The following is a 70,924-nucleotide window of genomic DNA, read 5'->3' as shown; positions in this document are numbered from 1 at the left end:
TCCTTCACATGGTCATGTGACATTTTATACTGTATATTTTTAAATAATGTAATTCGTTTGGCTTATGTTCATTTCACTTTGGCATGTACAGAAACTGAATACTTGATCAATCATTAGGAAATCACACGTACAGTAGCTAGTGAGATTGAATCATTTATGCAGACTGACTGCATTTCCTGTTGTGTTTTCCCACTGTTATGTTTCTAGCAGAGCACCAAGGCAAAGCTAAAATGGAGCCTAATTAAAAATACAGTTCCACATAATTTTTGTAAAATATATTGATGTTTTCTTAAAGTAGAGATGCCAGAAATTGTTGGCAGAAAAAAATTGATTTTGGTCAAAGCCCGCTCTGTCAAAATATTTTTTCCAGTGCAATTGCAGATGCGATTTCTAAGACCACCACACATATCGTTTCAGCATGCCATCCTCAAGCACCTGCAACAAGATGAGATGTAGTTCCAATGTATTTCCAACTGCTTTTTGGTATAAATGCTGCTCCAGAGACAATTTGTGCTGTAACTTGCTCATAGCAAAAGCTCCAGCTGGGAAACCACAGGCTCTGTGGCTGACAGCCTGTAAACACGGACATGGATTTCGAGTGCCTTTCCCTGGGATGTTATTTCAGTAGACTCTTTAGCAAGGCATGCTCAGCCATAGTTTTCAGATGGTTTTGGTTGCCGAGGCTCAGTTCTTGGATCCAGACAGGATTCTTCAATCATACTATCTCTCATGCAGCAATTTACATGGTTTGGCAGCTACAAGGACCTTGGAGTGAAAAAACACCCACTGATTCTGCCAAGGAAAAAATTATTGGTGTTATTTGGTCTAGGAGTCCAAAAAATCATACAATTTCAAACTATTTTGTATTAAGGGAGATTTGTATATTTGATGTTATAAGTTGTGTTTCCAGTATGAATTAGTTTTGTAATGCAGTCTTAATGTCCTAATAATCTATTTGACATATTTCTATTTTTTCAATTATGCAATGAACAACATCAAATATTATGTTTACACCATTTTTATTTATTGTAGCTCAAGGTTACTTTTTACTGACAAATAAAATTTGTGAGTGTGCTACTTTCTTCCATCAGGTAAAAATATTTAATTTTAGTCTAATAGTCTAATTTTAATCTATTTCTTTAGAGTTCTAAAAAAGACAACTGAAGAATTTACACACACACACACACACACACACACACACACACACACACACACACACACACACACACACACACACACACACACACACACACACACACACACACACACACACACACACACACACACACACACTTGCAGACTCTATAGAGCAGAAGAAACAGAAGGTGGTTCTGAATAATTCATACTTTGCATGAAAGGCCTACTGTGGATCAATGTTCCCTTTAAAAAAAACTAACTCAAACAGAAACTCTTTTAATACACAACTTACAAGCCCTCAATCCTTGATCACATGCAGATGTTCCTGTAATTCTCATATCAAAGACATTTTTGTAGTATGTGGCTTTCATCGTGCAAGATTATTTTATTTATACTGTCACATTTAAGATAGACAATGTGTTCGATTGCAAATAGTTGAAGATTTATATTTCAGATATTGTTTCCACCAGAAAGTCTTGAACATTACACACATGGCATCTAAAGAGTACATCTATATGTATACATTATGTATGTATGTATGTATGTATGTATGTATGTATGTATGTATGTATGTATGTATGTATGTATGTACAGTATGTATGACATGACCACCTAATTTGTCTATTAATACACTGTTTATTATTTTGTTCTAACAAGCAAACATTTAATTATTCTCCCAAGCATATGTTTAATGTATGTAATAAAGTGTGTTCATATTTAGCTCTTCTGCCAGGGATATAAAGGATCCTCAGGCTTACAATACCCAGCATGACGGATTGGAGGCAAACCTAGCACACCATTACAGTATGGTTTGAACCCTTTGTTTTATGCTCTATGAAATAAATCATGACATTTCTCATTTTCTTCATCAGTTGTAGATTTAATATTGTAGCAGATTGAGATCATTAATCTTTAGTTGGTGCAAAATGAGAATCTCCACAGTCGCTTCTTCAATTACTCAATTAATTCCTTTCTAATGGTCGATCAGTCGTGTGAGTAGCAGTCACGTTCTGTTAAGTATAGAGAATGTGACACGATGACTTGTGTATTGTTTACAATCTTACACAATATAAAACAGCTCTTTTAATCTATACAGCCATATATATACTACAATGTTGAGTGTCATCCTACCTTGCTCATTTGAGGAAAAGCAAACCTGCCTTTCATTATGGGTTTAATGACCAGATCATATTACTGAGTCAGGCTGTTAGTCAAGTGCAGGCCAAACACTATGCACTGACTCAGAAAGATGTTTGCATATTTAATGGACGTTTTTTAAATTAAGGCCAAGCGCACAGAGACAGGCAGAACCAGAGTACACCTTAGGGTAACACTTGGCATCAGACCAGTAAAAGTCATACCCTATGAGAGTAGCTACGGAAAACCTTTAAAGTCATACCTTCCATTATTAAGCTTTTAAAGTTCCAGCCTTGAGTTATGCTATCAGATTATAAAATGTGTCTTGTACATCATTTTATGAAATAACTATAAAGAAAAGTGAGAGATGTTACACTGTCAGCACTTATCTTTAGCAGTCCTTAATAGCTAGTGTAGTTACATTTTTGGTACCTGGAACTGAAATTTCTGAAATTTTGCATATTCTTCAAACTGCAAATCTTAGACTTGCTAACAGAGCTTCAAGTTCAAAGCAAATATAAGATTATTAATCCTATTTCTACATATTTGTTTACTCATTCTAAGATTTTGATCTTCTTATAGTATTGGCAGATTATCTTGCTTCTATCTAGAAATAAATGCTGAAATCTTTCTGTCAATACAACAATATTATATAAAGCTTAAAAAGATATATGTAGATAAGGTTTAATAATCTTATATATGTTTTATGGTAATCTAGTATTGCGTAATCTAGTATTGCGTAATTTAGTATTGTGTAATTGTATTGTGTTTTATAAGAAAATAGTACTAAAAATATGTAATAATCAATCGAGTGAAGACTAGGAACCATTCTAACCCTTAGATTAGCAAAAATGTGTAAAAATAAATCAGATTTTTTTTTTTTTTACATTTCTTTACATAAAAAAACATCCTTAGTGATGCAATAAAAAGATGTTCACTGTATGGTCAGGAGATCAGGAGACTCCAAAAGATATCACAGCAAAATTGAATATTCTCAGAATATTCTCATATTCTCAGGATTGGACAGAAAGACTCTCTCTCTCATGTCAAATACTGCAACTATAACCAATTGTAGCTATCAGAATTAGTGACTAGTGGTGAGTTTGATTTGGCAAATTAACAAACTTGGAGAACATTTTGGTAGAAATTTCACAGTGTAAATTGTGCTTATTACTGCTATCCGTTACACCACATGGTATTGAATAATCAAACCTTATTCGACTTAATAAAAGCTTTTATATTCTGGGTAGTTTTAGCTTGAACCTATTTCCGTTTAAAGTTAGGCTGAGTAAATCCAGGTCCCTTTTTTCTGAATCTGGAGTAAAGCTACATTCTCTTGGACAGGATTTGGGCAAAGTGCCATCATAAATATAGATTAGCGTAAGCTGAAGGACGTCAGTGTTTTGTATCTTAGCTTGAGCCAAACAACTTTCTGTGCTTTTGGATTTATTCTGTTTGGATTTATTCTGTTTGACCCAGGCACGTTGCAGAATACAGTGTCTGTATTGTTATTATATAAGTCGCAAAAAACATCTCACAATATCCACACTGCTCTTTAAGTTATTAAAACTGTATATAGTGTTTTCCACTGGACTTACTAAACAGATATACCTCAGATTCAGGTCCATTTAGGTTATAGACACCAACCCTGATCCTGAATTATCCCCTGTTCAGTATATAAGGTTTTTCCTGAATTAGCTTTGAATTAGCTGATTATGTAAATGAGTTGTGATGAGAGCTGGGAAAGCATCAAGCTGTGCAGAAAAGGGTTCAGGAAACTGTGATGTACAGCACTAAATGTAGACCTATATTTTGTGTTCTAAGGCTCGTAGCCAGTTTAAATATTTACCCCAGTGCTTTTTATTAACACATTTCCAGCAGCCTACATTTTTTCACTCTAAAATGGTTGTAGAGTAGAACACAGATAAAAAAACTGACCAGGCTCTGAAACCTGTTATTTGAGATTAGCAACGAAAGCTGTTTAAGAACTGGCTTCATAGATATGCAACATATTTGAGTAAATTATAAGTGTAAGTGATAATATGTTCCCTAATCTATGTCTGGGAACGCCAGTTCTATAGATCTTTACCTTGCCTTTAGTGAATTTGGTCATACGTGAGTGTTGTAAACAAAGAAATAAATAAAAAATAGCATGGGCCGTGCTGTTAAAGATAACCAATGACAATGCTGTTATGATAAAATAATAATGATAAAATGGTAAAATAACCAAATAACCAAAATAATCAAAGTGGTTGCTTTCCAAAAACAGGATTTCCAAAATGTCTTCTTCATCTTATATAAAACTTTTGAATTAGTTATCGTCATGTTTAATATTTTGTGATGTCCCACAAAACTTAGTTATGTTCCTGTTATTATTTATTACAATAGCTATAGACAGTTGTTCTCTCACCACCCACTTTTTTCTATCTCATGAAGCTAATAAGACAAAAAAACTGAAAAGTTCTGAACCTTAAAGAGTTGCTTTTTTATTGAACGTCTGCTATACAAGTCCCTGTGTAAGTTACTATAGAAAGGATTAACATATAAGAATGAGTGCAATAATATTAATTTATAACCAAATACTCAACACCTTTCTGGTCTTTGTGTCATTAGTGTCTCTAGCCTGTTAGATACACTTTAGCAATGCTGGCTCTTCTTGTCTTTATATGCAGTATATTATGAGGTGACGGGTGTTTATGAGCCACAACTGACAGCCATTAATAAGTTGTTTATCTTTGTTTATATAGCAAATCACCCATTGCTCTACATCCACCATCTGCGCAGTCAGATGTCATGCTCATAATTCTTAAATATGTATAAAATTGTGAGTTAGTGTAACTTGACCAAAAGTTGGAGTAATGGGTCAGCTTATATTCATTGTGACAAAAAATCAAGCAATTTATTTCCCAGTGTATTTTTGATTAATAACATTAACCTAAATTCCTATTTTTTTTTCTAGGCTTTATAAGGACATACCAGTGTAACGTGATTATACCACTCTTTGTAACACTTATTATACTACTTGTAACATTTTTGTAAAATACACAAGAGGTCACTGAATGTGTGTTGAATCCATGTAGACAAAAGCTTTCTTGTAGCACTGGGTTAAACTGTGTTCTGAGACCCTCTGTGAAATGACAGGCCCATTGAATGACGAACGTTGGCCGTGTTTTGCATGTGCTAAGCCCTGGTTGCTCATCTGCATTTTGTTGCCATAGTGATTCTCCCATGGTATTGTGTCTCTGGGTAACTTCATTAAAAATTACATTATAGGTTTTGCTCAAGAGCCCCCTTCTAGAAACTAAATATACTTCTAAATATAGCGTTTTGTCACTTTTCTTGCCGCCTAACAGGCTGTAATGAGCTGTAATGTAACAGGCTGTAATGAGCAAGGCACACCATGCTTTTGAAGTTTACACTTTCACACTCGAGGTATGAACAGAGGTTCACACAGCTTTGAAAGCTCGTTCCTTTGTGTTCGTGCTCAGACTGAAGTGTTTTCCACAGGGTTTGGGTGAAACTGTGTTCTTTGTTTTTTATGGGTCAACAAGATACTGAGTAACCAATGTGTTTGTTATTGTTAAAAATAGAATTTAAAAAAATATATATTACCATATTTAATTATAATGATTTTCAAATGAATAGACATATCTACATGCTTTCTAACTGGTATGTGATTATCTGTGCTCTAATTAACATAGCTATAAAAAGGATTCCTCAAGGCTTCCTAGAGTAGTTAAGGGCTCTTAGCCTTAAATGAGTTCTACTTTGGGAGGAAAACCACCTAATCTAGTAGTAGTATTATTAAGATTCCCCCAAAGAAACACATTTAACAACAAAAACTATTTATAAAACATGTTCCATTAAGCAACCTTATGGATTCTGTATATAGCTCCAGGGTCCCAGATCCAATCCTGACCTTGTAGTAGGGCTATTTTTTCTTAACAGGTGTCCACATGGGTTTTCTCTGGGTTTTCTTATTTCCTCCAACTTATTAAAAACTTGCATCAATGTGACTCTAAATCTCCCCTCAGTGTGACTGGGTGTTCTGGGTGTCCTGTGATCTGGTTGTCCACCTCCTAAAAACATGCAGATGAGTGAGTGTCTATTCATAAATTGCTTCTGCGTGTGGATGAGTGTGTGAATGATGCCCTGAGATGGACTGGTGGCCCATACAGTGTGTATTCACACTTCACCCAGTGTTTCTGGGGCTCCAGATCCTCCACAACCCTGACCAGGATAAAGCCTTTACTGATGATAAATGAATGAATAGAATTTTTTTTTAGATTTTTTTTTTCATTTTATTTTACAGTATATAATTTACAAAATCCTCTGTCATATCTTTTATGTCCTCTGCCCTTCTAATATGTCTGAGAAACACATCATGTCTGCATTTGAGCTTCTTTACCCTTGTAGGTAAGCCATAACAAGCTTTATATACATACAAGTAATGACCAGTCTGAAATGTGGATGACTGGATCTGCTTGAGCAGCTGATATTATTGACATCTGTCAAATGTGGCTTTATTCCGTTATTTCAGTTATAATGTGCCTTTTTCCTCAATTGCTGTCTTTTATACAGTTTGCTGAGTCTTTCTGGAATGATATTGTAGTTAGTATGTATTTGTGTGTGTTGTCATGTAGTATAATAGCTAGATGCAGAAGTGTATTTAATGCAGTTATTATTTCATTTATAGTTGTTGCATTTGTTGCTGATACTGCATTTGGATTTACTGCATATATATACAGTATATAACATGACTAAAATTTCTATGCTATTGAACCAGCTTGTTAAGTGGTCAGAATCTTCCTGCTACTAAACACGACAGGCTATTTTTCTTTTATTGATATCCTTCCGATCTTTGCTGAGCTGTGGTATTTTCACTCTTCTCAGCACTTTGCTAAATAAATCCTCAGCTTTGCAGTCTATATACATGCACTTCCCGTCATTTTCCAACATCTCTCGATTGTTGCTCTTGCTATTATTGTAGAGCAACTGCATTAACTGATGCCAAGGTCAACATGATGGTCTTATCAATGCCTAGTACTACAATGATGCTTGACAGTTTCACATTGGCTGTACAAAACAGACCAGTCCTGATAATAAGTGTTCCTACAGAGCAGACGTACGGAAATGAGGACTTATTTTTTCAATTGCTGTCTGACATCCAGCCTATTATTGATGCATTTTTATATTCTGGAGTGCAGAGGCATAGAGATTGCTTCCATAATGTATGATGATTGCTGCTGACTGTGTTCACTGTGCAATGCTTTATGCAGCATTTAAACTTAATTTAACTGTATTCAATTCAGTGCAATTTTATTTCTATAGCGCTTTTAAAAATGCACATTGTCTCAAAGCAGCTTTACAGAACATAAGACATATAGTACAAAAAGGTTCAAGATTAATATTAGACTTATATTTAAATGTGATTATATTTATCCCTAATGAGAAACCTGAGGTGACTGGAGTAGCTGATAAGGTTGTTTTCTCAGATAAGGGTGAGAATGTACTGTTGTCTTTATTCATGAGCAAAAATCAAACTGAACGTATAAAAAATGTTACGAACACATGTAATGTAGAATAAAAGTTTTTTTGGAGGCTTTAAATGAGCTTGGATATTATACATAGCACAGGTCTCACCACTACGTTTAGATGATGTGAGCACAGGGGTGAAGAAGAAAACCTATATTTTCATCAACTGCTCCTTTTTCTTTATCATGTTTCAAATACTGTCTGCTGACATCTTCAAGCTATAAACCTCGTTAATGAAGCAATCCAGACCTCAAAAGCAAATATTTGGGACATTTTTTTAGTGTTTTTGGATCCTTTCTGCTTCTTCCATCCTGCTGCTGACTACAATGAACTGAGGCACAGCGTCTGTCTTCATTTAATCATCTTTCATTTATTAAACCAGAGACAGAATGCCATGCCTACATCATTCACACCTCAGATCACATTCGAGTAGAGTACAGTACAGTATCTATTGGAGGTGGTTTTGGAAATCCATGTGGTCAGATTAAGATAATGATGTTGTGGTTTCCACAAGAAGGTTCGGTTCCACTCAAGGCTTTCTCCTAATGTCCTCTCAGGGACTTTTTCCTTGTACAGCACTATATTTGTACTTCTATAATGCTGCTTTGTGACCTCCCTGGTCATACAAATAAACTAGAGCTTTACTGAATATAACCACACTTTACCGCACGTTAGCCACTAGGTGTCAGTGTAAAACAAAGTGCATTGACAAGTCAGTTTTTTATGATGCAAAGAAGAAGATTTATGTCTGAAAGTCTGAGCATGCTTTAAACATAGTGTTGATATATTTTGGAAATTTTGATACACTTCTGATCACTTCTAGGATGTACTGATATAAGCAGTTGCCTTGTTATTATTATTATTTTTTTTTTATTTTTTAAAATATCTGTGTGAATGTGTGTGTGTGTGTGTGTGTGTGTGTGTGTGTGTGTGTGTGTGTGTGTGTGTGTGTGTGTGTGTATATGTGTATATGTGTGGGGTTTAGTGTAATGATTCTTTATGCCCACTAGAGGGAGACATTACAGCACACTAACATGTAGAATTTTGGATGCAACTTATTATTTACAGTGTGCTCCTTCATTAAATGTCTTGGAAATTGTCTCACAGAAAATATCACCTAAAAATAATGTTAATGATATGGAACAAGAAGGAGAGGCCAACTCTCTGTGTGCATTACTCATTATTTTACACAATAAACACAGATCGATTTACACAGTAATACATATCGGCAAACTAAGCTATAGAGAAAACCCTGACTTTTTTGTCCAATAATTAAAATGAATGAATACATAACACAATGAAGAAAATTACAGGCAACAGGCACGGGTAAGTCATCTAAGGTTAATCTATATAAGCTTCAGTATATTTCAATCATAAGCACTTGCTTGTATAGTTTATCTTCTTATATACCACATCTACTGTACACATAATACACACCCAAGTCAGAATTGAGAAGACAGAGGACTTCAATACACCACTGGGTGGCAGACTTTACCTTCAAATGCTGCAGAAATAGTGCTTGCTGGTGGATCCTTCTCATCTGCCCAAGTTTCAGATGTGCTAAAACAAAGACCTCATGAAAAACCTCAATACACAACACCTCCTGTAATATATGTACATAGTGACACATTTGCATAAGACAATCAATGCAATTCTCTGAGTTTCTATTTGAATGTAATAGTTTCCAAAAATCCTGGACAGCTATGTCTGTTACAACCCTCGTTATCATAACCGGTACATTTCCATGAGTGTGTTTAAAAGACCCCCAAATAAATAACAATAAATTGCTATAGTTATGGAGTACTATATATTTTAATTACATTTTACTTTTAATAATGGCCATTGTCACAAAGCAGTGTAACAGAAATATAAAAACACACACAATTTATATTTATCCCTTATAAGCAAGCCAGAGGCAGTGGTAGCAAAGAAAAGCTCCATGAGAATATCCGGCCAACCGTAAAAAGGCACGTACCTGTTTCCTTGATAGTGCTTACCCGGTTGTTGCAGGGTTGCAGTAGTTGACAGTCCCCACCCTCTCGAAAACTGTGTATGGGCCTTGCCACTGGGCTAGGAACTTACAGGTGGCGTTAGGGACCAGCAGCAGGATTCGATCCCCTGCGGTGAACTCTTGTGTGCTGCTTTCATGTGTACCTTCACAATTGGAGTAACTTGGTCAAAACGTGATTGCATTTCTTGTACATAGTTTATCATTGACCTGAACAGTGAGGGCTGCTCTTCCCAAGCCTTCCAGGCCACATCTAGCAGCCCCCGAGGTCACCATCCGAAGAGCAACTAACAGTCATCCTCCTTCTGCTCCCGGCAGAAAACTTCCCTCCTGGAAACCTGGTTATGCACAGCAGAGACAGGGTTATTATTTTTGCAAGGCGCCTCACCTTTGGATGACATAGGGGCGTCCTGTCCTTTCAGAGCCATATATCCTTTCTGCGGGCAAGGAATGGGGTTTGGCTGGGAACCCCACCCCGACCTAAGAGCAGGGGAACAGGCAGATCAGTAATCAAACCTATCAATAATGGCCATTTATACTCCGGGCTCTGGATCTGCACTTGCGCACATTAGACCGATTTAGTCCCCGCCAACTTTACTGTGGGCACCAGGACAGAAGGCTGAGCCAGGGTGTTCATGCTACCAGAGTCCAAGAGTGCTGAGAGGGGTTGGCCATTTATCTCCATTCGAACTGTAGGCAAGGCATGTAGGACGCAACCCGTTAGCCAGGGCTTTGGGGCCTTGGGCGGCGACGGCAGTTACTACAGTTCAGTGGGCATGGGCTGTTCGACAATAGGGTCCCCAGTGTGGCGCCACTCCTGGGTCCTTATCTCTCCCATGAGGTCGGAGCATCGCATGGGAGGATAAGTTTTCACTGTTGGGAGGATCTCACGCTGTTCCCTTGACCTATTTTCAGGGTAGACAGGGTGCCTTTGAGGGCCTCTAACTTCTCTCTGGGGTGGTGGGATGGCTGCAGCCAGCATCAGGCTGTGAAGAGAAGGATGTCCATTTGCGCCCTAGGGCTATGTTCAGCTTTGTAAGCCCAGTGGTGGTACTCCACCGCTGCATTCACGGACGAGCGTCCACAGTGTATCAGGATGTCACAATGTAGGATCTGGTATTTACTGGCATCAGAGAGAACTGGAGCTAGCATGCAGGCCATACTTTGTGCCCTGTGACATGCTCAAATCTATGCAGAAATGCTTTGATGATGGAGAAAAGAGTTGCGACAACAAGGGAAAGCTGTTTTAGGGCCATGTGCATGAAATTATCTAAACAAAAGAATTTTATAAAATAATAAAAAAAAAGAATAATATAACAATTAATATTTAATGATTAGGTAAATACAAATATACGTAATGAAATGGTTGTTAGAGAGATAGTGAGAGTGAAAGGGAGGGAGGGGGAGGGGGAGGGAGAGAGAGAGAGAGAGAGAGAGAGAGAGAGAGAGAGAGAGAGAGAGAGAGAGAGAGAGAGAGAGAGAGAGAGTTACTTTGTTCAACAGTGGGTGGTGTTTGGAGCACCTGAGTCATCAAGAGCCTAACAACATCAGTAACACAGACATGTTGAAAGGTCAGTCCTAATCCATCATATGAGGGATTTAATGATACTGTATAAGTATACTGCATTGTATTAGTGTACATGGCAAACCTCAACTAAAAGAGTGTTAAAGTGAATCTTTCAGTTTTTTTATTTGATGGATTTTTTTTTTCTTTGTAAAACTTCTGACTGGATTAGTTGTCACAAAGCCGAGGGTTGATGAGAGAACCCCTTTGTTATAACTGTTTAGTATGACTATTGTTTTGGCATGCCTACGCAATCTTGCAACCACACATCATGCACTGCAACTGAGAATGCACAGGAAGTGAGTCGTTATGAGATGTCAGCATGTGGAAACCCTGTAGCCTCTGCTCTTTTCCATATGCAAATGCAGGGCTGGAGTTTGTGCTTATAATCTTAAGATATAGTTAGCCACAGGTGCATTTAGGGAAGCTTGTGATAAAGTATTCCAATTGCAAATTCTAATTTCTGGAAAGATAATCTTACACCATTAAAGTCTGGGAGGTATAATCTGCTTTTATTTATCATAGCTTTTACTTTCAGCAAATCTGTGATGTTTAGGGGAATAGAAGGGAAGAAAACTGGAAGGAAATTGAGCTGAATCAACCCTGAAGCAACAGTTTGAGTGGTTTCACAGCTCAACTCTGGGAAAGAACAGACACTGACCCAAAAACTCCAGCGTGAAGCCCACTGACACGTTTAAGGCTGTATTTCTTAGGTATAGTTTCCATTATATGTCAAGGCGTCAATAATTTGTTTCAGAGCAAGCCATTTTCTTTCTTGTTATAGGTGGTAAAGAACATGTGCGTTGACACATAGAGTTAAAATCAGAATCTGCCAGTGTAATGGTTCTTCCTGATATTTGTATCTTTATCTTATTGCCTGTTCTTAGATGACAAATGTATGAATTTTACATATGAAACATTTTACATATAAATTTGTGACGGTTACGGAAATAATCTACAAGAATAGGCATATGATGTAGTGTTAATGTCAGCCATTCAAGCCAGTTACTCATTAAAGTGTTCACGCATTCACTTTTTAATATCCTAGCCAGGGTCAAGGAGGATCCAGAGCCTGTCCCAGGAACATAGGGTGTAAAGAGTGAATACACCCTCTATGGGCCACCAGTCCATCTCAGGGCATCATTCTTACATTCTTTTACACCTGGGGTAACTTGGAGTAATTTTCGCAAGTTTTTCTGTGATGTAGGTAAACTAGACAACAAGATAACCCAGACAAGTGCAACTCGACATAGAGCCCAAATAGAGCCCAAAAGTGTTTCTTGGCATGTGTAAAAATTAGGACTTGCTAGATGTGTGAGGATTCATATAAAGGAGGGTTTAAGGACACTTTAAAGTGAAAGTCGCAATGAAAGCAAGGGCCGGACACATAGAGGCACAATATTTTAAAAAGGTAACCTGCGGTGATATAACTGAATTATTTTTATATACCATTATGGAAATACAATAATGCAATTTTGATCAAAAATCTGCTCAAAATGGTTCTGCTTTCTATGAAAAATGTGAAAAAATATGAAAAAAAGCATCATCACTTCAGGTACTCATTTGTATTATAGAAAGCCAGCTATAATATGTAGAATATTGGTTTCTGATCCTTATCTTCATGTTTCACTATCAGCAATTTGGCTTGTGCTTCATCGTTCTTCCACAATATGAACCTTTTGAACTCCCACACACATTTTATGCAAGTTTCTGAGCCCAAGACAAGGTATTTACTTTGTTGAGCCATACACACAAGTCAATCCAGAGTCTTTCCCTATATTGTCCCTTATATTACATCTGTACTGCTTTCTTTGAGGTTTGTAGATTTCTTGTTTTATAGAAGCTGATCATGAATTTAAATACAAAAAATACCTGTATGATGTAAAAGTGACTTTTACATCATAAAGGTAAGAAGCAAAGATGTTTTAAATGATATTTGTAACATGCATGCAATATGTAAGGAATAAAGCACCACATCACATTCTGTTATAGGAAAACAATATTGTGTGAGGTAACATAGCAGTGGTAATGATGCCAAGGGCTGTTATGCCTTATATAACAATGCTAACAATGTTTAGTAATTTTTTTTTATCAATTAATGTTATGTTTTAGACTGTAGCACATCTCCAGACGAAGTTAAGTTCCTCTTATGTTATAAACATAAAAACATTGTTTTCTCATTTTTCTTTGAAGACAGAAATTACAGCTCTGTGTGTTATTATGAAACTAAAAGGCCCTGAGGTGTTTGCAGTGTCAGAAATAAAACTCTTATTGTGGAGATAATTACATGCTGTATTCTTTTACCTGTTTTGGGTTGCCACAGCGGATCATTTGTTTTGTATATTTGATTTTTGGCACAGGGTTTTATGCCAGATACACTTCCTGATACAACCCTATTATATTTTTATACCAATGGGTGTTAACCCTCGATGGCTGGGTAGGTTCGTGATTCTGAACGTGTGATTCTGTCCCCAACAAGAAGATTGTGCATTAGTACTGTATAAACACGTGATTAACCTGGCAGAATTCAGAATTCAGCAGCACATTGTAAGAAGGCACATATACTAAAGCTACGGAAAATGAGTATTGATATATTTACAATAGTATTGAATATAATAGTCCATCCACATTGCTAAAATGTGCTGATGCTGACTGTTGGCAAGTAAAACATACAGAAAGTGGCACAGTATTTAGAAATCAGGTTATGAGGCCAACAGCATTCAAGGTTTAACCCACACGTTATTGCGTCTTTTAGAATCTGTCCCGAAACTCTGTCTGGTTATGAAATGTTTATTATGAGCAATTTAAATTTTGTTTTAAAGGTCGTTTGTGGTAAGAATGTAGGCAAGTATTTCATTTTTAGCAAGGTTTTCTAATGTTAAACCTGCCTTCCATATATTCCCAATATATTCTTGCTTGTCATTGGAGCTCTGGATGGTAAACTAGAACATTTGTTGGGCCATGAAAGCCAACTGCTCATGACTGCTTTTTGTGCAAGAGAGGATTTGAGTGAAAACGAAACTGCTGAGTCCATACACACACGCATGCATGCAGTTGTAATAGAGCTTATTTTAGTTATGAGCACAAAATGAAACCGAGTGTTTTTCCTGAGAGAAGGATGACCTTATTGTCCCATTGTCATCTATTTAATAAAATGTGCCAAATCTGTGTTTAACTGTAAAATTATATAAAATATTTTGCCATTGTTTTCGATTTGATTTGTTTGAATATATGCATTAATTCCCTTTCAAGAGCTGTTTATTTATTTATATTTGTTATATGTTTTTTTTAATTTGCACTGTAATTAAGTCTCAAGCCCATCATGTCATTATTAGAATGCAGAGACTTTGCACTCATGGTCACTTTTTGTCTCTTTCTTTCTCTGTGCAGTTTCTGTCGAGAGGGTTGGGTCTGTGGTCTGCACCATGCACTGCTTATCGTAAGCCTCATCAGCTGTATGCTTACCAGAAGTGACAGGAGGTGGGGGTTTCTCACTTATCTTACAGCAGACAAACTAAAAAAAAAAAAAAAAAAAAGCCACATGCGGACTTAACAGTGGAAATTTCACTTACCTATACTTAGCAGTTAGAAAAGAATGACGTACAATGTATATGAATGCATATTTAAAAGGTAACTGCAGTACACTCTTTAATTCATGTAGAAGTCAACAGTGTTTCTGAGTAGCTCTCAGAATTTCTAGAGAAAAAGGATTTCCTGTTGAATGGACATCCTTCATCAGCCTTCATTTGTACAAAGGGCATCTGAGGCTGGAGGAGGAGAAACCAGCTGATGCTATTTTAATGAGTGCTACAGAAACATTTTAAGCTTGAATGTTTTTATTTGAGCAAGATTGCATGAGGCCTAGCAGTTTTTTCTGCCCATAAAGGTAGTAGCTTGTAAAATAGTTACTGAATAAAAATTCCCTCAACATTCACCTTATGTTACTTTGATCTGATTGACCTAAAACACTTGCAAATTGCTGTCTATGTGACCGACGTGCAGCGCCCCCTATGGGACAAGATAGGATCAAATGATGTGTGCTGAATGTTTGACTTCATTATGAGTGCAGCATTTGCTATAGAGATGACATGCACCTTCCGGAAGTCAGAAAATACTGAACTAGATCAGAATGTAAACTTTCACCTATGCATTAACCTATGCACACATGAATGAACTGTTTTCCACAAACTGATTCTTATGAAATAATTCAGAATGTGGGTTTGATGTTCACTCATGAGTCACTTCAATAATATTTCTTACCATCACCATGACACCACTATGACATCATGACACATGAATTGTTGTTCATTTAGGTCAGTCAAGCATTACATTCCCACAATGCTGGTTCTCACACTTTTACTTTTATGTCAACATGAGCTGCTTTTAGAATAAGTTAAAGACATAGGTGGCGTTGTTGCCATCTCCATCTCCAAGTTCCTTCTCCAGGCTTTATAAGTATTATTATATTTTGCAAAAAAAAATTCACATGTGAAACAATTTTATAAAATATTTTATTATAATAAAAAAAGTTGCTTAAAAGCAGGAATAGATGATAATCTATTCTTAACCAGAATGTTGCAGAAATTTGCATGACACAAAGTAAAAATATAATTTCAAACATAAAAATCTATAAAATATATATTTGTATTGAACTAAGTCATTACAGATTTTTAGTCCTGGCTAAGTATTGCATCAAACATAAGCTGTGGGTATACTGGAGCCTACTGGGATGTTACTCAGCTATTAGTTTTTCGGAAGGCACTTCCAGGGATGTAGTGATGAAGAGCTTTCAGTTCATCCATGGCTGTCGCTCGAATGGTTGTGTCATTTAACTGAGAGAGAAGGTTTGTGTGTGTGCGTATGTGTGTGGGGATGTGGTGGTAGGGTGGCAGGGTTTGTGATTGATTGCATAGATAGAGAGAGAGAGAGAGAGAGAGAGAGAGAGAGAGAGAGAGAGAGAGAGAGAGAGAGAGAGAGAGAGAGAGAGAGAGAGAGAGAGAGAGAAACAACATAAGTGAATAATCTATAGTAGGATCAATATAGAAATGGCTGTAAAGGGTGCAGCATCTATGTCAACATGCCAGTTTACAAACCACCTATGACTTTTAGCATACTTACATTTTGATTGGCATGTTTAAGTTTTTGCAGCTGAAAGATGGCCACCTCCTGTGCACTCATATCTGCTTCTGCAATCTAGATCAAATGATTCAAAAATGTGTTTCTTTGTTTATACCATATTTGCACCTTGTCTCTTCAAAACAACAAATCTTATTTATTTATTGAGATTTCATCTTCTGAGATTACCTCAAAATCTACTTGCTGGTTAGCCTCCTGATACAACCTGGCACATCTCTTCACCTAAAAACAATAATAATAACAGCACTAGTGTTTAAAGGTCTTTACGCATAGAATTTACAAACAGTAAACAGTAAACAAACAGCATCCAAACAGTACAGTTACTTTCATGATTCATAAGCTTAGAAAGCTTCAACAAGCTAAAAGTTAATAATCTAGTACAATATGGTTTTATTGATATTAGTTCTTACTTTATATGTGCAATTTCTCACTCTGTCCAAAGTGGATATCAGGTCAAGATGGTCGTTTTGTATATACTGGACACTGGATAAGACATTCTCAAAGAACTCAATGATTTTTTGGAGGACACAACTATGGAGGTACTTCTGTTGAAAGGAGTATGAGATGTTCAGTTTTTATCGTTACTGCCTGGTGCATGGAGCTAACAGGTTGTGACGTAAGTTGTCTTACCTTGTGACGAATTTTACCAAAGGTTTTGCTCTTTAATAAAATGTTGTCATTGTCTGCACCAAGCTGGAGAATAACGATATATAAATGAGGTGTTCCGCTTGTATCACAGCTTATATCACAATAAATCTTTAAAAAACAAAAAAAACAAAAAAAAAAACAACGACAAATGGAAACAAAGCATTCCAGACTCTGTCATTCTAATATCTGATTAATTACTCACCACATCCTTGCTGAGACGCTGGGCCATTCTCTCCACAATTAGTAGATCAAAACACGGTGGTTGTGAAATGCACCTGACTTCCTTTGGTTTCCCATGACTCTCCTGCACTGCTAAAGCTATAGTCAGGAGCAGAACTGCATACTGTACTCTGGCCATGCCCACAGCCTGACTGCCAGTACTGCTCAATGATTGATAAAAAGATAGTTACTTAGTGTGGTTGAACCAGAAGAATACTTTCTCCTTTCTTGACCTTTCTTTTTATGCCTCCACAGTTCCTCCTGATGACATCGGGTATTCTTACTTTTTTCTTCTTTCTTGACCTTTTCCGTGCTTTCTCTTCCTGTTGAGATTTCCATAATAGTCATGTAACTTTAAGACGAAATGCTTGCTACCAGGATGCAGGTTGTAACATGATCTTTGATAAAGCATGGTTCCTTTAGAAAACAAATGTGCAGTACATAGGAAACAAATGTGCAGTACATAATAGTATAAAATATTTTATTTGAAAAAAGATAAAAGTCACCACAGAGTGGGTGTCTATCTCTGTCATGTCCTGGCAGGATGTCCTATATTCTAAGTATAGAACAAAAACTATCTAGGTGAATAGACACTACCCAGGAAAAAAATTACACTGTAAACAACATGAGGTCACATTAGGACAGAATTTGAAGTTGGGATTCTCTAATAAATCTTACACTCCGAGGCGTTACCTGTATTTTTTTGATCTCATGAGAAATCAAGCATATGTCTGGTTAGTCTTTTTAAGATAGAAACTTTTCTCTCAGCTCAGACAAGACACCGTTGCCCATTTTGTCATTGTTAATTTGCGATTATTTTCACTTTTTTTTTTTTTTTTTTGACATCTGTGTTAAATCGTGTTGTCAACTCTGAGTGGTCAGTTCTGTTTGTTAGACAGATAACAGGTTTATATTAATGTGATCATTCTTATACGTTATCTTCATGTACTATAATGTGTACACTAATTGGACAAGAGTATATGGTAGACTATGTGAGATCTGAAACAATATTTAGAAGCATTATTGTGGCTGAACGGAAGATGTCCTAAGCCTCTCTGCAAAATCTTGATATAGACCTATGGGTGTAGTATATTACAATAAGTTTACTATGGTCTGATTCACCCACACGTCTATAGTGCCCTTTAAAAAAGATGCCATGTAGCCATGTAGGAGGTTCATTTGCATGACTTATTAACAAGGCCTGGAAACACAATGCCTCAGTACCACCTCCTTGTTGCTTTATTCATGCTCTCTGCCTTTTCACAAACCAAACTGGTTATGTTTGTTCAGCATATTTCAGTTCTTACCTAGAGTTTGTTGTTTTCCTTTAATTTCACATTGTACATGGCATAGTATGCACCTGGCTGGTAGAATCCCTCATGGTCTAGGAATTTCCATTTTGTTGTATCAGCTTATTGGTTTCCTCATCATGCATCTCTTCACTTCTATAGAGGCAGTAGAGGAGGGGGTTTCCACACGTTCATCTTTTCTGTCTTACTTTCTTTGCTTTCTTTTTTTTCTCTACCTTTACCCTCTTTCCTATAAATGAGGGTCTTGCATTTAGCAACTGTGAGAAAACTCAAGTTCTGTTCAATTCCTTTACTTTATTAGAGATAGAAATGAAACCCAGACAAAGGCATTCGGGTGACTGTGAGCTAGAGCCAGGCATCCATTCATTAGCAAGACAAAGCTGGTTTCCCAAATGTACAGAAAATGTCTATTGCAGTGTCAAATCTCTCCTGTTGTCTTAAGAAATTACTCCAGCTTGAGGTCTCAACTGTATTCAATGCAGATTTGCTGTTGAGTAGTGGAAATTCAATTTGAGGTTTATTCATTAAATGCATTAAATCCTGACCATTTGCTAAATGACAATGATAGCATTTTACTTATTTTAATCAAAGCTCATGTTTTCCATATTCAGTGCAGTCACTTGTAAATCAAGACCACAGGAACGATTCTTTAATAATCTGGTGTGGAATCGCTGAGTGCAGACATATTTATCAGCATGTCTTATGTTTGCTTGCAGATTCATATCACCCTGACCAGAGAAACAAGGGTGTAATAATTATCTTTTCTCAGTCACTGTCCATTACGTCATCAAAGTTTAGTCACAGCTCAGCAAGTCAGACCTAGACTTTTTCAACAGAAACTATAACAATATTTTCCATCCATGCCCATCTGAATTTACATAAGGTAAAAGGGTGAAGATCAACCAGGACAATACTTGACAAAAACTGTGGGAATAATATTTTAATATAAAATATTGTCTTTAAATGTTCTGAGAATTCTGATAATTATTTGAAAACGACGAATTTCTGAATCCAGAACCAACTGGATTATACATTGAACTGCATAATTGTTCACTCCCCTTTTCCCTGTTTTGTAGATTCCTAACCAGGATTTGAAATGGGATTATATGCCATAAACCTACAAAAATAACACAATAAGGGCAAAAAAATCAATCTAGAAAAAAAATGAGGAAAATTTGATTAAAAATGCTCAGTTGTTATCAGAGCTTATATAATCTATTATTATAACTTATTAAATTGCAATTGAAGTGTCACATAATCCTAATATAAATAAATCTGTTTAAGTTTGTTGTTAGAGAACACACTTTACCTGCATTGGAGACCAAGGAGCTAGCCAAGTTATACATTACAAGTTAAAGGTCGGGACAAATCCACTATTAAAACATGGAAAGAATATGACAACCACAACGCTGCCTAAAAAACATCAGGACCAGGAAACTAGTCAATAAAGCAACAAAAAGGCCAAACATGGTATCTGTGAAAGGTTACCCTTTTCTGGTTTGGCACAAAGTGCTACTTTTAGAAGAAACATGACACTACTAATCTTTATGAGAACCCTATCCCCTACAACATTATGTAACTAAGCTTCCCTGTTAGTCACACCATAGTCATCATACAATGATGCTTGTGCTGCATTATTTCAGAAATGAATTCAAACCACTTTTTAGAATAAATCTGTGGTTTTTCTGACACTGAGTTTCCTAAAATCACGACGTATAACTCTTTGCACGTAGTTCAACATATAGCAACCTGAGTGGAATCTAGTGATAGCACAGGGTAGAGCTGTTGGTGCTTTTTGCAGTGATGGGCTCTTTTTCAAAGATGGGCAAGTACGGAGGTCTCATGATTGCATGAGCTGGAACCGCTCTCTAATTCTACACCCGAAGTTCACATCATAACATAAACCTTTAATACAAAATTGCCCCATGGACTTCCCATAATGAGGATCTCATAGGGTATCATCTCACAGTGAGGTTTGTGCTGCATTTTCTCAGAAATGAATTCGAACCATTTTTATAATAAATACTTGCAGTTTATTTAGTCATAGACCTTACAACATATGCCTTAACAAGGCATAACCAATTGAAATACGTGAAAATTTTCATTCTTTCACAAAATAAATAACAAAAAAAAACATAAAATAAATTATTTCAAATTTTACAGTGTTAATAAATTATGTCAGTATCACAAAAATATAAAATGAGTTACTCGTTTTGAATAAATACATCTACACCGTAAAGCACCTCGTAGGTAACATTCCAAGAAATAAATTTTCCTGCTAAGAACGTTGCCTTTTTGAGTGTTTAGCATGACGTCGTCTCCGGCGGTTATTTGCTGAGGAGGTCCCCAAGATCGATGCCTTGTTGTAGACAGTCTTCAGCTCAAATATCGCTTTGCTCTGGATCCGTGGGTCATTTTCCTAAGATGAGATAGTAGGTTAGTTGTATGTTCCCGGATAGTTGTGAAATTAGGCAGTCATTTCATATACATGCACTTTGTTGTTTTATCCCATCTTTCCTTTGCCTCACAGTGCATGACGTCTCCCATTAAAGAATAATTCATAACTTCATAGAAAGCCTCACTTCCCATTGAATAAACAGGTATTTCCTATTTGCCTGATTGGTTTTTCAAGAATATGTTTTGAGTTAAGAATCATGAATCCATCCATCAATCCAACATCCATCCGCTTACCTTAAGAGCTAGCAGCTCAGTTAAATATTTCTTGATGTTATCATGTTTGTCAGAGAAGTAGCCTTTCCTCAGTTTGTTAATTTCTTCTTTAACTTCATGCAAGTCATGCTTCAAGTTTTCATCCTGAGTCTCATTCTCCATCTGGTTGAAAATTTTGTTGTATACATCGAGAATAAAAATCATGAGGATCTTCTGTTCACCCTCCTGTGCACAAAAAGACAAGCAGTGGGTTTATTACAGGCTTCATGAGGTCCATAGACATGCTGGAGTAAGATTATCATACATCATCAAAAAAAGTGGAATAATATAACAAGGTACCAATAGGTACTGTACACAATATTGAAGCCATGTACTGTATTGTGTAGTTTACCTCAAATCCTTTGTCCTTCATCTTGTCTAGAAAGAGGGAGTGTCCGTCATATAGTTTGTCAGGGTTGGGATTCTGTAATAGATAGAAACAATGATAGAAATCATTTGAAATAGAAATATCCAGTTTAAATATGTCGAAGATTTCAATGACTTAAGACAATTGCTTTCAGCTGTATATTAATTTAATGAACTTCTGTAATGGTTATGCAACTTTTAAATAAAATGTAAAAAATATTTTGCAGTTTTCTAAGTTTGCCACAGCCACATGACAAACAAGTGGTTAGTTGACAAATCCTGAAACTAATAAGCCCACCCACAAACATAGCTCACACAGCTATGATCATCATCTTGTGTCAGTGTCTACTTCGTGGACTATTAGGCATAAAATTAGCTGTTTATCTCTTTCTATCATTGTTACTTGCCTAACGTTGCTAGAAAACATAATAGAACCCAGATGTTAAGCAAAACATTTACATCTGAATGGCAAGTAAACATATTTATAATAAGCAGCAAGGATTAGTATTAGCTTCCTGCTCCTCTACTAAAACTCTATTAATGGTAATATGACTTACTTTTCTTACATAGTGATTATTCAGATGTTCAAAAGACTCCTTGATGTTCTCTGGGAGGAAGGCCTCAGAGCACACCATCATTCCAAATAAGACAAAATATGTTCTCCAGGACAGTGTCATCATTTGTATTCTTATTGAAGTTTCAGCCTGACACCAAATTCCCACAGATATTCCCAAGTGCCGATTACAAAGTTGTCTTTTCTGGTCACCTGTCGGTTCTCTTTGACTGAAGACACTGCTGTGCTCACTGCAACTCTGTCGAAGTCTGAATGCATCTATCAGTCTGAATGAGACGATATTTATAGTTTGAGTGTGCGCTTCGCAAGCAGAGTAGAGGGGTAAGGTGTGAAAACTGTGGTTTTCTGACTCTGAGTTTCCTATAAATCACAATGTATAATTCTTAGCACATAGTTCAAAGTATACCGACTCAAGGGGAATCTAGGGATAGCACAGTTTGGAGCTGTTGGTGCTCTTTCAAGTGAGGGGCTCTTTCTCAAGGATGGTGATCTCATAATGTCATGAAGGTTAATATGCTTGATTGCACAGGGTTTAAGGAAGTTAAGGTATTGCAACTTGATGCTGTCTAGGAGGCTGTTTTCTATTATTTTTATTTTAAGTTAAAATGAACAGAACTGAAATGAATAGAGAAAATACTAACATTTATTCAGAAGTGCTTTCCTTGTTATTTACATGACTTATGTCACCCAACGTCACCTGCTGACCTCAGTCACATAAACCATTAACACAAAATTGCCCCATGAACTTTTAATGACGTGGACCCCATTGGGTATCACATAGAAATTTTCCGAGGTTGAAATATACTAGCAGTTTATAATCACCTCATTATCAGCATGCAGCTCTTTTACCCTGGTTGTCTACATTTGCCCTGTTGTGTGTTTTTCAATGCAGAATTAATATAAAACAATGTCAATGTAATATTCATATAGTGATGTTATTCATATTCATTTACATGCACTTTTACTCCACATAAAATTCAGTACATAAAGGTGACAACCAGAAAGACAATGGCACCAGATTTTCTTTGGCAAATACTTAAATAAATATGATCATTTATTTGTTTATCTTTAAAGCATAGGGTGCACTTTCCTTTTGCACTTCTATTTTTCTGCTTGAGCGCATTTATCTTTTGATGGAATGATGATGTTAATTGTTTACATGCAATGGGGAGGTGGTAGCCTGTTGGTAAAGGCATTGGCCTACCAATCAGAAGGTTGTGTGTTTGATTCCCAGCTGCTACAGTACTTCTGGGCCCCTAAACAATGCTTCTAACCTCCAATTGCTCAGCTGTTTAAAAGAAAAGTTGCTTTGTATAAGGGCTTCTGCTAAGTGCTCTGGCCTGCAAAGTCAACTTTTCAGCCAAGACCCTATACTACTATCATTAAAATACTACTAACTGCCAACTAACTACTAACGAGTAACTGTTATCCCTCCACTACTGTGCTATCCCTCCACTACTGAAGCAACAAAGCTCTTTTGGTAACTTGTGGTGGCTCAAAACCGTAGTTAAACACATTTTGTTGGCTTTTCATTTTCTCACCTATCTCTACCTTTTTCATGCTCTGACTGCATACATTTCCTGTTACTCTCGCAGTAGTTATACAGTAATTTTGTATGTAACAAGACTATGATAAACTGTCAGTTGCTTTAACATTGCTTTAAGTAAGTACATATTTTGGTGTTTTGTTATCTTGAGATCTGAGGTTTAATGTCTCACTGAGGTTTAATGCCTCATTACCTGTGCATAAGCTGAATCTGAGAGCAGATAAAACATTGTCCTTTAAACAAAGTCCTTTATCAACATGACAGGTCTGCTGTTTGCAGAATAGCTTTGTTTACACAACGTGATGGTATATCTTGGACCACTCTTCTGGCTTTTCATCTTAGATTTACTATGATGTTATATAATTTCACTGTTATTCAATTCAGTGAATGTAAAATGTACTGCTTTACATTCGTAATTGGAAAACACTTAATCCCCGGCGGTTATTCCTACATCGTCATATCTCTCCAGGATCGTTTCAAAATAGGTGCAGGTAATGAGTTAGTTTGGAAAATTCTGAGTCTTGAAAAATTATTCTGAAACTACACTTTGACTTTAACAGGCAGCGAATTTTTTGCTTCTGCTTCGTCTGTATAGCTGGTTTTCCGGAGCTGTGGCTGCCAATGAAACTCATGTGTGTAATGAGGGAATCTCTCAGTCACCTCAACTCCCATGACGCCGAATACAGACCACGTAGAAATTTCGGTATTATTAGTCATGGGTTCTAACCAATTAGGATTCTGATAATTAGAGAGCATTAGATACATTCGGTTAGATCTCAGCTAGACGGTGCATATATATTGTTAAACATTAGAACAAATATAGCTGTATTCATGATATAACATTAATAAATGAATTAACAATTGCTCACAATATCACAATGAATGTAGAGAAATATGGAATAAATCATGTCTGAATTGAGAGGACATTCATTGTGAAACCATCTCAGCAACAGTACTTACTACAAAAATCCAAACTTTTCAGTTTTGTATTTCTGTGAGTATTTTCTTAAAAGATGTTTCCACTATTTAACAAGTCAACTAAACTATCAACTAAACTAATCTCTTTATTACTGTTAAACGTCTGTCAGTTGTCCCATTTCTAAGTCTTATTGTTGTATATAGAAGTAAGTATTTATGCTAACACATAAAATGGGCCTAAATATACAGATTAAAAAAAATAATAAAATAAAAATAAAATATATATATTCATTCATTCATTCATTCATTCATTCATTCATTCATTCATTTTCTACCGTTTATCCAAACTTCTTGGGTCACGGGGAGCCTGTGGTCTCAGACGTCATCGGGCATCAAGGCAGGATGGAGTGCCAACCCATCGCAGGGCACACACACTCCCATTCACTCACACACTCACACACTGCAGACAATCAACCTACCATGCATGTTTTTGGACCGGGGAGGAAACCGGAGTACCCGGAAGAAACCCCCGAGGCACGGGGAGAACATGCAAACTCCACACACAGAACAATAAATATAATTTATTTAATTTTTTTTTCACAAAAGTGAGTTTGCTGATTGATCATCTTTATCCTACAAAGAAAAATTTCTATCCTGAGGTCTGAGGTCACTTCCGGTATTTCACCATCCCCACACACATGGTATGAGTGATCAATGAATAGTTTAAAGAGGATAAAAATATTGGTAAAAAACACCTATGGGAAATTTTGGACTATGTGTTAGTCAGCAATTTTAGACCAATGATCAAAACAGCGGTTAAAACAACATTTACATGACAGTGGAATTTCAAGATTTTGACATGTGTGTGATATAGGGGGGTTTATGTTCATTTCTATTCCCCTATCTGTCTTACTCCTTTGTACTTTATTTAGGCATTTATGTCGTTTAAGTCATGTGGCTGTCCTTTTTTCTCTACTTTGTCTCTTTTTCTTGTTGCTGTTATAAAACCAATAAAAATATTATTGAAAAAATATTATTTATTATTTAAAATCTCTGGGTTATCAGAATCCCCAGCACCCCTTATCTGACACCCTTTATGCTCCAATGGCACCATAACATGGCTAGGCTCTAATACCATCATCCTAACATGCAGGAACCTATGAAGAAAGTAAGTTCACTGTGCTATAATGTCTACTGAACCTTCTTCTTCTTTTACCTACTTCTACTTTCCCATTAGGGGTTGCCTCAATATTTTCAAATTCAATTCAATTTATTTGTATAGCAATTTTAACAATCTACATTGCTTCAAAGCAGCTTTATAGAAGAATAGAAACAGTAAAAAATAATGAAAATAAAATGTATTTTAAAATATTCATTTAAATATTTAAATATTATATCTCTAACATCTATCTAATAATGCAAGCCGGAGGCAACAGTGGCAAGGAAAAACTCCCTGAGATGATATGAGGAAGAAGCCTTGAGAGGAACCAGGCTCAGAAGGGAACCTCATGCTCATTTGGGTGATATTGGATATTAAATAATGTACATGAAAATAAGTTTTATAATAGTGCAAAAAGAGCTAAAAGAGCTCCTGAGGAACTAATGGGCTAATAAAGTTCACCATGGACCCAACACTAATTCCTTCCTGCCAAAGTCTTCAAATGATTGCTGATTAAGGCCAGACCATACAGCTGACTGATGCATCAATGGTTCAAAGTAGGCTCTCTGTCTTTTCCTTACTGTTACAGTCTCTAACCCATACATCATGGTCTCACTACTTGTACAACTTTCCTTCTTGCTGACACTCTTCTGTCACACAAAACTCCTGACGTGTATGTATGCATCACGTATGTATGTACACAATATATGTCATGTATGTATCTCATACATATCCTAAACTACTCTGACATACTCCTCTGCCACTTCTGACATCCTCATACAGTACCGTAGCTCCTCTCCGGCACCCTGTCATACGCTTTCTCTAAATACGCAAAGACGTAGTGCAGCTCCTTCTGGCCATCTTTTTACTTTTCCATTAACATTCTCAGAGCAAAAATTGCATTGTTCATTCAGGGGAATGAAGGCATATTCCTGCTCACAAATATCCACTTTGTTTCTTAGCCTAGCTTCCACTGTTCTTTCCCATATAGCTTCATTGTGTGGCTCATCAACTTTATACCACTGTAGTTGCTACAACTCTGCACATCACCTTTGTTCTTAAAGATCAGCACTAGAAAACTTCCATTCGTCAGACATCTTACTCTCTAAAATCCTGTTGAACAATTTAGATAGAAATCTCTTCACTGCTGTCTCTTCTAGACACTTCCACACCTCCACAGGTATGTCATCTGGACCAACAGACTTTCCACTCTTGATTCTCTGCAGATTCTTCCTCACCTAATCCTTTCTAATCTTTGCTATTTCTTGCTCTATAATATTCACCTCTTCCTCATGTCTTTCCCTCTCATTTTCCTCATTCAACAGCTCCTCAAATTCCTTTCCATCTTTCACCTGTTAGCACCTTTCCATCTCTATCTTTATTCACCCTTATCTGTTGCACATCATTCCCATCTTTATCTCTCTGTCTCACTAATGTGTACAAGTCCTTCTCGCCTTCCCTCGTGTCTAACCTGGTGTACAACTCATTGTATGCTTTCTGTTTGGCCTTTTCCACATCCCTCTTCACTCTGCACTGCGATTCCTTGTAATCCTGTATATTTTCTTTGGGCCTTCCTTCGTCTCACTTCTTTTTAGCGTGACTCTTCCTCTGAATGCTATCCCGTACTACCTCGTTCCACCAGCATCTTTCCTTTTCTTTTTTTCTTCTCTCAGATTACACACCTAGCATCCTATTACCTGTCTCCCTGTAGATTCCCAGATTTCCAGAAACTCTTCCTGACCACCCAAAGGCTGTCTCATCTTCCTTTTGAATTCCTTAGAACACTCTTTCCTCTCTTCTTCTTCCTGACCACCATAGACATCCTGTACATTAACATCCAATGCTGTCTGGCTACACTCTCCCTTTGCAGTCACTAATTTATCATAGATTGCCTTGTTTACATAGAATGTATTCTACCTTCATACTCCTACTCCTACCTTCGCAATGTAACTCTATGTTCCTCTCTCTTCTTGAAAAGTGTTAACTATTGCCATTTCCATCCACTTAGAAAAAGTCCACCATCTGTCCTTCTAGGTTCCTTTCCTTGACACCAAACCTGCATATCACCTCTTCTCTTTACCAACATGCCCGTTGAAGTCTGCTCCAATCACTACTGTACTCTATCCCATCTGGGAATACTCTTTATCACCTCATCTAACTCACTCTAAAATCTCTTCTAACTCACAGCCAACTCGTAGAGCATAACCGCTGACAACATTCAACATCACCTCTTCAATTTCTAACTTTAAACTGATTGCCCTGTCTGACACTTATTTCACCTCTAAAACATTCTTCACCAACTTCTACCCCATTTGTCTTCCTATCCACACCATAATAGGACAGTGTGTATGTAGTACATGCTTTGCTCCCCTTCTGGTCTCCTGCACACACAGTACTGTATATGTACCTTGCTTCTCTCCATCATGTTCACCAGCTCTCCACTTTCCCCGTCATTGTACCAAAGTTTAGAGCCCCTATTTTCAGAATTTTACACCTGCATTTAATCCTCTCTCTCTCTCTCTCTCTCTCTCTCTCTCTCTCTCTCTCTCTCTCTCTCTCTCTCTCTCTCTCTCTCTCTCTCTCTCTCTCTCTCTTTTTTCAGTAACCTTTCCAGAGATGTTAATTCATTGTAGTGGTTACTTTTTCCTTAAGGTAATAAACATATCTTCTACGCTTCTCTGGGTTTACTGAATTTTATTATACAGATAAAATATCCTGCTGATGCTGGATATTTTAAAAAATATTGTGTTTTTTCATGAATTCCTATTTAAATATGTGCTTTTGTAAAATATGTTGCAACTTTGATTACAGTGCAGGCTAATAACTACTAATAAGAATTGTTTGAATTAAAAATTTAGTGGATGCATACAAAAACCTGGTGATCTTGTGGATTTCCATTTCAGATACTGCAGAGTTTGTCTGTACAGTTCTAAAGGCATGTTACAGTTTACATGAGAGAATTTCATATTATACATCCACACAAATCCATGAGTTTGATACAAAAGAAATGGAAAATGGAGAGTGTCATGTGAACTTATTTTCTGTTGTGGTATTCACACTGTACAGTATGTGTGCAACAGTAAGTTGATAATGTTTAGCTTATTTACTCTTACTTACAAGTGCTGTCACTGATCAGTGCCTACTCAAATTAATATGATAAAATACCAAATTACTGTCAAAATACGCTGTTTTTTTGTGTATTGATAGAAAAAGCTAGTGATTGAAGTCTCATTAGCTGCACTAAAAGCAAATGCAAGAAAAATCATTAGATGAAATGATCACTTTTAACAATATTCAGCCCCAGTTAAGGCATAAAAACACTTTTAAATAGCTTCTGTACAGTATATCCACAAATGTCCAAAACAGCTAAGCATCTGTATTATTATAAATATATTATTACACATATTATGGATTACAGAAATGTCCAGGTTTGCCTTTTCATCTAATTTCTGTATATTCAATGAAGCAGTTGGATTTCAAACTCACAAAAAATGTGAGGTTTGTTTTAGTAAACATTTTCTTGAGAGCAGGGAACCAAAGAATAGTTACAAATAGAACAAGTGTAACTGTGGTTCTGTGAACTTGTCATGCACTTCTTGTGCATATGTGCATGCATGCTGAGACTGACAAAGGTCAACAAAAGTGACATACAGTTTCGAGTTTATGTTCATATCCATAAAGACTGCTTTATGTGTCTTTTTACCACACAGATGCAAGTGCAAATCTGGTAAGTGAATTCTTACAAACTGTAAACTTTAAAGACAACATACAAAATATTGTGCAAGATTATGAATGTGCTCTAAGCAAGTAGTAAACTGTAAAAAATGTACGCAGTCAGTGATACAGTATTGGCAATAATCTGTATTGTCATACAGCCGTCTTTCCTTTTTGCCGCTGTCACTGGGATCTGAATCGAAGGTAATGCTTACGTAGTTAATTCTCGTAGAACGACATTTTCATACATAATAATCACTGGATGTGATTCCTTGTAGAGTGACATGTCACAGTACGCACCCGGTGTCCAGTCCATCTATAGGCCATAGTGTTGATGTCCACACACTGGATCAGTCGGTTCCCAGCAGCGAACCCTTACTTGTCTTGATACTGACAAAGATGCTCATCTGTGCCAAAAGTCTTTTCAAATCCAGGACACCATTTCTTGCTGCACCAGTGTACAGTCCCAGTAGGTGAGCTGGTCTTAATGAGACTAATGATGGATGAACAGGAGGTTCTGTGAAAGGTGGAGAGAGCTTTTTGTCTTCATGCTATCTTGATGTTTAACACGTTTGACTTTCATAACTGTCATGACAGCCTAGCACATAACAACATCTTAGATCTTATAAGAACATTAGGCCCAAATGGACAACCCTCAGTTCTAGCTGGATGGCATAGCATAACATAATAAACACTATATTGTGGTATACACTTGCAACCATACTGCACACTACACAATATATACTTCTGTGTAGATTAATATTGTGGAGAAATGTATAAAATATTTCTGGCATAATGGCGTAGACATGTTTAGTTTGCATTTTTTCAAATACTCAGTAAACAAACCTTCAATGTCAGATTAATGTATATAAAAGTGTTTCTACTTGTGTCTGAGTGATGTCTGGTGTATTTTTGTGTTCTGGCTTCTTTTCATGCTTCTGGCTATGTATTAAATTATCTTTATCTAAGAATAATTCTTTCTTGAACAAAGCGAAATCAGATTAGTGCAAAAGTTAGTGGTTTATTGAGCTGATACATAAGTTGCACATGTGGTTGAACAAACATGCAAAACTGTAAACTGACTTGAACTGCAAAATAAGTTACATTGTACAGATATGTTGGAGTTTGTGATGAAAATAAATATTATAAATTAAAAGTATAATTAATGGTTAAATTAAGTTCGATAAATAACATATATGAGTTAGACTAAATGACTAAGTTAATGCAGATTCGTCTCATGCTCCATTTAATAGTTTCTTGGCAGAAAACGCTTGAGTAGTGAGTGGGTCTTCTTGGAATGATGTCCAGCTGCTAAGGCTTTAGCGAACACAGAGATAAAGTCGTTCACTGCTCCACCTTGGATCGTGCTGTCGTCTTTCTAAATGTGACAAGTAATGACATGATCGTGAACATAAAGTGTAGTATATTAAACTCTTAAACCTTTAAAGATCTTGAAAATATATACATTTGCTATAAACATGGTTAGTTTCTGAATAATTAATGGGTGTTTTTGAATAATGTTATCTTAAGCTAAAGCTAACCATGGTGCAGTAAAAAGGACTGCATGTGGCCTTAAATCCATTACTTAAACAAAAAATTCTTACCTTTATGGTGTTAATCTCGTGAAGTTGTTTCCACACTTCCTGTTCTTTTTTGTATTTGTTTTGCAGTTCCCTCACACTTTCCTGGAGTTCTTTCAGGCTCGACTCAGTCTCAACATTCTTGGCCTTTTTCAGCATATCCGAAAAGATGTCCAGGTAACCATACAGCATACGCAGAAGTATCAACCTCTCACAAGTGCAAGTGTCCTAAAGAGACATGAATGTGTTTGTGAAGAGTCACTTCTGTGCAAAGTTATTAAGTTTTAAATAGCTAATCTGTAAATGGAGCTGTCAAGCTTACCTCTACTTTGCCCAAATAGGGAGTGAAAACAGCTTTTCCCACCCATTTGGTGTCTGTTAACCCCTGTTGAATGAAGAAAGCATATAATGAGAGGTCAGAAGACATGTGCATGCAATATTTAATCAGAACTTCATCACTACCTTTACCATTCATTACTTAAACAAGATGCAAGTTTTACCTCTGAGAAACCTATAATACTGTGTACTATTTGTGCAAAGAAAATCCAGAATCCCCTTATAGTTCAATGTATTTCGCAATAAATGCACAGAATGCTGCTTTAGTTCATGCTTTAAACTCCAGTAAGTATGTCATCTCATACAGTCACCTTGTAATAGCTCCACTTATGCTAACTGCAAGTGCATAGTTGTGACCTAAAATATTTCTCAGTTACATCTGGTTTATAGATTAGAAAACTTGTGCAAACCCTTCAAGAAGAAATACTTACATGATGCATTTGCAGAGTGTGTACAGCTACAGTCAGGTTGTGATTCTCATGGCCAGTAGTTCCACTCAGCAGTGTCACCATGACAAGTCCACAAAGTAGCAAAAACCTGAACCAACAATCCATTCTCGTTGCTTTTCTTCTTAACACTGTGCTTTAGCTGCTAATCAGGATGATGAGACTGAGTGAATGATGCTCACCAGAATGGGTCAGGGGATTTATATAGAAAGAGAGCAACCTGAGAGGCGTTAAGGGATGTACTTGGGGTTTTGGGGTTTCTGTGGGCTCCTCATCTATGAAAGTTTCCTTTAAATAAGACACATTCTGCTCCTAAATGCCTGATGTTGCAGTAACCGCTACACCAAATGCAGGTAATTTCCTCACGGGAATTCAAAGATAGAGCTATGAATATTCAAAAGATGCACATCAATGTTCAAAATGCATCAAAACGCACTTAGTCTGCCAGTATGTGGCCTTAAATTCGAGAAATAATTTCCTCGAATGTTCTTAAACAATCAAGTCGAAACGTTTGTTAATTCCGTAACCATTTATATAGTTATATATAATAAATCCACAAATTTTGGCCATCAGAGTCTTTTGCATGCATGACCCAAATAAACATATTCTAATTTCAGAGATACCAAAATGTACCTAAACATTACTAAAATGTACCTTAACCTTCTATTACAAAATGTATTGCATTTTAATAATCACGTGACTTTCACCAGGTTCATTTTTGTACTTATAGAATTAGCAACTCTTTCAGGTCTTCATGTCCTTCACTGCATGTATTTAACTAACTAATCATAAATAGATCAGTTATATATTACATGCTAATGTACTGAGATCTTTTGGAACTAATATCTCTGACATGCACCATACATTAAGTTTATTTCCTTAACCTGCTCATTGGCATAAACCTTAGATTGGTTTAATCAGCAGTTTTCTTTTCACTGAAACAGTAAAAAAAAATTGAGCAGATATTGTGAGATTTTTGTGGTTTATTTGAATTTGCTTGTACATCGTTTCAGCTGTATTCAAACATGCTTTTTCAGTTGAATTTAGAATTCCCCCTGCAGTGTGTGGTGGTAGAAAATAAACAGCAGTTCCTTGAATCTTTTTTAATGTGAAGCATCTCATAGATTTGGCTTTGCAAATTTCTCACTCAAACAAGTGAGTGAGAAAGTTGCAAAGCCAAATCTATGATTTTACTATGGTTTTGTGCACATGTGCTTGCGTTCACACTCTGTGTATATGAAGGCAAGGGCATAAAACACCCTATGCTAGGTGTCTTCAAATAGCACAGCACAGTCCCGCAAAGTATTTCACTAGACCAGAAGAAATACTGTACTTTAAATAATACAGCAGAAGTGACAATCGACCCTTAAAAAATCCCTGCTTGTCTTTCAACGACACTTGTTTTCCAATTCTGACACTGGCTTCTGCATTCGATCGGTTGGCTACTTGGTACAGGGCTACATACTGTACATTTACTACATTTGGCAGATGCCTTTATCCACAGAGACTTACATTTGATCTCATTTTATGTAACTAAAGGTTAAGGGCCTTGTTCAGGGGCCCAGCAGTACTGTATGGCATACCTGGGATTTGAGCTCACAACCTTCAAATTAGTAGTCCAACACCTTAACCACTAGGCTACCACATACGTACACATATGTTAACTCAGAAAAAAGAGAATCTTCCTAGACCTCTTTCACTTCATTCATTTCACTTACCTTCTCAGCTCTGATTAGCAAAGTGGCATGACTTGTTTAAAAAAGAAGTATGTGTTTGTTCTCTGAGTTTGTTCTCTATGTTCCAGGTTCAAAACATGTGTTCTGTTCAGAGCCTGTAGCCTTAGTCGTGATATGTTATGACTTTGGAACAAATTAAACCCCAATATATCCTTAAACTAATAATTACCCGTTAAGAATAAAAGGATACAAATATACATTTTCTTTGCAGTCATATATGTAATACCATTTAACATAAAAAGTTTCATGTGTTGATAATGAATGAGAATATGCACATATTGAAACAGAAATTGAATCATATTTTGGAGAAGCATTTGAGTTTGTTGACCAGTCAATGTACTATGGCTATGCATCATATACTACACTATGGCTTTTGTTATTGTGGCCTGGACAGATTTGTGGGTCTAGATACACACATTTGCATTTTAAAAACAACATGTGGAATGAAGAACGTAGGCCCTGACTTTTAATATCCCAGACAATGTGTTGTCCAAAGCCTTGGATGTTTCTTATGTGTTAAGATCTCTTGGTTTCTCAAAAGAATCTCTGCATTTTGCATGAAAGTACATAAACAACATCCTAAGAATCAGATGTAGATCATGTTTAGATCATCTTTCTGCTCACAGCATAACTTTCAGGGTCATGAAGATTGCAATCCTGACCACAATGTTTATTGTCAATGTCAAGGTCAGAGAAGGTCGAGACCTCATATTCACTTTCTGGAAGTTCCTTAGATGCATGGTTTTACACATTTTTGCCATGATTGAATGTGCAGAAAAGAACTACTAAGCCCATAAAGTTATTTTTACCCATATATTAATAATCTTAAATGGTTCTGTTCCTGTGATTGTTCCTGTGATTGGTAGTTCTATGATCTCTTGGTTCCTCAAAAGAATCTCTGCATTTTGCATGAAAGTACATAAAGAACATCCTAAGAATCAGACATAGATCATGTTTATATCATCTTTCTGATCACAGCATAACTTTCAGGGTCGTGAAGATCGTAATCTTGCAATCTGATTGCTACTGATATTTTTCTTTAAGCCTTAAGTTATTAAAGAGTTGTTTTGAGGCAGTCATAAATATGTGGTTAGTAAACTATCATGTCAGTTGATCTGTCATGACTCTTACTGTGAAAGAAGCTAGGTCATGGAAATGGTAGTAATTTCCAGTGAAAGAGCGATGAGTAATACTCATTTAAACAGCATGCATCCACATACAGAAGTATGTCTAAATAGTAATTATGTATTGTGTACCAACATACAGTTTAGTGTTCTGATATGCAGCCCAGAACTGTAACCAAGAGCAAATAATTATCTGGTGCTGTAATATTTGTCCCACCGATGTTACAGAAGCATAGTAAGAATAAAATGCCTCGCTTTGAACAGATGCATTTGGCTTGCAGTAGATAAATAGATGTAATCTTTGCATCTGTTTCTGCAGCTGTCTGTCTGTGCAATGATGAGTCAGCTGCCATTGCCACAACATAATTGTACTTGTTAAACACAGTACAGACCTGATAGAAAAGGCTAGCTAAGTTAACAGTTATTATCTCAGAACTGCAGTTTAGGATTACTCGGCTTGCTCCCCATTGACTTGGAATCAGGTCTGAGGCTGATGGTAGTCATATAACGTTATGGAGAAGGATAATATGGAGAACAATCCTGTTACTCCCTATTACTTCCTGTACGGCTATTTTAATTATACAATCTGTGTTAATCATGTCTTGTATTATCTGGCTACTTTTAGTCTCCTTTCTCAGACTGGTGAATAAAATGTAAGTGAGATGGTGCATGAATTATACAGGCATGGAGACTCCTGCCTAATCATACCTAAGCAGCTCTGACTGTGAATTACTATTACAGGATTTCCAGAGTAATGTTTAGTGCCTAGGAATTACAATGATGTATAGCATTTCCCCCTGATTTAACCATAGTGTTGTTATAGTGATATAGATAGATAGTAAAGCTTAAGAAATATCAAGATGATTTATTGTCAATGTCAAGGTCAGAGAAGGTCGAGACCTCATCATATTCACTTTCTGGAAGTTCTTTAGATGCATGGTTTAACACATTTTTGCCATGATTGAATGTGCAGAAATGAACTACTAAGCCCATAAAGTTATTTTTACCCATATATTAATAATCTTATGGTTAATAATGGTACTGTTCCTGTGATTGTTCCTGCGATTGGTAGTTCTCCTATGATCTCCCTCTCTCAATGCATCTCTCCGCTGTAGTGGAAAAGATTCAGCTGTAGTCATTGTAGGTGTCTCGCTACTGAGTGACATAAGGGTTTCCTGTCTAACTGTAGTGTGTGCGTAAGAACACAGATAAGAGTTTCCAAAAAGTTTCTACTGTGGTCAGGCTTCTCAGTGTGTAGCGCAGTTTGAGCTGGAGGGGGATTCATTTGGGACTTGACTGTATAGGAGAAAGCGTTTAGGTCATCATTGGAAGTCGGTTAAAATGATGTGTACTCACTCCCCAAGGTTACCGTGCCCTTTACAGGGGCCAAACCCACATCAGGTCATGAATAAAGCCTAGTTTCAGGAGTCACTTTATTGTAAGAAAAAACAATAATTTATTTTTTACTGTATTTTATAAAATAGTTGTTTCACACAATTGTTTCAGAAAAGTATACTCTATACTCTTGTTGGGCAAAGATGGTTTTGTGGTTAAGTTTCCGTGCTAGAAACAGGAGGGTTGAGATTACTGGATTCTGACTCACTTATAATTTCTGTTAGATTAGACATTTGACAAATCAAAACATTTCAGTGCAGTGTTGCAGTATACTTTGAAAGTTGATTCTGAAAGTAGCTTAATCAAGATTTACAAAATGTCTTATAGAAGAATCATTTTGAGAAAATGTAATATAATTGAATAAAAATTGAAGCAATGTGATGTGATGAAGTCTCAAGACTCAGTTTGTATTAAAAGCAATACTTATATGTATTCTTTTAAAATACTGTTTTGTGTGTGTGTGTGTGTGTGTGTGTGTGTGTGTGTGTGTGTGTGTGTGTGTGTGTGTGTGTGTGTGTGTGTGTGTGTGTGTGTGTGTGTGTGTGTGTGTGTGTGTGTGTGTGTGTGTGTGTGTGTGTGTGTGTGTGTGTGTGTATGTGTGCATCTGTGTTGGAATCTCTGTGCATGCCTGTAAGGGAGTGAGTGTATGAGTGAGTGAGTGAGTGAGTGAGTGAGTGAGTGAGTGAGTGAGTGAGTGAGTGTCTGTGTGTCTGCTTGCGTGTGTGTGTGTGTGTGTGTGTGTGTGTGTGTGTGTGCATCTGTGTTAGCATCTTTGTGAACACCTGCAAGTGAGAGAGTGAGTGTGTGTGCGCATCTGTATATGCGTCTGCTTGTGCATCTTTATGTGTTTGTGTGTGCATGCCTCTGAGTGAGTGAGTGAGTGAGTGAGTGAGTGAGTGAGTGAGTGAGTGAGTGAGTGAGTGAGTGAGTGAGTGAGTGAGTGAGTGTGTAAGTTGTGTGTTTTTGCTTGCGCTTCTCTATGTATGCATGTTAGTGTGTGTGTGTGTGTGTGTGTGTGTGTGTGTGTGTGTGTGTGTGTGTGTGTGTGTGTGTGTGTGTGTGTGTGTGTGTGTGTGTGTGTGTGTGTGTGTGCATCTGTGTTAGCATCTTTGTGCACACCTGTAAGTGAGAGAGTGAGTGTGTGTGCATCTGTATATGCGTCTGCTTGTGCATCTCTATGTGTTTGTGTGTGCATGCCTCTGAGTGAGTGAGTGAGTGAATGAGTGAGTGAGTGAGTGAGTTGTGTGTGTCTGTGGGTCTGCTTGCGCGTCTCTATGTATGCATGTTTATGTGGTTGTGTGTGTGTGTGTGTGTGTGTGTGTGTGTGTGTGTGTGTGTGTGTGTGTGCATCTGTGTTAGCATCTCTGTGCACACCTGTAAGTGAGAGAGAGTGTTTGTGTGTGTGTGTGTGTGTGTGTGTGTGTGTGTGTGTGTGTGTGTGTGTGTGTGTGTGTGTGTGTGTGTGTGTGTGTGCATCTGTGTTAGCATCTCTGTGCACACCTGTAAGTGAGAGAGAGTGTTTGTGTGTGTGTGTGTGTGTGTGTGCTTGCGCACCACTATGTGTGCTTGTGTATGAGTGTGCAAGTGTGTGTGCATATGCATTTGCTTGCGCCCTGTAATTGCACCAGAATTGAGACTCTCATAGACTTTGTGGTTGCCTAGTATAGAGACGTTTGTGGTTGAACTTCAGAGTTCAGTGACTTTCAGGAACTTCTGCACAAACCCCATCTCACGAAGAATCTGTTGGAATTCTAATAAGCATGTATAATTTCTTTGTATTTTTTAAAATCACCTCTTCCTGTTTTCATGTGAAAATCTTCTTGTGAATATTTCTACGAATCAGCCGTTTGCACAGTGATTGAGTTTCACACCTATTCAAGGATGACCACTTATTGTATGAGTGTTTTTTATTTCCCTCAGGAATTCTAGAGTATGGTACAACAATTAAAAGTTTAATGTGAACACAAATACTTAGGTAGTACAAATTACACTGTTAGATGTTATAACAAAGGTTTGACGATTGTATTGTCTTTTTATCAGATTATATTTTTCTATATTATAGATTATATATTTTGTCAAATTATACATTTCAGTTAAACAAGTTATACATTGCAGTGTACAGTTCTAACATATTCTATATATTTTCTGTGAGTGTGCATGTGTGCACGTGTGTGTGTCTGCGCGTGCGCGTGTGTACAGAAAAGTTCAATTCAGATTATTTCCACCAGAGTGAGACAGATCTCAGGTCTGAACGGATTTCTTTTGTCAATTGTGCTGGGTGGACCTTAGTTTTATGGATAGCAACAACCACTTACATTACATTTACATTTAAGAAAATGAAATAAAAGCTTTAAATTCTCAATGAGTGAATACATTAACACTAGTTCACTTGGTTACAGACTTAGGATACCATCAACAGAATAGAAAAGAGTCTTGCTACAGCTACTTGCCTACTTGCTACTTGCCTACCTCTTACCCTGAGAGAAAATATTTAAATATTTGTTTAATTGCATCTTATGCTTGCAGACTCTTGGTTTTATGGCTAAAAAACATCAATGAAGTGTTAAAAAAATAAGGGTTGGTTCTGACGTATGGCTTATTAGACAAACTGCTATATTATCAAAGTGTTAAAGATTGAAAGATAACAAAGGATTAAATATTTAAATAATACTTTTGAAAAATATATTCATCCATTCCTCCATCCATTTTCTTTAGCGCTTATCCTACACAGTGTCATGGGAAGTTTATTACAGGTCTATCGAAGCTCAAGGTGGGGGATGCCCTGAACAGGGTGCCAATCCAATGCAGGGCACAACCACACACACACACACACTTACATACACACACAAACAACCGGAACACCCAGAGGAAGTCCCCAAAGCATGGGGAGAACATACAAACTCCAGAGATGTGGGGCAAACTTGCTAACAACTTTTACTGGTTTTAAATGTGTATACATTTAAACATGCATTATTTGTATATAGTCGACTGTAAAAAACAAATCGGTAACTGGAAATTATTTGCCAATCTAAACACATGCAAAACATATGTTTCAATAACACAAACTACATTTATTTATGTAATTGAAGATTTTATCCAGTCCAAACATGGAGCCAAGAATATATATATAAAATTGTTATATAGTGAGTAAATAAAAGTATAAATAATAATATTCTTCAAGTCAAGGATGGCTACCAATATAGAAGGCATTTTTATTTGAACTGATTCAATGCATTTGATGTAGAAGCCAACCTTTATTGTCACATATAAAAGTACAATACAGTGAAATTCTCCCAACTTGTAAGGAAGCTGTGATAAAAGCCCATGAGTTAGTGAGATACAGTAGTACCTTAATTAACCCCTCATAGAGGAAATTCGTGATATGGCACATGATGATGTAAACAGATTACTTTACTAAGGAAGTACAGACTGTTTACCTACATGTTGGAGATTTTAAAATATGATGCTTTTGGAAAAGATACAGCTTATATCTGGGTGGATGAGTCATAGTTATATCTGGGTGGATGAGTCTGGTTCTGGTCAAGGATTCTTCCTTTTCTCAAGGAGTTTTTCTTTTCTTACCACTTTTTCTTTGTTTTTGTTTTTTTAAAGTTTGCTTTTTTGTGATCTAAATCTACATCCATATTAAAAAATAGGTTTTCATTACTAAGAGCTACAACTTTTTATTCTAATACCGAAAAGGAAGCACTTTCAGCTAAAAAAAACACATACAAACAACAGATTTATTAACAAAAATGCAGAAACACAATTTTGTGTAACAGAAATTGAGACAAACATGTTGAGAAATGAGACAAGTGTATCATCTGGTAGAGAAATAACAAAATTAGTGTAAGCCTGCTGATGCTGCTCAACAATGTACAATAAGAACTGAGTTTGTGATTCATCTTTTGTCATAAGGCCACTGTACAGTATATTTGAATTGAAGCATTCAGCATGGTCGTTCACCTCTAGAACAGCCTGCTGGAAGTCTTCTCGCGACTCCCCCATGTCTGGAAACATCATTTAAGTCACTTTTTTAATTCGGGACAAAATCCTCAAGGTTCTTGTCACTGAATGACTCTAGATCTAAAGTGATTCATTTAGAATGTCCATGTTCAAGGTCACCCTCATATTTTATCACTTATCATCGGTCGCTTTGTTGAAGTATCTATCTATCTATCTATCTATCTATCTATCTATCTATCTATCTATCTATCTATCTATCTATCTATCTATCTATCTATCTATCTATCTATCTATCTATCTATCTATCTATTAGCCAAAAAGACACAATATAATTGAGATGGGGAAAAAATTGTTAAAATGATAACATGCCAAAAAATAACTAGCATCATGTTAAAAAATTGGCTAATAGTGTTAGTGGTCCAGTTCACAGGACATGATTACAATTAACTTACAGTATGATAAACAAATATCTTTATGTATACAGGACTCAGAGGATAATGCCAACAACTCAGCATATGGTCTAAACATGTCTGAAACTAGCTATCTTTTTTCTTTATTTGTGCATACTAAAATATAAAGTCACTTTCACTGGTAATACAGATAAATCAGATGATTTTAAGTATGATTACATGCTAGACAGATATATAAACACAATCTGCATGAAGCTTATTTGTATACATTGTTTGAATGACCAGTTCTTACTGAATCATGTCAATCCTTGCTTATATTAATGCTAATTAGCATGCATAGCACTGATACTCCAGCACTGCTGCTATTCTTACAGAGCTCTGTAACAGTGCTTTTGCCGTGATTGCCTCTGAAATAAATGTAAAAATATTCCTGCATCTTAGTAATACATGAATGAGACCCATGTCTCATAATTTATGTGTATTTTATGTGCATATTTATCAGACACATAAAATATCACAACACAAGCCCTCCTACAGCTTTAAAGTCCATCCGGCTGTTCTAAACTACCATGCCGGATTTCTTTAACTGTTTTCCTTCAGTAGATTATTCAATATCCCATAAATTCCAGTTCATATACATTGCTGGTATGTTGATGATTCACAACTCAAACACACTTGTTTGAAGTCAAAGACTGAAGCCCCTCTTCTTGCACACTCTCTCCACCCAGCTCTCTCTCTCTTTCTCTTAATATTTCTTTCAATCTATCCACCTGTCACTCTCTCACTCCATTTGTCTTTCTGTGCATAACAGTCTCATGCCTTCAATCTTCTGTGTCATTCTCACTCTATCTGTCATTTTACTTGTATCTCTCTATTTGTCAAATATTTGTCAAAATTTCTTTCTTTCTTTCTTTCTTTCTTTCTTTCTTTCTTTCTTTCTTTCTTATTTTCTTTCTTTCTTTCAACTTCATTCTATCTTTAAGCTGAGGAAGTTTCTAACTTCTAGTTGTACTTATTAAAGCCAATGTCAAACTTCATCGTGACAAACATTACCTCTATTTTTGTCCTTTTGCACATGTAATTTAATCTGTTTAATATTACAGATGGTCATCTACATAATCATCCTGGTACAAATTATAGCTGTTAAATTATTGTTTTGAAGGATTTAGCTTCCTCATCCTATACCTTAACAAAAGTCTAGAAGAATCTGAAAATGTCTGTAAGCTCGAATCTCACTAAGTGGGTCAGTGTGTATAATATGTGAGAAATTCCTCTCAGCATTGAAGCATAAACACCTGCTGTGTTGTGTGGGTTGATTGCATGTTATGGCTTTTATTTTCTTAAGGGGGAAGACCAGGATGTGCAGTGGGGTTATTTCTGAAATTTGGTTTAACGAAGTTGAAACTTTAAACTGTTACCGATCCATGAACAGCAGATTTCGTTTGGTCACAGTGAAAAAATCCGGAATTAAAATTGTTTACTTCTATTTTGTTCGTTATTTTGTGGCATATAAAAACAAGCATCGTTGTCTCTTCATTCTGATAATCAGTTCTGTTCTTTTGGTCAAATCTTTTTAAGTCATATAAACACTTAAAGGCTGTGTCTGCTGTCATTTGTACAGAGGATTATGTCCAATTTGCTGTGGCATGTAACTAGTGTGAATATACAAAGTCCCCACGCCCCTCGGAAAATTGCATGCATTGTGGCATAAAAAATAAGGAAACTTCTACAAAAAACATCTTACCTCGATAGGTGGTTAATCAGAATTGACTAGTGACAGCTGTGTGATAATTTTTTTTTTAGAATCTGATAGGTCATCTCTAGCTCTGTCACATGCCATCATTATAAAAGAATGTGCACACTTAGGTATGCAACCTGGTTATTATAAGTCTTTTGTTTTGTTTTGTTTTGTTTTTCCCCTAAAATGCTATTTGATTATCACTTGAATTTGTTTAGCTGCTATAGCACATTAAAGATGGACAGACACGATTTATCTTTTATTTTTGTACATCACAAAACCTACAAGGGGTGTGTTGATATTTTATATCCACATTATATATAGGATCTTTTGAAGTATAGAGAACTGAGTCTTTGTGGATTTAGAGAAAGCGTATGACAGGTTTCAGAGAGTGGAGCTATGGTACTGAATGAGGATGTGAGGAGTGGTAGAGAAGTACGTACAGAAGTATGATGGAGGTACCGGAGATGAGGATGTTGAAGTTCTCTTTAGGAGTGACAAGGATGGACAGGATTAGGAACAAGTACATCAGAGGGACAGCTCAGGTTGGCTGTTTTGTGGACGAGGTCAGAGAGGCTAGATTGAGATGGTTCGGACATGTACAGAGGAGGGAGATGGTTATATTGGTAGATGGATGTTAAGTGGTCAAGAGGAAGGTCAAAGAGGAGATACATGGATGTGTTGAAAGATGACATGAAGTTAATTGGTGCGAGAGTAGAGGTTGCTGAGGACAGAGTTAGGTGGAAACAGATGACTCGGTGTGTTACTCCTGATGGGAAAAGCTGAAAGTCAAAGAATGACATCTTTTGGCTTTACTTGCATTTATGATATGTTAAACTGGCTTCTTTCCCGGTACGATCTTTGCAGGCGGAAACCAAAGACAAGGTAGCTGAAAAGAATCCTGTAAGTTTGGCAAGAAAATCCTATTTTACTCATTTTTTTGGCTGGTCTCCACAACTCAGCCACAATGGCAAATTTTCCAAGATTGCCAAACATATTTGGTTGCAGTTACAAGGTGGCACACCTAGCTATGTATGATATTTAAAAGGCAATGTGATTTGTATTTACTCAGATTTCCTTCTTCTTCTTCTTCTTCTTCTTCTTCTTCTACCGCTTATCCGGGGCCGGGTCGCGGGGGCAGCAGTCTAAGCAGGGATGCCCAAACTTCCCCCTCCGCAGACACTTCCTCCAGCTCTTCCGGGGGAATACCAAGGCGTTCCCAGGCCAGCCGAGAGACATAGTCCCTCCAGCATGTCGTAGGTCTTCCCCGGGGCCTCCTCCCGGTTGGACATGCCCGGAACACCTCCCCAGGGAGGCGTCCAGGAGGCATCCGAAACAGATGCCCGAGCCACCTCAGCTGACTCCTCTCGATGTGGATGAGCAGCGGCTCTACTCTGAGCTCCTCCCGAGTGACCGAGCTCCTCACCCTATCTCTAAGGGAGCGCCCAGCCACCCTGCGGAGGAAACTCATTTCGGCCGCCTGTATCCGGGATCTCGTCCTATCGGTCATGACCCAAAGCTCGTGACCATAGGTGAGGGTAGGAACGTAGATCGACCGGTAAATAGAGAGCTTCGCCTTGTGGCTCAGCTCTTTCTTCACCACAACAGATCGGTATATCGACCGCATCACTGCAGAAGATACACCAATCCGCCTGTCGATCTCCCGCTCCATCCTTCCCTCACTCGTAAACGAGACCCCAAGATACTTAAACTCCTCCACTTGATGCAGGAGCTCTCCACCAACCTCTCCATCAGATTTCCTTTGTCTGATATTTTGAGTTAAGAAATAGGGGAAGCTCAGATGAGGGAAAACACTTTTTTAAACCAGTGTAAACTAGGTTACATTTGTTCAATTCAATGCCTTCATGTTTGGCATTTTATTCTGCGGAATTCTTCTTTGTGAGTGTGTTACAAACTTTTTAGTGCTCTGACCTAAAAATCATTTGCATATGGACAGCATGGACAGAATATCCAGTCAATGAACTTCTAAAATTTCCAGAGTCAGAACAATGTGTTACACTTATGGTACATTTTTAGGTGTCATAACCTGGAGGGAGATGTTTATAGGTGCTGTTTATTAATAAACCAATTTAGCAAACCAACTCATAGTCACAAACAGGCAGTGGTTACACTAAGAAACTGGAATCTAGACTCACATTTTTTAGGAGCCTTATCTAAGAGTTTCTTGATGTTAACAAATAACTAAATCTGCTTTTTGGAACACAATGACATCTAAAGGTTTGCAATATAGTGTTAAGAATGTAACAGTAATAAAAGGTTTAAGGTCCCTAATTGGACTGTAATGCGTTTAAATAAAAGGCAGTAGTGGCTCAAGGTGTAAAAGCTCCTGGTTGTTGATCAGAAGGTTAGAGTTCATGCACTGCCTAGCTGCACTAGGGTTGTTGTGTCAGGGCTGACCCTGTACTCTGACCTTTAGGATATGTGAAGAAAGAATTTTACTATGCTTTTATATATGTAACAAATATATGCTTCTTCTTCTTTTAAACTTTAAAGGTTCACAGTAGGTTATTTTCTAGGTAAAAGATACATGCTACAAAAGCTGTTTGAGTGCCCCACCCCAGCAACAAGAAATGGTACAGTTTTGTACCTTTTTATAGTTGTATGCCCTTTCTTGGAGATGTGTGGTTTTCTTTTTTCCTTAATTCTGACCACTCCCACAGTTATTATTGTCTGTAACTGACAAAGATATAGCAGATACTGACGAAGTATGAATGAAATGCGTCATGCAATGCCTCATGAACACCATTGACCCTCTCATGTTAATGAACATGGTCTTTCTTTGTCATTTAAGCTTTATTCAGAAACTAAAAATAGCTCCTACGGCACTTTTGTTGTGTCCCATGGGTCCTGCAAGATCCCTGTCCAAATGCATGCATGCTTCTGTTTCTATTGCTCTTTTGCTTCATGTCTTGGTTACAACTGCTTTGAATTTATGAATGAATGAATGAATGAATGAGTGAATGAATGAATGAAATTATGTTACAACATTGACGTTTGTGATGGTGAAGCCTTTGATTTTGCCCTTACCACAACAACCTTCTTTTCTTGTATTTTGCTGTCAGCATGTGGGTATCTAAAGAATTCAACTGCTAACTGCGACATGAAGCAGAAGACTCAAAAAGATTAGTGCATGAGTAGTTCAGCCCCATGCCTCTTCAAGTATAATATTAAAATAAAGTATACACAAACATTAAAACAAGATCTGTCATTATAGCATCTAGCCTGATCCAGATCCTGCCCCCACATGCCTCTGCATCAGTTATCCCCTACTGCCAGTGATTAAACTTATATTTTATTAATTAGCCTTGCCTATAATTTATCAACAGATTCTGTACCAACAAGACATAGTGAGAATGAGCTGGAAAATACAGACCAAAGTAAAGTTCTAATGCTCCTATTTGTCATGACTATTGAGAATAATCATTTATAGCATGTCTAAATTTGAAAAATGTGTTATAGATGTACTATGTGTGTATATGCTATGTTTTATACTGGAACTATATTAGATTCCTGTTAGATTTCGTATATAATACTTGCCATCTTCTCTTATATATTTTTTTTAATTGCCCTTGAACTTTCAGAGCATATTGACATATGAACTTATCACTTATTGAAAAAAAACAAAAAAACAGAATAATTCCTGATTACTTTGACACTTCTGTGCTGTGTCTGTGGTAAACAGTACCTTAAAATGAATTCTACTCAGACATGAGAGAGAAGACTGACTGTTCTTTTCATTGTTTATTTACACAGGAAAATGTGCAAATCTGCAAAATAGTTTTAGAAAATATTTCATGTATTTATAGCATCCAGAGGTATTTTTTATTTCAAAGGTAAAGAATACAAACTCCTATGAGTCGACATTACAAAATTTTACAATTCATCTGAATATTCAGGCAATGCAGAATAAATTACATAAGACAAAATAATTTATTTTAAACACAATAAATACTGACATTGACATTTAGCTGCAGGATCCGCACCTTGTCCTCCGCATGTGTACACTCAACACTAAGACACTGGGTTAAGTTATTGGACCAAATAAAAAAAGTCACAATGGAGGAACTGAGGAGTTTCCTCCACATTTTGACTCATCAGTCAGTGATAGGTGAAGTCATGTTTATGGTACCATCTGGCTGCCAGGTGTGCAAAGTGAACTGTAGACTATTGGTACTATTACCATCTGGTTGCATGAGACATTCATAGGAAAGTAAGCAAGGGTGATGTGATCGGATCATTTTTCCATTTCAAACAAAGTCTCAAGAAAAGGTAACAGTGTTTGCCGTACCCCTAAACACAAAATAAGCCTCTGCCTAGAGCTGGACAAAATGACAATATAACATTGAAATGTTTTTTTAGATATCTTGGATATAATAAGACGTTCAATAAATATACTTACAACCTGACTGGAAGCAGCTAATGTGCTCCTCAAATTGTATACTTTGTTTAAACAATGTTTAAATGTTAACATGTTAAACTCTTGAATTATTCTTTTACTACTGCTCAGTGTTAAATATTTATTAATTTATTTTATAAACGATTTATAATAAACGCTACTAAATTGCTGGCTGTTTGTGAATCAAGGATAAATTGTGACTCAGTATGGTGATGTGATATTTTGACATATTGCCCAGCCCTACCTCTACCATCTGTTTCTTAGCTGACGCAGTCATATTTTATAGCCACAGACTACTGGCATTTGCTGTGTGACAGATTTTTGTCAATGTAAAGACTGATCCAACGAAGTATTGTCTCAAAATCTCCCACTGCTTGTGATATCTCTGTTGATTGCAGCTGCAAAAGACAGAATGATGAGGTTATTTACTGTACGAACTCACAGACCTTCTAATGGACAGTCCATTACATAAGAATGTGCATACAACACAGCATCTACTGTATCATGTAAGATAAAATGAGGAATGAGTAAACTATTGAATAAATGAAACATCAACAATAATTTGCTAAGGTGATACATGCAATAATCAGTATTTTACCACAGCTTACAATGATTAACATCACAAAAATAGCATGTCTTTAATGATTAGCAAACAGCACTGCTCTTATATTGGGGAGTTCATACCTTTTTGAAAGCCTCTTCCATTTCCTTGATCTTCTTCCTTGCATAGCGAGTGACTTCTGCTTGACCATTCTCCTTCTAATAGAACCGCAAGAAGTCCTTTTTAAAACTTGCAACACATGTATTTACAAACATTATTTCCTAGTCCATGATTGCAGCATAATTTGTGCAGGACCATGGCCTGAGACCTTAGAGGACATGAACCAATAATCTGTGAGGTTTCAGTTAGATGGCTAGACCACATTTGATAATGATTTTCAAAGCAGTAGAATGTGGGGCTTATGAAGAAATGGATAGAGAGGTTGTTAGTGGACGTACACAGATTTCCAATGTCCGCCAAAGAGTTAGTATACATAATGAGGTAGGAGCTTAAGTTATGCTCTCCTAGCTTCTTAATAGATCGTTTAAATTACAGTATGCAATAATTATCATACACATAGATTTTTTTTTTGTTTGTGTCAATGGTTCTTTGGATGTTTATAGATTTAAAGCTTCATTAAAAGCATGAACTAATAATTATTAAACATACTGTTGTCAGGCTGTACACACTTTACAGGTTCCTTCCCTGACATAGACAACGACAGAACCATTAAGGGACTATGTTGTGTTACAAAAGAAAATGTTTATACTTACACAGCGTTCCACACTGATTTTTAGTCTGTAAAAGGAATTTATGAATCTCTCGGGATAATCTATGTCATGGCTCCACAGCTTCATGAATACGTGATCTTCATAGATTCCCAGCATCTTGTTGATATCAGCGATGTTCAGCTTCTGCAATTCAACAGATTCCAGAAAATGTCAGGATATACTTTGTTTGTACAGGTGAATGTTTGAAACAACCTGTTCCTCTAAAAACTTTTTACAAAATACTTCTTATTTCCTAGATCAGCCCATACCCATCTCTTATTAACTACTGAGCTTTAACGTGTTTATTTTTAAGCGAAGCACTTCCAAGATAAACTGTATCACCCAAATATCACTTACAGTACATTGTACATGTAGTACATCCTAGGTATCAGATATGAATTGCATATGACTTATTGACTATTTCATGAGACATTTTGACTGTATGTAGATTTCAGCCCACCTACCTTGATGTAAAACTTTGGCAAAAATCTTTTGTGGCGTCTGCTGTCACTCTGGATAAAAGAAAATTACACGAATTAGTTAATGATTAACTATAATGAAGACTAGTAAGTGACATTATTAAGCTACTTACAGGCCAAGGCTTGCTGATGCTCTTCAGTGTTTTGATCATGTCCTTCATCATGGGTAGAGGCAGACAGCTGGCCAGGCAGCTCACCTGTGCACACCTGGCTCTCTTCTCACCTGGACAAAAGCGCACGAGCGCGGCCAGGGCAAAGACAGTCAGGACGCTCACGCGCATTCTGCTTCGAGACAGTTACAAATAGCTTGTTTTCGGAACACAACACGACATTTATACTCTTTATACGGCTCGGCATTGTGCTGTAGTGAAAATTCCTACGCGTGTGAGGCGGGACACCGCCCCTTTTGAAAGCGGCGCTCAGAGCTGTCGGCCTCTTTGAAGCGAGCTCGCGGTCAGATTCTACTGCTGACTGTGTGCGCGCGCGCTCTGATTACTGGACGCTCCAGAACTGGGTTACAGTAGCGCGCGCGGATTTCTAACTCCTTCTAACCCACAAATCAGCAGGAGGAAAAAAAGCTTGGCTAATGTTTTTTTTTTCTTTTTTCTTTTTTCTTTCTGTTATTAGGAGCATTTATTTAACATACGCAGTGAATAACAACCCGTAACCAGGCATGAGTTTCTCAAAAACACCGAAATATCAGAATCAGCTTAACTGAGAGAGAGAGAGAGAGAGAGAGAGAGAGAGAGAGAGAGAGAGAGAGAGAGAGAGAGAGAGAGAGAGAGAGTTCTGTAATGTTATGCATAGTAATACAATTTAATAATGTAAATAAATGCATATTCGTATCATTGAAATGTTAACTTTAATATTATCTACTTTTAGGAAACAAGGCCTTCATTTCAGTGATGCATATATTGTAAGTGAACATGTTAAAAATATATATTTATTTATTATTTATATAAACACATTTATTATTTTGCGAATGACTCTGCGGAGACTTTTAGGTACTAAAAATAACACTGCTATTAAGCAAAGTCCTTAAATAACTGCAGTGATGCCTACAAGGTAAAACATGATGTAAAAACAAGAAGCAAATGAAATGACAGTAAAAACAAGAAGCAAATGAAATGACAGTAAATCATTGTGTAAAGCTATATGTGTAGGGATGTGGAAGCCTAGTAGTTAACGTGTTGGACTGCTGTTCGGAAAGGTCGTGAGTTCAAATCCCGGGAACACCAAGGTGTCACTGCTGGGCCCCTGAGCAAGGCCCCTGAGCAAGGCCTTTAACCCTCAGTTGGATAAATGGAAAAAAATTATAAGTCACTCTGGATAACGGTGTCTGCTATATGCCATGAATACAAAATATTAAAGCCATTTATTCCTTTTACTCGTGCATATGTCAGATGTATTTCGGAAATACTTGTGTTATTTCTAAATTACGGGAAAACCATTGCACTGTTTAAGTATTTGTCATTTCTGCTGGTTCCATATAGTGAATCTGCTTAAAATGCTTACAAACTTACTAACAAGATTTGTCACACACATACAATTAGTGATGATTCGCCAGGTTTATTTACTGATACTGTGATGATCAGTCAATTGAGTGTGTAAATATGACACCTCCAGCTTATGCCATCATTTTAAACCAGGTCATCAATCACCTGATTCAGCGAGAACTTCATCTGACCCAGATTGATGGCTTACCACTTTTTGCCAAAATCAGGGTTACAACCAGAACCTTCTTCAAGACACGTTCGACTTCTTGTAAATCACATGAAAGTTTTTTTTTAATTTTTATTTTTTTTACTTATAAGTTTCTGACATCAACTGTTTATTTAGTGTTCAACATCTCTGGGGAAATTTATGGCAAACTTCCTGTTGAAACTCCTGGTATGAAACAAGAAAGAATCTATTATGACTTCGAGCCTTTGTGCTAGCACAATGTGCATCTCCTCTGTGTAACAGTGGGTATTCCAATTTCTTTTTTTAAACACATAGACTCAGACCAGGAAGTTCATGTATGCCTGGTGTCATAAGATTGGATGTCATCTGATTGGATGGTTGCTGTAGTGGAATTCACACATTGTCTATTCTGTTGTCACCTGGTGTGTAATTTAGGAATTATGCAACTTTTACACCGTGCAAGCCACTGAACAATTTCCATGCAGGTAAGATTAGATTACATTCCCAAAACAGTTGCACTTTTAGCACTTGACGTATTACAGTACAAGTTACATGATTTTCATTATGCTAAAAGCATTACTCACAACCTGAACATTTACACCACAAGAGAAAGAATACAAGACTTATTCATTATTCACAATACAATTCATTCTGTATAATTCAAATTCTATTTTAATTTTATTTATTAATTAAGCAATTAATTCTGCATACTTAAAGTTACTTTTTACACCGAATAACCACTGATCACTAAAACTTTGTGTTTTTATCACACACTTTGTTAACACTAAATCAGACTATTTTTACTTGAATATAATGACCTGTCTAACTCTCTAATTCTGTTCAGTATGAGTTTTTACTCATAGACATGCTTGACTCTGACCAGACCCATGAGTCTATCCTGTAGAAGCTATTCAGTACTTATCAGCAGGAAATTTCTTTTTGATTCCCGGTTATAAGATGCAATTATTAAAAGGAAGATTCAGTCTTCTCCGTGGTTTCATTTCTAATGACTTTTTTGTTGGATTGGTTTATTAATAAATCTTTTTAGAGTCAGGATATTGCCTGAACCTAAAAAACGTTTTGGCTCGCATCCGAGTTTTTAAGAATGCTGATCACATACAATCTAGAACTGCTTTGCATGTGACTGCTTATGATAACTTGCCTGGTATACTATAATCGAAGAATACATACGTTAGCTATTTTCTGACCGCATAGAGTCAATCTACTTAAACTACACAGTACCATTACATGAGCAATGTATAATTTCTACTCAGCTTATCTAATGTCCCGAAGTCTTTTTCTATTTAAGTTTATTAAATGACAGTCATAATCTATCATTAGCTATTTTGTGGGTGCCACCATGCTTCACATTGGCATGTTAAAGCTCCAGGATGACTGCGTCAATCCTGACATTGAATTACTTTTAGTATAGAGTTTCACATTCATACTTTCCCTTGTTCATGTGGTTTTCCTCCAGTATCCAAAGTTTCTTCCCTCTGTCCAATAACATACAGTTAGGATTACCTATAATAAATTTGCCCTAACTATGAGTTACATGTGTAAATGTTTTTTAGAGACTGGTACTCCATCTGTGGTGATTTATTTCTACTGTTAAAGAACAAAGTGATAACTAAAGGTGAATTAATGAATTTAATATAATCACTTGGTAGACAAGTGGTAAAGGTGTTGGACAATTTGAAGGTTGTGAGTTTCAATTCCTGGTCCACCAATCTGCCACTGCAAAGACCTTAACCCTCAATTGCTCAGTTGTATTTAAAAAGTGATAAAATGTAAGTTGCTCTGGATAATGGTGTCTGCCAAATGCTATCATTTATTTCCATTTCTCAAGCACACGAGGAGCATGATTTGTATATGTTTTTAGAAAAAGAATCATTGAATGTTTTATTGTTTTATTGATTCTTTTTGGTCCAGACAAATAGGTTGTAGATCATTTGTCATCATGGCAACAAACTGGAAAACCACTTAAAATCATGTCTTATTATTCAGTTATTCATCTAAAGGTGTATTATTTATTACCTATGGTGTAGATGTAGATGTAGTGAAGCGTAGAGAAAATGTAGATATATTAATAATACTAAAGGGTTTAATATAGCTGTAGTTTAAATTTACTCCTAACAATGATTTATTTATTTCCTCTTGAAAATAAGGGGCACAAATGATGAAGTGTTCAGTAAGTTTCACTTCATTCACGTCATTTGCTGAAAAGTTTTATATCACCCAGCATTGAAAAAGGGACAGATTTTTGTTTTTAAAGCTTTTATTGTGAATATGCAAATAAATATGTTGAAAAGAGACATATCAACAATTTTTGTTGTCAAAGCAAATTATTTCATTTCATAATAATGGCAAAAAGTAAAAAGTACATAGGAATGCTTTTACAATGCATTTACATTATCTTACTCTGACATTGGAAGTACAATCCAAGTGAGTTATGTTGGTGTCCAGTTATGTGCCTTTAAGTCATAAGGACCCTGTTCACACAATGTGTGGAACCTATACTGTCAATACAAACCTGAATAATTTATAGTCATCACATAATGTTGAATAAATAAAGCTAATAAATAAAACATAATAAATAATAATTTTCATGTCAAATATTTTAAAACACTTTTTATGGTAAAAAAGAAACAAAAGGCGTATTTCCATTAGTCCATGGCATGTTTAGAAAAAAAAAATACTACTAAACTTTTTCTTTCTTTTTTGATGTGTTGGTACCCTTAAGGATAAATCTTTTGTACCTTTACCTTTTGTATCTTTCACTGGCAGATGTTGTGCAGCTTTAAATAAAAAAAGCATTAATGTGCATAATTGGACAATAATTAGCTTTTAGAGTAAATCCACTTTTCTGGCCGCAAAATACACAGTAAAGATACAATAGATTTAATCCTGGGTTCAACAGCAACAAGAAATGGTACAGTTCAGTTTCCCCTTTTTTGAGGTCACATTGCAGAGGCTTTTTGAAGGTCTAGGATGCACTGGTGGCTCTGCATGACTCATAGAGGTAATGGAACAGAATGTCAGTCTCCCCGATCGCCTTGTTCTGTGCTTTGGTTTTATTCTGAAATAAAAATTGTAACAATATCATTAGCCTCTATACTCTCAAAGTGTGTTAGATATCCACATTCTTATGCACATTTAAACCAACCTACCTTATACATCTCTCCGGCTCTTTTGAGGTTCTGTGTGAAAGTGTTCAAGTGCTCCAGGTCAATTTGCGTGGAGTTCTAGAAGAAAATAGAAAAATGACTATGACTATAGGAAGAAAACAATCTAGGAGTCTTGCTTGTCATTTTGGATGCATATATGTAGCATCTATATATCGACATATACTGTACGCAATACTTACACAGTGTGGTTGCAGGTCCCTTGCCACTCTGTGCAAATCAGGCTTCACCAGATGCAGGCGAGGGTACTGGCGCTCTCCACCTTCACGCGACTGACCGTCCAAAATGTGCTTGAGGTAGTAATCTAGGATTTGGATGGTGACGCAGCAAACATCCCCATCCTAAAGAAGTATGAATAAAAGTTATGAATGCACGAATGGATGTGTGCATCCGTGATATTGAAATCTTTGCAGTACTTCGTGCACTCACTTTTAATTTGTCGCTCGAAATCACCGGGATCAGACGGGTCTCATGGTCTCGGTCCTGCGCTTGCGCCTAGATATCAGAACGCAACAGGAACATTTATGAGTGCAAAATCTCCAAAAAGTAAAAGTCACCCGCATTACAAATCTCAAAAACAGCAATGCATGAACACAGAGCATCCCCGGTCTGTAAACTCACGTGTTTAGCCATAACCATGATGTTGTTCCAGGTGTCAGAGTTGTCCAAAGGGCGCGAGCGCAGACGCGCCGGTCGGGCATCCGCACTGAGAGCGCAGCAGCAGCACCATACAAGCAGCACAGCAAGCTGAGCGAACTTCATCTTCCCCAACATGTCGATCAGTTCTGAAAACTCTTACAAATCAGATCACCTGAACAAACAGCTCCACTGTCTTCTTTCAGTGTCTTGTGGTAAACAGCATAACCCAGTTGTTTATATAGAGCTCTCTGCCCTAGATCTTATCGTCACTGCGGTGAAATAGCTCATATTTTGGCTATTCCACACCTGCTATGTACTTTTTATGCACCTATCAGCACCTCTGATTCAGGTTAATTGCCACACTGTGATAGTTCAAGTTCCTGAAACATGCAATCCAGTAAGAAGTTCCAGAAAACTTCCAATTATTCCCTGTATTTTTTTTTAATATACTTCCGGTAAAATCCCCAATGATGACGTTTAAAAAACGTCTGCTGTCATGCTAATCATTGTATACTTATAATACAGGCTCTTTATTATATTTACAGTTCAGCAGCTTGAGCAATCTTTTAGTGAGCGGTTGCCAAGAGACTGACGAGAGGCTTTGTACTGGTGCTAAGAGCCATAAAGGTTGTTTAAAAAAGGGAAAATAAATCAGATATGCAATTAAAAAAATGATAAATATTGGTGATGCGCACTGCTGCCATGACGTAATTGCGACGTAGTAGGTCTCTAATATACCCTAAAGCGTGTCCTGTCTGTGGCTGAAACCCAAACAACTCAACAGTCCATATAGAAATGTTATTTATAGTTTCAGCTTGGACACTATAAGGCTTTCTATAGACATATAAAGGCAATTTATAGAAACACTTATATTATTATCTATCAAACTTTGAGAGTATTATTAAAAAAATGTAATGTATGATGTAAATATATATACAATACAGAAGCTTTTTTCTTTTACAAAACAATAATTTATTTGAAATCAGAATACAGTATAAAATGCAGAACAAAATTTTATTTGTATTCAATTTTTAGACAACATTAAAAAACCCAAAACCGCCGAGTGATCATTTATCTACATTTATTAAAACCGTTGTGTGTGGTCATGCTATATTGTAAGTATCAAATATACTTTAAGACAAATAAAAAAACATGACAAATGTATAAATTAATTCCCTGAACTTTACACTACACATTATTATAGGGCTGTGAGTAGGCAGCTGTTATTTCTGCAGTAGTGTGAGCCCCGAGATGGTGTTGACTCTTTCCCCAGAAGTCTTCTTTCCTCTTCTGCGCCCGGTCCAATACCTGGGATGCCATAGAGCAGGAAGCTGCTGACTGGAATGAGATCTGGGACATCCTGTCATCCAAATCTAAAAGACAGTGGGTACAATTAAAACTTAATACAGAGCCTTTCAGCTTATTTGGAACATATTAGGCCAAACTTTAAAAAATTAAGTGCATAGAAATACAAAAAAAAGTTAAATAAGTTAAATAAACCTTAGCCAAGGTAAATAAACAAAGTAAATAAACCTTAGCCAAATGTGCATACACATCAGAAAATAATAAGTAAATATAATACAAAGTAGTTACTTTATAATATGTTCTAAGATTAAATAACAGGCTGGGAGCATTCAGGGTTAAAACATATTCAATGCTTCCAGTATATGCACCACATCAAAAGGCAAAGGAATTGCTGAACTAGGTTGAGGTGCACTCTGCCAGACAAAGAAAACGGTGATTCAAGTTTACAATTTGTGATAAATGTCTGACACAAAGTCTTTTGTAAATGAACCTGGAAATGTACTGTATACATAAATATACTCTCATATGAATCAAATTATTAATGTGGGACTTTTACCGTTGTCAGATAGACAGTCACTGGAAAGGAAAATATTTCCGTCTGGCCGATGTACTCCTATATTACCTATAAATAATGTGATAAGAGAAATCATTACATCATAATACCAATTACATTGTACATCTGATGATATAATAATTATACAGTATACAATCAGAATTTGTAATTCTGTGATTGTTATAAAAGCAAGATTTCAATTCTATTTATGTCTTGATGTAGGCAAATTCATGAGAAAAAAAGGAAACAGAGGCAAAATCTGTCACATTAATATCAAAGCTGATATAATAGTAGTTAAGCCATGAAACTGGACAATAGATGGAGTGGGGATTGTACAGATACTACATTTTACACACACAACTGGGACAGACTCATATCACAATTGAACACAGACAGGAAGAGCAATGGTCACAATTTTCCAAGATGAGCATCAGTTGACCCTCAGTGGAAAATAACACATCATTTCGTCACGTTAATGAAAAAAAGAAGGCTGAAAAAAAGCGTGGGGATGGGAGACTGACCTAAATTTCTCTCCTGATGCTGTTAGCGGTAACTTAACCTCACTCTTTTCCCGGACAGTAAATGACTCATTGTAACATTTATAAGGCCATTATGTTTGTCGGGCTTTTGAAAACACTCCATGCAGTCACAGTAGTGAAAGGAGAAAATGTTGTGATAAATATATTCACCGACTGGACTATGAAAATATACCGTTATGCAGAAACTCTGGGTTTCTCATTGTGCCTTGGATTCTATTGCCATGTGATGGGGTATCGTCTATGAGCCAAGCGCTGCTTGCTTTTTTGCGAGTTGATTTTCTGGGTGGTTTCGGATCAAGCAAGCGTTCAGGAGAGTTCTCAATCCATGTGTCTTCTCTTAAGGGAAGTGGGTCTACTGTTGCCATCCCTGCTGCAAGAGGAGAACGACACGTACTCACGCCTTCATTCTGTAGAATGAGAGAAGAGTACTGATCAGCATTATGTGATATCACAACCACATAATCACTCATTGTGATAAAACCATATTGAAAGCTTTCTTTAGTAAGTTACTATTTGAGAGATGTGTTGCTAAAAGCTACTTAGCTTCTTAGTTTCTATATTAATGCAATTATTTTCCCACTTCTGATTGTTTATTCAGTAAGGCTATTAAACTTCAAATGAATCTAGTACACAAGAGTGTTATTAAAAATTATTATTACATTTTTGGACAAGCTTAGTAAAATTGCAGTACCTTGCTGTCTGGCACTGAGACACAACTGGGTTGTCTGTAAGGTGAGTAAACTTTCCCAAGTGGTGGTTCACTACTCCTGTACGTCTTGGTATATTTAATCTTTGGAGGGGAGACCAGTATAGCACCACCTAGTAGGAGAAACATTTCATGAAAATGCAATTTCACTCATTTTTGTCATTATATTATAGGGAGGAGGAGGACCAAGCTGTTCTAAATTTGCAAACCATACATATAGTTTTAAAATCTGTCAATAGCTCGTCATTATAGCAAACATCCTGTGGCAGCCTCTCTTATACTTAAAGACACAGCAATATAATTTTAAATCGACAACCTAGGAGCAGAAAGTGTACAGATTATTTCTTTACCAACCTAAACAAATCGTTTTCAGAAACTTTTATCCAACATGATCTACAAATGTAGAAAGACTGAAAGATGACTCACTATACTTCTTTCTTCCGTTGCACTCATTACACAAGGTCATGGCATTTTAACCCTGATTACAAATAGTTTCCGAATAAACTTCCAGCTTCTTTCACAAAGCACTGAAGTTTGTGGACATTTTTTTTTACGCCGGATTTATTTCATTACATAAATACATACATGTATTGTTCTTAATTTAAAATTAAATTTAAAATTTAAAATTAAATTATTTAAATTATCCCACGATATCTTTACACGTTGTCGAACTTTATGTATTTAAACTGTGGCCACATGTTATGTATTTAACTGTGTTATTTAAAAAGAACGCTTGTAAGTCTGACGTCTCGTTTTTGACAATTGAGAAAAGTTCGTGTCATTTGGTGTTTCCATATGTTAACCGAAACGCTGAAACAAAAGCTGGAATGAACAATGCTAATGCTGACAATGTAAAACCTGAACATATCGGAATAAAGGAAGTTGTTAAGTTGTCCTTCTTTTAAAACTTATGATGTAATGAAAGTGAAACAATTTGTATAATGGAAGCTGTCAAATATTTCTGTATAGTAAAGATGACAGTTCTCTGAAAAAAACTCCCAGGCCACAGGCATTTGTTTGTTTGTCTTCAGTGTCATGCATACTGTATGTGTGTGGGTGGTATAAAGTTTTTGATACTGTGTATACTGTGGTATAATTGTTTATTTTTTATGTCAATCTGTAATTCACTAATGAAAGACTCTCTTTATTTAAGTTTAATTAAAGTCTGTTCGGTCTTTCTCAAACCTAGGATATCGCAAACCATTTAGTTTTATTTTATGCCATGTAAAATGCAATTCACAAAAACTAGGCCTTCTTACAAATATTTAAAATTGCAAATTATCACCTGAAAATCTTTGAAATATCTATATTTCTAAATATTTGCCACAGTAATACTAAGTAAACATTTTGAGACACAACATTATTATAAGTAATAATTTAGATAAACTTTCCCATTTGAAGACGTTAAAATATTGGGGGGGAAATGCTGAAACTGACAAAAACAGATTTCTGCAGATTTAATACCTGCTCTACTGATGTATTCATTTATATCCAATTCATTATATCCAATTGCTGTGACTTTCAGGATTTAAATAATGGCATTGTGGGTGCAAAATCAATCTATTTTCATTGACTACATCCACTCTGTGTTTTGCACCTTTTGGTAGAGACAATCCTATTATATGCATATTCGCTAAGCTAAAGCGGAAATGGCGGCTCAGTCGGTTAAGGCTCTGGGTTGTTGATTAGTAGATTAGGGTTCAAGTGCAGCACTGCCTAGATGCTACTGTTGGGCCCTTGAGCAAGGCCCTTGATCCTCGCTGCTTCAGGGGTGCTGTATCATACTGTAGCTGACCCTGTCCACTGACACTAACCTCTAAAGTTGGGATATGTGACGAAAGAATTTCACTGTACTGTAATGTATATGCGACAATAAAAATAATTTCTGTTCTAAATGTGCAAAATTGACAAGACATGCATGAACGGTATATAGTCTGTTAGTAAACCAGCTTGCACATTTTGTGTGGGTGTTTAAAACGTGTTATGAGGCTCAAATATATAACACTTTATAGTAATCTACCAAGAGGTGCAACACCATAAATCTAAAATGTAAAGAGTAATTTATATCTTATTATACAGTGTTCATAAAACCACATCATATCAATCCATTTCCTTGGCAGCCCTCTTCATTTTGTTTGTGGTGTGGGGTTTAAATAGTTTTTAGGCATGACATTTATTTATTTTCTTATTTATATGACTGATTGAACCTTGATAATTAAAGTAAAAACTGTTGTCCTATTGTGGCTGCAGTAGAATATGTTGGATGTGTTTAGAAACTTTTATTTCAAACACACACAATGTGTGAGAGCAAAGCATGAGAAGTTCCCAAAAGTACAGGACTGTTTAGGTTCTCCTATTCAACAATGCTGCGCATAATATTAGCTAGTTGAGTTGTAGCTCACCCTTGTGGAGAGTCTTTATATTTAGTCTGCTAAACGCGCGAGTGGGTTAGAGGTGGAATCCATTGTAGTTTTCCTATAAAAATACATTTGACATCAGATTTGACATCAGCAGTTTCCCACCTGAAATTTTTATCCATATCTTTACATCTGGTCACTTTACTGTTTACACTTTACTAGCATTTACTGTTTGCTGCATTTTCGCTGGCAGCAGCAGTGCATTTTAAGACCCAACGAGACGCCTGGGTGAAAGATCGGAGCCAGCGCTGGTGGGAAAACATATTTGTTTCTGGCGCGATGCACGACTCGCGAGTCACCTACGAGTGACGTACTTCCGTCTGGGAGGAGTTTAGCGCTGACGTATGTGGCTTGAACAACCACATGCATTTACACCTGTCCAGTTTCATCTGAAATGCGTCCCAGACCACCTCCTGAAGTGGTTTGAGCGATCGGATTTATATCCGTCTCGGAGGGCATTTACACCTGGTCTTTTTACGATCGGATAGCTATCCGATCACAGAAAACGCATGAAGTGACCAGGTGTAAAAAGCCCCTAATTAACCTGATACTTACTAGACGGACGGACTTACTAGAACATTTACTAGTCAGTTTGTATTCTAATGGCCCCTGGTGATAGATTGTTTGTTACTTGTCTGAGAATGGCACGTGTGTGTGTGAGTTGAATGTGTTTAATGCTGGTTACCAGTCGCAGGGGTGGTGCGGTCATGATGAGTCCTCTGTGAAGCTGCCATTGATTTAAGTTTGGGAGTAGGCACCCTGCCCTCATCACTGGAGTTTCCTGACTCTTCTGCATCTGGTAATTGCTTTGTTTCTGGCCCAATGTCCCTGAATGAAAGGACAACCAAAATATGACAATACTCCAAATAAACTGTGTGCAGATGCCTACTCAATAATTTACTTGGATTAAAGTCAAACAAATATTATATATTCATATTCATATCATACATATTTTTTATATTATAGTATATACAAGTCACTATATTTTAGGATGTTTAGAGTTTCTTACTGTCGTATGGGATAACACCCTTTACAGAACAAAAGAAATTATGAAATTTGAGAAATAAAGTGTTAGGAAATTCTGGAAAAGTAAAATGATATAGAGCTCACTCTTCCTCGTTGTCTTCTGAATGCACATTTATATTTCCTTCCCTATCGATGTCCTCTGGTTTCTCCTTCTTTCGCTGCTTTATCTCGGCCACACCCCTCTCACAAGGATTTACTTCCTCATCCCATGCCTTTCTCCTCTGTCCATGAAGGGTGGGGCTGTCGGGAAGCTCTACCTCTTTACAAGGGCCTTTCCTACTTGCAGGCAAGGACAAGGAAGAACTGGGGCTACACCTCTCCCCGACACTAACAGCACATTACAGGACACATTCAGAAAAGATAACAGCTCCTCTCATAAAGTGATTGATAAAAAGAGCTGCTATAAATCGAATGATTAGTTATAAAATGTTTGTTATAGTGTTCAGGAATGGTTATGGCTATCACAATGCAGTAAAACTGGGAAGGGATGCAGGAAATCAAAAGCATTGAAAGATGGGGATGAGTGACACAGACAGAAGGGAACAGTTTAAAATGTAGAGGTATTCACCTAGTGTTGTGTTGAATCTTGGAAGTAACCTATTGTTTCAGTCATGAGGATTTTTTCCGTAATCCCTTTAAATCTGACTTTAATATCCAATATTTCATCCATTTATTATGACTATGATGCCAATCAATTGGATGTAATCTATTCTACTGACCCCTTTCTCTCAAATCTGCTGTGGTTGCTATGGTTACATTTGCCTATTTTAGGGATGAGATTGAGATTAGTTACAGTCTAATATAACTGAAGTCATTCTCAGTGTACCTGGCCAGGTCCAGGGCCTCGATGACGGGACTTCTGGTGGAATGAATGTCATCATCAGTGAATGTGGAGGGAGAAGAACCACTAGATGCTTCCCATAGGCAGTTCTGCTCAGACAGGATCTGGCTCAGGTGCTGTCGGGAGAAGTGAGTTCCCCAGGCCCTCTTTCTATAGGCTTCTGCTTTCTCCCGCAACTCCCGCACCTAATAAAGCACAGGCACACATTTTCAACCCAAAACAGTCTACACTGTGCACAAAACCATTATTGTATCTGTGCTTTCATAACTGATTCTCATTCAATCACTTTCTTATATGCAGAAATCTGGCTAATTAGCCTGCTTTGTGTAAAAACAGATCAGTTCAGATGGTAAAGCAGGCAGAGAGTAATGTGCGTTGAATCAAATGGATATTTTGTCATATACAAATTACTTCACTGTAGGTGTACCAGCATGTCCTGGAACAAAAGTAAGCATTTATAACAACATATCATTGCTATAGTGTCAGTTTTAATTTTTAAAGAAACACGGGTATAATGGTTTAGATTATATAACATGCATTAACCCAACAAAAATCGGATGGAATGGCAATTTGAACAGAATCCAGAAAGTGTGGCATAGAGGATTCAACACTACAGTATCACAAATAGACTCAATTTATAATAGTATATGAGAATATAAGTAAAGTATATGATGGATTTATGGAAAAAATGTTAGAAATACTATAAATATAACCAGTGCACGGAATCCAACTAATACATAATGATAGAATAAAATAAAATAAAATAAGGTGGTCACTTTTGGGTAGTAAGCACAATGCAAAGTTTTAATTGTTGTACATTACAACAAAAAAAAAAAAAACAGCTAAACCACATGCAGCTAGAGGTTCTGTGGAACAAAGGCTGCTTACTTGCTAACTTGATGACTCATTAACAGTGAAAGTCTCATTTTCACATACATATACATTTCTGTTGTAAAGTACACAAGTATTAACATGACATCATTGCGCCTTATCGTAGCTCGGATGGAATGAGAGGGTGTGCAGCACACACATTACTAGAACTGAAGACTGGAGATGAATAACTCACTTAGCTTGCCAAAAATAGAAACAGGCCACATTAGACATTAGCATTTCACCATCAGTTACTTATAATCGTTTGGACGGTAACATTATGTGACTCGTTAGGATTCAATATGATGTTTGTCATAATTCAGGTGTTCAGTCTGGGAAAGCTGTTGATCATTGCTCATTTCTTATAAACAAAAAAAATCTTTAAAAGAGTGCACATTGATTTTTATTTGTTTAATTGTCTAAAGCTAATAAAGACTGGATTTTTATATACTTTATAACCCATCATAAAAAAATAATAATAATAAACAGAAGGGCAAAAGGCATAAAGGGGGTGAACTGAATGCTTGTGCAATTACTTCTGGTAACAGTTACTTTTGCTTTACTGTAAACTTTGGACCTATGAGCTTCTGTCTTGTGGGCCAACAGAAAGAAAGTGTAGGGACTGTGGTATCATTGGCTTGTAAAAAAAAATGAGGAGGCTCTCTTAGTTAACTAATGGTCACCTTAGACTTTTGCTTCACCCTTTTTTTTTTATAGTTGCTGTATATCTGGGGGAAAGTCAGCCATCAGTTCCATCAAAATTCACCATTATTTTTTCTTGCACCTGGTGGAATTTTCTTAAAATAATGTTGACCGTATGTAGAACCCTAAAGAGTTCTTCAGATCTTCAAACTTGGTTTTGTGTAGAGCCCTATAATAAAGATATTCCTTATCACATAGGGCTCCAAGAATAATCCTAAGAACAGTCTGTCCTACTGCTCAGTTTTGTTTAGCAGGCCTTTGATACTCCTTTACCATGATACTCCGATTCTACGATAATTGAAGATATTAGATGTTTTTCATACTGATAAAATGTCTGAACTTTTTAAGTGAAATTTCCCAGACTGTCACACAAACTGATTAGTGGTAATTATGCTTGAGAAAAAGGATCCAGTTATTAGTTGCAAAATAAGTATATATGCAGAAGGGTAGAGCAATGAGACATTGTTAGTTCTGGTTAGTTGTTAAGTTAAAGCTGTATGTGTGTAGGACGTGGGGCTGGGAATAAGCAGACAGGAAATGTGAAGGCACCAGAGCAACAAAAGAGAGAATGAAATGGTATTCAGATCATTTACCTCATGATACCACTCATGAACCTGTAGGATTGATAACACAAATAATTGATTAGGAAACCCATGGTGCCACCATCTGCTAGCATCTGAAATATACTCTTAATTCACCATAGCTTCCACAGCTTATGATTTCTTGTTTTTCCTCCATTTCAGGCATACTGTTATAGGAAAATAATTAAAGGTGGTGCAGTCCCACATGAAGCAGAGTTATAGTTCCCAAACAGAAGTTTTTTATTATGAACCTTTTTTTCTTTATAACAGAGATTGCTATCAAAAAAACAGAAAGCTCCGACTCTGAAGACTAACTGTTACAAATAACTGATACTGGAAAATCCTAGGTTAAATAATTATCTCCTAAAATAAAACTTTACCATCTCAATTATCAGATGCTTCCCTTCTTAAATAGCAACAAACTTTTAATCGTTTTATTATTAGTCAAAGATATGTGGAGTGTCCTCTATACAGGTCCATGTGAATTAGCTGTTACTATAGAAACAACAACGTATTAGAACAAGCGCATTAATACGTAACTGGAAATAGAGCAGGCACCTTTATCATATTTGCTGTTATGCAAAATGAGTCAACACCTTGTGTCCGATCAGTTTGAAGAATTAATTAGCAAAGTGGTATTAACTGAAAAACTAAAACCAAAAACTATAATATAAGAAATATACTGTTAGTGTAAGGGTGAAAGAGGTGAGGTTAGTCATCTTACCTCCTCTCCTACAGTTCTGACCCAGGCACCATCTCTGCAGCAGTATTGAAGAGGAGAGCGGAAGTTTGAGCTATATTCAGTCTTCAGCTTCCTGCAACAGGCGAAAAGATATATCGTGTCCTATGCTGTAAACAAATTTTTTTTTGACCTTATACCATTATATCATTTGATCATATGTATTATCTAACAAAGGGTGTCTTACACACACCTCACCACTTTGGGTGAAGCAGCTTTTTGGTCTTGTGGTGTCTCCGGTTTCTGCTCTAAGGCCTGTGGCTCTGAAGTTTTCTCTTTGGGGATTGACTTCCTGATTAGTCGTCGATGCCGTTTTTTCTTCCTTTTATTCTGTTATTTGTGCCATATGAAAAGTACAAAAGAGAAAGAAGGAAGAAAACTTATTATATCTTATATTACATATTGTGTATGAAATCAACTCCTAGCAAATGCTCACTATACTATAAACCCCAGTACCTGCTCTGGGTGGATATTCTCCATTTTGGGAGGTGGATCCTCATTTAGTTCCATGTCTCTTCGTAGGCGTGGGCCTCTGGGTGGAGGGGATCCTTTAAAGCTCCTCTTGTATTCAGTCTCCATTACTACAGGATTGGACTTAAAAGGTGGGATCGATCTGTTGCTGGAGTACAACATCTAGAACAGGTGGTAGAAATAAAGAATATAGAAAAAGATGTGTTATGTTTTAGCCTATGAGTGTGCTTAGGGCCATTATTAAAATCCATTAACAATTAACCTCAAATAAAGAGTCATCATGCTCATTACAGTTTTCCGGTACTAACTATGCGGTATAAATTAACTCTCTGCTGCCATCTAGTGGTGATAATGGTTATTTTTCTTCTTGAACAGATGCATTCCACCCACCACCCACACACCCCTCGGCTGGGCCCTTGAACAAATGCATAATAAGTTTTAACAAAGCATTTCATATAATCTAATTTGTCAATAACATCGTTATCAAGAACTACAACTACAGCTCTCAGTGAAGATGAACTGTTATGTGCCATGCAAGTACCTCTTGGGCAGTGAGAAGAGGTGATTCAGCTGCTGGATTTTTCCACTGAAACTGTCTCTGATACTCAGAGCTCTGGTAGCAATTTCTCTGGCGCTCTGACTTCAGGCCTGCCTTCCTCCTCAGTACATGGTTAACCTGTGTAACAGCATACAAAACATTCCTAACTTAACATACACTAGGCATTCCTGTGTAGCAGGTATACTGTTGCCTACCATAAACTGATATGCCTGAGAGGACTGATATGCCTGGTATGGTAAGAACAGATTGATAAATATATCAATTATTACTAAAGAATTACTACTTCAATGCATAGAATTGGTCAACACACAACAATTGATAAGCTTTGTTATAATTTGTACATTGTTGCAAGTAAATGATAATAATTGTTTCCTGTTTCTGCTAAACTACAAGTGAAAATTGTGCTCACCGCGTCTGCTGGTTGTTTTTGTGCCTCCTGGTCATCAGATACTTTGGACAGATGACCAGGAGAGCATTCTTCCTGGACCGGCGTCGTTTCTGCAGTTCTTGTTGGTTTGAATGGTCTCGGGGATAGAGGGGTTTCTACATTCTCTACACTGCCTGCTTGTGCTACAGAGATTACACTCTGGAGTGCTACAGCTGGAGGCGAAGCAAGCCGGGTTGTTATCTGCCTCCTGATTAAAGCATCTGGAGCTCCCAACTGTAGGGAAGAGGACACTTGAGGTGGGTTCAAGAGGGCTCTCTTCTTAGATTGAAGCTGGGGTTCTTTGCAAATTCCTATAGACAAAAAGGAAACATTTACGTTTACATTTATGGCATTTGGCAGACGACCTCATCCGAGATCAACATAAAGTGCTTTTGAAATCTCTATCAATGAACATAGCAATAGTGGTTCACTAAAGGTCACAGACTAAGATCCAGTCTAGAACATTGTTGGGAGGAAATATAGCAAGACTGACTTGTGTTAGATAAGTATTTCTAAGCATTCTGAAATTTAAAAAAAAGCGTCTTTACACATCAAAACAACAGGAGTCAATAACATTTGTATAATGACAGGTTGGTACATTGGGCAGGTACAATAATTTGTACTTTGGTGTTGTACTAGCAATTCTGATTCTTTATGTCATAACACATTTCTTAAGGAATTGAAAACTGGCTCATTAGACAGCCATCGTCAAGAGCTTAAAAAATCCTCATTTTCCAAAATAAATGCTTTCTCATTAGTGTGTCATTAGCGAGTCTAGCAATAGACCATATTTTATACACAGAAGCACACTCATACTTTATTGAAAAGGGCTTTAGACATAATCACTGGGTGTCCTTTCTGAGTCTACTGCTAAATTCTTATAAAACGGATAGCTGCTGTACTAAAGTCGTGCTTGAAGCTTTATTAACATTTTCAATATAAGCACATCTGTGTCCCGGTCAAAATAAACGAATTCTGTATAATTCTATATATGTGCCAGGTTTTAAACCAATAAAACTGCTACACTTATGTCATAGTTCTGTCCATAGACTACTTTTTGTTCGTTATGTTAGCAACCAAAGCTAGTTTACATTACAGACTACACACCATAGTGGTAGAATTCTGTTATCATCATGTTTTTTATGAACGCATGCCTAGGATACTCATACCCATGATGAATTCAGTGCAACACCTGCCCTGACATGGGGCATCACTTTGCTTAATTCAGAATTGTGGTTAATTCAATGAAAAGCATGATTTTAAATGAAGTGTACTACACTTGTAAAAGTGTGCATAAGCCAAAAATATGCATGACAGTGTGCACATTTCCACATTTATTTTTTAAGATGCATTTTTTGTAGTTCTGTATGTCTGTATAGAAATTCTATACAGACTTTATAAGGCCTAAATTGTGTGCACTCAAGTTTTATATCCCAGGCCCCTGGGGTGCTTTTAATTCCTTTAACTGCAGTTTCTCATTTCCTTTCTTCACATCTTTACTCCTCCATCAGAGAATGCAGTGAAAGGAATGAGAACAGAGGGATCAAAGGTATTTTCCAGATAAGATGCACATATCCACTGAAGCATCTGTTTAAATTGGCATGACTTAATGATGGCTTGTTGAACAGCTGTTTCACCTGAGCAGAGCATCTGCATACTGTGTTATTACATACTGAATTAATCAGGACACTATGTATTCAGACACATTATAATTAGCTTTTATCCAAGGATTGTGTTCCAATTGTTATATTTGTATTGACTATTAAAATTTGTGTAATCATTGTTTTTAATAATTTATTTATTATCATTTAATTGAGTGGTTAGAGCTCTGATATACTGATCAGAAGGTTGTAAATCTTTCACTTTTACTCCACTACATTTCCTAGATAAAATGTGTACTTTTACTCCGTTATATTTCCAATAAGCATCTTCGTTACTCGTTACTACAAAATAAAATCATAAGAAATGTGTGAGACTGCAATAAGGGAGCTTTGGCGAATCACTGCTCCTAGATTGCATTACGCACGTCCGCACGCTCTACGGAGAAGCTCAGGTACGCGCAGCGTGCACGCGCAGTCAGAGCTGGAGGCATTTATCTATAACGGCGGCAACCAAAAGCAGAGAAATGTCACTATTGTTATTACCAGAGTAAACAAATATTACATGCAAACAATCCATTCAATACAAAATAAAAATAACATTTACTGATTTGGTCTTTGTCTTGTGAATATTTTTTATTAATGACTTGATTCATTGGACACACTGTTTGTACAGAATGCACACATACATGTACTGATTTGATTCAAGACTGGCATCATTACATCATGCATAAAATTTTGGTGTCCACTTTTGCCATTTAATATTACCATAACTTTTGCCTTACTATTTAGTCATATAATATATAATATAAAACTCTTCTTATTTTAAATTCTCACTGAGGGTTAAAACCCCCTAAAGATGAAATCCTAGAACCGCCCCGGCTCATGCCTACCGAAAATCACTGAAATTTTACTTTTTACTTTTACTTCAAATACTTAAGTACATTAAATATCAGAAAATTACTTTTGATACTTAAGTACAGTATATATCAGATACTTTAAGACTTTTACTTGAGTAATATTCTAAAAGGTGACTTTCACTTCTAGAAAAGCCTTTTTCTAGTACGATACTTGTACTTTTACTCAAGTATTGCTTTCTAGTACTTTATACAACACTGCTGCCAAATAGCTGCTACTGCTGGGTATTTAACAAGGCCCTTAATCTTCGTATGCTCAGCAAAATTGTTCCAAACTACTTTGTATAAAGGTGTCTGCAAATTAATTGAAATGTAAATCATGCACACTTAGTGTCTATCATTCAAAACTGCTAAGGAGGACAATACAGGTTTGCCCATAGACCTAATCGTTCACTGTGTTATACTCTTCTATACTAATATACTTTATAATATAAATGTAGTCATATTTACTCACCAGGGCTTTGTACACCAAAATATTTAACTCAGTGACATGAAAGTATATAAAGTAGCTCATGGAAGGATAACAGATTGGAAATAACAATAATAAGCTTATAACGGAAAACAGAATGTTGGCTTCTACAAAGCCAACATAATTAGTAAATGATTTATTGATTCATGTGTAAGGAATAGAGAGCAGGTCATGATCTGTTCCAGACATTGTTAGGAACAGAGAGGAGAGGAGGTCTATGGTGTGTTTGGGACAGAGAGTAGAGGAGGTCTGTGGTGTGTTTGGGACAGAGAGGAGAGGAGGTCTGTGATGTGTTTGGGACAGAGAGGAGAGGAGGTCTGTGATGTGTTTGGGACAGAGAGGAGAGGAGGTCTGTGATGTGTTTGGGACAGAGAGGAGAGGAGGTCTGTGGTGTGTTTGGGACAGAGAGGAGAGGAGGTCTGTGGTGTGTTTGGGACAGAGAGGAGAGGAGTTCTGTGGTGTGTTGGAGAGGGTGTCTGTGATGTGTTTGGGACAGAGAGGAGAGGAGGTCTGTGGTGTGTTTGGGACAGAGAGGAGAGGGGGTCTGTGATGTGTTTGGGACAGAGAGGAGAGGAGGTCTGTGATGTGTTTGGGACAGAGAGGAGAGGAGGTCTGTGGTGTGTTTGGGACAGAGAGGAGAGGAGTTCTGTGGTGTGTTGGAGAGGGTGTCTGTGATGTGTTTGGGACAGAGAGGAGAGGGGGTCTGTGATGTGTTTGGGACAGAGAGGAGAGGAGGTCTGTGGTGTGTTGCCAGTCTCACCCAGCTGATCAGAGGGCAGTCCAGCCAATCGCATTGCTCGCTGCGGTGACGCGTCTCTCACTCGCCTCGCCTTATGTTTACTCCGATGCCTGCTGATGCCCTGTGTGATGTTAGAAACACAAAAGTAACCTCTCAATAGTGAACAACTCAAAATCACCACAAGGCTCTTTGCTTCAACACTACAACACTTCTTCTGAACGTTGTTTAACCGTAATTAACCCACAGCTTGCGCCTTACATGGGGATTGTTTTCAGTCACGAGCTTTAATCCATGTTTAGCTTAACTGGCTAACTCAGATTTTCTCGAAGCTTCTTTATCTCGCGCTAGTGCATGATATTAGCCTTAGCTTTAATACTCGTTTGTTGTTGCTGCTGCAGTGTATTGTTGTTATTACACCGCAATATGTACCATTGTTTTGTTTTGGATAGAAAAGACACATAGCCGTGTTTGTGTATGGTGGAAATCTCTCCAGTGTTTAAAACATGCGGATTAAAAAAAAATCGAACAAAATGGGAAAAAATCTTGTAAGGAAATATACGAAAACAAAGAGCAATATTAACTACTTTACCCCTCATGGATTCCCTCCTTCATTCTCCTGTTTATTTGGATCAGACAAAAGCGAAACCACCCGCAGACTCAGCTTTACAGCCGTTACTTTAAACCCAGTGACGTAAAATGAGCCGTTTGTGTAAATACAAGGAACTGACATACCTTAAAATGGACTGTCATTTTAACCCCGATGAGGACTTCTTTCTGAATTTACAGAAAAGCAGGCGCCGTGTTAATAAATCAGGTTGTGGACAGGATTCCTATCTGGGATTTGAGAGGTTTGGATACAGTTAGGACGCTGGAAGCCATGGTGACGGTTGTAGCGTCCACTGATACGCGCATGCGTACTAAAGACACACCTAATCCTATTTTGTTGTGATTTGTTTGCCTATTTAATTCACTGAAGCATAAATTAAGTAGAATCAAGAACTAGGATCAATTCGAGCAACATGTGGGATACTTTTCTTCAACACTGCAACCATGTGGGAGCACTGCATGTTAATGTTAAGTCAAGTCAAGTAGCTTTTATTGTCATTTTAACCATATATAGCTGTTACAGTACATTAGTATTATTGCATCAGTTACATGAGTTAATGTAAAGTATTGTGCAAAACAGCACAATACGCACGTGTGTGTGCGCGAGTGTGTGTGTGTGTGTGTGTGTGTGTGTGTGTGTGTGTGTGTGTGTGTGTGTGTGTGTGTGTGTGTGTGTGTCAGTTATTATGTTGTTTATAACATAATAACATACATTAGTTATAATGTATGTTATT

At 36.9% G+C, this 70,924-nt stretch overlaps 6 protein-coding genes and 1 long non-coding RNA gene across 14 annotated transcripts; 1 reads left to right on the top strand and 6 right to left on the bottom strand.

Moving 5' to 3' along the window:
* The first annotated feature begins 11,303 nt into the window (after window positions 1-11,303).
* Window positions 11,304-31,398, top strand: LOC125139569. The gene is made up of 3 exons (XR_007138606.1): window positions 11,304-11,388; window positions 14,772-14,861; window positions 31,351-31,398. It is a non-coding gene; the product is annotated as an uncharacterized LOC125139569 (long non-coding RNA).
* Window positions 15,876-17,688, bottom strand: si:ch211-266a5.12 (uncharacterized protein LOC557488 homolog). Its single transcript, XM_047803933.1, has 6 exons — window positions 17,368-17,688; window positions 17,148-17,210; window positions 16,928-17,062; window positions 16,686-16,739; window positions 16,500-16,574; window positions 15,876-16,213 (listed from the first exon to the last, which is right to left on the bottom strand). The coding sequence occupies exons 1-6, from the start codon at window positions 17,521-17,523 to the stop codon at window positions 16,118-16,120; spliced, it is 579 nt and encodes a 192-aa protein (XP_047659889.1). The 5' UTR covers window positions 17,524-17,688; the 3' UTR covers window positions 15,876-16,117.
* Window positions 20,692-22,620, bottom strand: ifng1 (interferon gamma 1). 2 transcript variants are annotated; one of them, XM_027151670.2, is made up of 4 exons: window positions 22,336-22,620; window positions 21,756-21,827; window positions 21,386-21,589; window positions 20,692-21,113 (listed from the first exon to the last, which is right to left on the bottom strand). In XM_027151670.2, the coding sequence occupies exons 1-4, from the start codon at window positions 22,447-22,449 to the stop codon at window positions 20,973-20,975; spliced, it is 531 nt and encodes a 176-aa protein (XP_027007471.2). In that variant the 5' UTR covers window positions 22,450-22,620; the 3' UTR covers window positions 20,692-20,972. The 2 variants fall into 2 exon arrangements, with proteins under 2 accessions (XP_027007471.2, XP_027007469.2); XM_027151668.2 differs by having other exon boundaries at window positions 20,693-21,113; window positions 22,327-22,620.
* ifng1r (interferon gamma related) lies at window positions 30,689-32,400 on the bottom strand. The gene is made up of 4 exons (XM_027151821.2): window positions 32,028-32,400; window positions 31,583-31,645; window positions 31,285-31,488; window positions 30,689-31,058 (listed from the first exon to the last, which is right to left on the bottom strand). Exons 1-4 carry the CDS (start codon window positions 32,148-32,150, stop codon window positions 30,927-30,929), a joined length of 522 nt encoding a protein of 173 aa, XP_027007622.1. The 5' UTR covers window positions 32,151-32,400; the 3' UTR covers window positions 30,689-30,926.
* Window positions 32,401-46,410: 14,010 nt separating this feature from the next.
* On the bottom strand, window positions 46,411-49,160 carry il26 (interleukin 26). Its single transcript, XM_047804142.1, has 5 exons — window positions 48,732-49,160; window positions 48,604-48,651; window positions 48,143-48,283; window positions 47,513-47,587; window positions 46,411-47,226 (listed from the first exon to the last, which is right to left on the bottom strand). The coding sequence occupies exons 1-5, from the start codon at window positions 48,897-48,899 to the stop codon at window positions 47,122-47,124; spliced, it is 537 nt and encodes a 178-aa protein (XP_047660098.1). The 5' UTR covers window positions 48,900-49,160; the 3' UTR covers window positions 46,411-47,121.
* Window positions 49,161-52,567: 3,407 nt separating this feature from the next.
* Window positions 52,568-54,655, bottom strand: il22 (interleukin 22). The gene is made up of 5 exons (XM_027151712.2): window positions 54,108-54,655; window positions 53,916-53,981; window positions 53,669-53,827; window positions 53,472-53,546; window positions 52,568-53,380 (listed from the first exon to the last, which is right to left on the bottom strand). The coding sequence occupies exons 1-5, from the start codon at window positions 54,258-54,260 to the stop codon at window positions 53,288-53,290; spliced, it is 546 nt and encodes a 181-aa protein (XP_027007513.1). The 5' UTR covers window positions 54,261-54,655; the 3' UTR covers window positions 52,568-53,287.
* Window positions 54,656-55,189: 534 nt separating this feature from the next.
* Window positions 55,190-70,496, bottom strand: mdm1 (Mdm1 nuclear protein). 7 transcript variants are annotated; one of them, XM_027151793.2, is made up of 15 exons: window positions 70,317-70,496; window positions 69,606-69,705; window positions 65,844-66,172; window positions 65,417-65,551; window positions 64,861-65,037; window positions 64,592-64,734; window positions 64,390-64,480; window positions 63,678-63,698; window positions 61,498-61,697; window positions 60,756-60,998; window positions 60,331-60,473; window positions 57,214-57,341; window positions 56,695-56,929; window positions 55,987-56,052; window positions 55,190-55,498 (listed from the first exon to the last, which is right to left on the bottom strand). In XM_027151793.2, the coding sequence occupies exons 1-15, from the start codon at window positions 70,332-70,334 to the stop codon at window positions 55,314-55,316; spliced, it is 2,214 nt and encodes a 737-aa protein (XP_027007594.2). In that variant the 5' UTR covers window positions 70,335-70,496; the 3' UTR covers window positions 55,190-55,313. The 7 variants fall into 7 exon arrangements, with proteins under 7 accessions (XP_027007594.2, XP_027007598.2, XP_027007595.2 ...); XM_027151797.2 differs by having other exon boundaries at window positions 60,756-60,947; XM_027151794.2 differs by having other exon boundaries at window positions 64,598-64,734.
* Window positions 70,497-70,924: the final 428 nt, after the last annotated feature.

Source organism: Tachysurus fulvidraco, chromosome 19 (assembly GCF_022655615.1).
Source record: "Tachysurus fulvidraco isolate hzauxx_2018 chromosome 19, HZAU_PFXX_2.0, whole genome shotgun sequence".
Taxonomy (NCBI): Eukaryota; Metazoa; Chordata; class Actinopteri; order Siluriformes; family Bagridae; genus Tachysurus; species Tachysurus fulvidraco.
The sequence above is the reverse complement of the archived record's forward strand: the minus strand, read 5'-3'. Positions and strand labels throughout refer to the sequence as shown.

Bases quoted from the DNA above. Each gene is read 5' to 3' on its own strand.
- il22 (XM_027151712.2), bottom strand. From the start codon at position 54,260: ATGTTGGGGAAGATGAAGTTCGCTCAGCTTGCTGTGCTGCTTGTATGG. The intron at 53,982-54,107 runs GTGAGTTTACAG...TCTGATATCTAG, and splicing joins TCATGGTTATGGCTAAACAC to GCGCAAGCGCAGGACCGAGA. The intron at 53,381-53,471 runs GTAGGTTGGTTT...TTTTTATTTCAG, and splicing joins GAGCCGGAGAGATGTATAAG to AATAAAACCAAAGCACAGAA.
- ifng1r (XM_027151821.2), bottom strand. From the start codon at position 32,150: ATGGATTGTTGGTTCAGGTTTTTGCTACTTTGTGGACTTGTCATGGTG. The intron at 31,646-32,027 runs GTAAGTATTTCT...TTCATTCAACAG, and splicing joins ACACTCTGCAAATGCATCAT to GGGTTAACAGACACCAAATG. The intron at 31,489-31,582 runs GTAAGCTTGACA...ATGTCTCTTTAG, and splicing joins CCTATTTGGGCAAAGTAGAG to GACACTTGCACTTGTGAGAG.
- mdm1 (XM_027151793.2), bottom strand. The intron at 57,342-60,330 runs GTAACCAGCATT...TTCTCCTACTAG, and splicing joins CCGCACCACCCCTGCGACTG to GTGGTGCTATACTGGTCTCC. The intron at 56,053-56,694 runs GTATATTTTCAT...CATTATTTATAG, and splicing joins CCCAGAGTTTCTGCATAACG to GTAATATAGGAGTACATCGG.
- ifng1 (XM_027151668.2), bottom strand. From the start codon at position 22,449: ATGATGACACTGTCCTGGAGAACATATTTTGTCTTATTTGGAATGATG. The intron at 21,828-22,326 runs GTAAGTCATATT...TATCTATTACAG, and splicing joins ATAATCACTATGTAAGAAAA to AATCCCAACCCTGACAAACT. The intron at 21,590-21,755 runs GTAAACTACACA...TTTTGTGCACAG, and splicing joins TGAAGGACAAAGGATTTGAG to GAGGGTGAACAGAAGATCCT.
- si:ch211-266a5.12 (XM_047803933.1), bottom strand. From the start codon at position 17,523: ATGGCCAGAGTACAGTATGCAGTTCTGCTCCTGACTATAGCTTTAGCA. The intron at 17,063-17,147 runs GTAAGACAACTT...TCCTTTCAACAG, and splicing joins TTGGTAAAATTCGTCACAAG to AAGTACCTCCATAGTTGTGT. The intron at 16,740-16,927 runs GTAAGAACTAAT...TATTGTTTTTAG, and splicing joins TGAGAAATTGCACATATAAA to GTGAAGAGATGTGCCAGGTT.
- il26 (XM_047804142.1), bottom strand. From the start codon at position 48,899: ATGCGCGTGAGCGTCCTGACTGTCTTTGCCCTGGCCGCGCTCGTGCGC. The intron at 48,284-48,603 runs GTAGGTGGGCTG...GTTGAATTGCAG, and splicing joins TGCCAAAGTTTTACATCAAG to AAGCTGAACATCGCTGATAT. The intron at 47,588-48,142 runs GTAAGTATAAAC...CGGTTCTATTAG, and splicing joins AAATCAGTGTGGAACGCTGT to AAGGAGAATGGTCAAGCAGA.